We start from the raw sequence: 60948 nt of genomic DNA, 5'->3' as shown, positions 1-60948 counted from the left end.
TCTCACTTGAAACCAGGAGATTTTCAGGCTCCAAGGCACCTGTTCTTCCATCGTTCACTGCTTAATCAGAATCTCCTTCAACTTCTATCACATGACCTAGCCTATGGCTCTTCTATAAAAATCAAACCACATTCTCATCTCAGCTTCATTAACTGTAGCAGTGCTATTCAGACCTAAGTAACTCATAACCACTCTTCCCAAATGATATGAACCAAGGCCCCAATGCTGGCCATTCCTGAGTCACCCTGAGAACTTCTGTCAAAATTAAACTAAAGAATACCTGCAGCTGGCGGTTTCCAACAGGCGATAGGCTCATATGTCAGCATTCAAAGGCATTATGGGAATCGGATCCGTTATGGGATAGCTGGGCGTTTCCAATAGGCAATAGACTCAGTGCAAGTGCTTACTAGAAAACCTATAAGCCTAGTGCTTCAAGAGGAAACACTACTTAAGAGGAGAAAATTGGAGTCAAACAATTATCTCAAGAAATGGAGGTCTTCTTTACTAATTATCGTAGGAGGTCTTGTGGTAGAAAAATAAATTGTGGATCAAGAAAGCCCAAAATGCAAAAAGATCCCTACAGCAACCTCACAATAATGAGCAAGGTGAGTCTTCTATAGGCCCAAATCAAAGAAAGGTTCCTGCTATACTTGTGGGAAAATCAGACATTGTTCCAAGTATTTTGGTATAAATATGGAAAATATGTTTTTAAAGGCAAACAAAAAGGAGGAAAAAGAAGTTATGGGGATAAAATTAAAGAAGCAACTTCTATTAATAACGGGAATGGGAGCAAACACCAATGGTACAACATGTTCAAACCATATGACCCTAAAAAGCAATCTCTTCAGTACCAAAGAACCCTTGTTTAACATGCCCGGAGTCTTGACAGAGCATAATACTACTCAAGAAGTTTCAGGTAAAGAAAATATCACTACAAATTCCCAATGGAAATATTAAACACCTTATCAATGTTCTACAAACTTAAAAAAAATATTATGTCTATGGAACAATCGGTAGATCAAGGCTTTCATGTAATTATTGGCAAAAAAAGACTCTGAAATATGATCAAAATAAATTGGAAGGACTGTCGCTTGTAGAAAGAAAGTTGGTCCTTTATTTGCTATGAGCATGGATTTTCCCTCTATGAAGAGTTCTTCTATTAATATTACAGACTTCTAGCACAACAGTGTGGGGCGTTGCGATCTCCCTAGGTTAAAAGATATGACATGGAAGAAGCTAGTTACTAGGATGCTTATAATAGATTTTGATGGGAATCATATTTGTGAAGTATGTGCATTTGCAAAGGCTACAAGGCATCCATATATCCAATCATCCACCATAACAAGATATCCATTGTGAGATCATCTATAGTGATGTATGAGGCCCAAGTCCAGTTGAATCTCACAAGAGCATGAGTTATTATGTTGCTTTCAATATTCTAATTACACATGGATTTATTTTCTACGAAGTAAATATGAAGTATTTGGATACTTCAAAGAATTTAAAGCGCTTGATGAGAATAAAATCAAATAAAATCAATACAAGAATCAAGAAATTCAGTGACAAGTAATGGTGGAAAATCTGTGTAAGACAGATTTAATGATTTATTGAAAAAGAACGATGTTAAGAGGCAGCCAACATGTGTTGGGACACCTCAACAAAATAGGATTGTTGAAACGATAAATCGCCACATTGTGGAAATTGCTCGTGCAATGATGAATGGAAAGAAGATGTTTTAAGTATATTGGGCGGAAGCAATGCACACTAAAGTATACTTAAATCAAATAATATTTGGTGATGGAATAAAGGTGCCATATCAACTACTTTACAAGAAGAAACCATATATCACACATCTTCATGTTTTTCGATATATAGCCTACGTGAAGCACAATGACGAAGATCATGATAAACTCGATGCAAGGCCATCAATTGTATTTTCATTGGATATTCAATTGAAAGAAAATCATATTGATGCATAGATCCAGTAACCCACCACACCTATGAAAACAGAGACTTGAAGGTCGATGAGCAGGCACTAGGGCATAAAGCTACACCAAAAATTGAAGAAGAAGAGGAATCTTTATCACCCAAAGAAGATCCAAATTCTCCCTTAAAGCCGGCTACTACCTAACCATCAAAAGAGAAGGAAATTACTCCCTCAAGCTTGCAGACTTAAGAACAGGTCAAGCTATATCCAGAAAGGTATATGTATCTAGTTAAAAGGCTCAATGGACATTATGTCTGTATAAATGATACTGATAATAGACGAACATGATAAAAAAGCTTTGAAGAGCCAACATGCAAGCCAAAGTGGTAACAAACTATGGAAGAAGAGATGAATACAATTTTCAATAATCAAGCATATGATCTGGTTTCTCTTTCAGCGGCAAGAAAGTAAATTGTTGCAAGTGGATTTACAACATAAAATGTCAACCCAATAGTGAAATTAAGCATTATAAGGGCGGTTAATGGCTAAAACATTTTCTCAAACTTATAGGGAAGATTATGAAGAGACATTTAGCCCAATTGCAGAGATTACAAATGTTTGTGCAACCATTGCCTTGGCAGCAGCAAAAAGTTCGAAGCTTCATTAGTTGGGCATAAAAAATGCTTACTTAAAAGAAGAAGTTGACAAAGATGTGTATATGCATCAACCTGAAGGATATGAACATCTTATGAAGCCTCATTATATGTGCAAGTTAAAGAAGGCTCTATGTGGCTTAAAACAATCACCTAGAGCAGGGTTTGACAAAGAGAGTTCTTTCACTCACAAGGATTTATCTCTCTACGGTGGATTTCTACATAATCATCCAAATTTATCTTAAACACCTTATACATGTGGTCTAACTTGTTCCAGAATATGGTGATTTTGATTTGGATCCCCGTCTGATTTAAAACTTGCTTTTGCACTTTCGATCGAGAATCGTTGGGACCGGTTTTGTTGTCATTGGGACTTAGATATGACACCATTTTTTATTTTTTATTATTTTTCAATTTTTACTATTTACTTTTATAGGCTTGATTCAATCGACCGAATTGCCAATCTGGCGATCCATACCATTTTTCTGGAAGGGTGACCAAGGTCACGATCCATTTCTTTAATCACTTTAATGAACAAAACACCAATTCAAAGATTAAAAGCAAGCCAAACAATTGACCGATAAAAAAAATATATATATATAAAAATGTCACTAAACCAATTAATCAAGTTCATACTTAGTAACAGATAAACAATAAAAGCGTCACTAAACCAATTAATCAAGTTCATACTTAGTATCAGGTAAACATTAAAAGCGTCACTAAACTAGTTGATCAAGTTGTTCACCATATAAATAAAGATATTAGGATAATAAAATCGAGGCATAAGTTATATGTACTTTATATTGACAAAAATATACGAAAAGCTAAGAAACAAATGAGAGAGAATGCCTCGAGCTTTCTCGAAACAGAGAATCGGGTTTAACAATTAAAAGAAATCGAAAGCAATATGTGAATCAATGTAAAAGCAATGTTTTTAAACTCGGATTGAGTCTCAGACTCCCCCATGGCTTGAGCCCAGTAATTTGGACGAGTTGATGAGTAGTGTATAAGGCCAAAAATCCGTAAAAAATAAAAAAGTTAAATAAATTAATAAAAATTAAAAACTATAAAAGCGAAAAGAGAAAAAACAAAAACAGATGGAAAAAAAATTGATTTACGGTTGGACACAATTTAGAAAAATCCCAAAAAATGAGGAAATATAAAACTAAGACATATGAGAAAAAAAACTTACAAATCATTGTAAAAAACATCCAAATTATATATAAGTATTATATACTGCTTCAATTTTCTTTAATAATTTTCATATTTTATTTATTTATAATTAGCCTAGTTTTAATTGGGAACTACGCTAGGCGGGGCCATGTCGAGTAACTCGGCCAAATCCTTGAACATTGGCATAAATGAAAGAGCTCATGATATGGAGTACCCCTAGATATTACTAAAATGAAACAAAAAGAAGCAAATGTCTCTGAAGAAAGATAAGGAAAAAAAAGAAGCAAAAGATATATTCTATAGCATTATGAGAGCAAATGTTGTATATTTACTCCCTTGAAGAAAAGAGCTTGAAACAATGTTCGTAAAATCAAACCGGAACAGTTAACCGGATATGGGCCCGGAAGCAGTTTAACTGGCAAAACTGGTAAATCGGTCGATTTAACCGTTCTAACTAGACAAGTTTCGAATGATCCAAAAAGTATTGAAAAAATAAAAAAGATACAAAAAAATATACTAAAATATGAAAAACATATAAAGAATGATAAAAACAAAATACATTCAAATGAAATTGAAAATTAATGAAAAAAATAGATTTTAACGAATCAATTTTTGAATTACAGTGAGTATTAATGACAAAAAATAATTTTTAATCTTTATCATAATGTAAATAATATTAAAAAAATGCATTACAAACCAAATTCTTTATTTTTGAGAATTTATATACAATTTTTTGATTTTTTTTTTAAAATACTGATCAATCACCAAAACTGTCCAAAACCGGAACAGGTCATTTAGAACACTCTTTTTTCAAGATTTTTGAAGTGCTCTTTTCTTCTATATAGAGATTGAAACCTTATATTAACTTTATGTTTTTATTTATGCACATTCAAAGTGAGTTTCTATTTTGCCCTCTTTATGAAGTTCAAGAGCTTAAAAATCCTCTTTAGTTCGGTTTTAGGGAGCGAAAAGAGGAAATGCTCCCCCATGAGTACAAAATCTTTGGAAAAAAAAAAATTAAATAAGAAATAAGAGAAACAGTGCCACATTTTTTAGACAATTGATCCTTCTAACTGAGAGAGACCCTATTTAGTGGAAAGAAAAGCAAAGAATCAACCTATATACAGCTGAAACTCGGGGAGGGGTGAGGGAGAGATTATGTGAAAATATCTTATTACTACCCGGGCTTAATTAGTTAGCGCTTGACGATTTGCAACGCTGTGTGTTAGGCTCAATTCGGCCCTCTCCCCATTGACTAAACCAAAAAAACAAATTATTTAGAAAGCGAGAGAGACCCTCTCCCCACTGACTAATCCAAAATAATGAATTATTTAGAAAGCGAGAGAGACCTTCTCCTGACATCTCCTTCAAAACCATTGTATGGGCTGTGATACATTATAACTAAAATATGTAGCTATATTTATTTAATTAAAAAATAACACTATTTGGGTCGGGTCAGGGTTGGGACCACAAGGACCCAGACCCGAATACTGGGATCCGGACCCAAATAGTGGCTTTAACAAGACAATCTGCTGCAATGGTGAAGCCTCTCTTAAACTGAACAAAGGAAATCTCGCGTGACCTCAATGTCTGAATGATAGCATCCATAACTTCACTAAGGTGCCACGGCATAAGGTCTGCTGAATTTACCATTTGATGACATTCGTAGAATCTCCTTCAATAATTACTTTAGAATGATCCTGGGCCAGACGCTCCACTCCCATTTTAAGAGTCCAAAGCTCCATCTCATTAATTGCAATGGTAGGTCCAAATAGTCAATCCCGAACTATCACGAAGAAGGACATTGGGAAAGGAAAGCACTGGGAACATCGCGAAAACCCACATGATAGACGATCGCTCGATGGAATCGATAAAGGAAAGCAAGTTTTTGGAGCGTGCCACAAAAATCCACAAACTCATTTATTTCCAAAGACTCCAAAGAGCAGCAACAACAACCATTCTCCACAAAGCGATATCTAGAGAGGAGAAAGGTGGGGTTCAACTCTGTTGAATTGGGTCGAATATACTTTCTGGCGAGGAATCTACCAGCATGAGATTGTACTAAGCCAATCTCAAAGGCTTTCTGCAAAAGGGCACTGTAAGAAAAGATAATCGATAGATTCTTATGTATTTTTGCAAAATAAACAAATACTTGGCATAACCCAAATCACCTTAACCTATCTCCAGTGAGTAACCGCTTGTAACCAAACAACTACAAGATGTATTTCACCCTGCTTGGTGCTTTACACCTCCAGAATTTCATCATGTGAAGCGATCTCTAAAGAGCACATCGTACATAGACGAGATAGCAAAGGAGCCACCTGATTCTAAAGACCATATAACTCTATCAGGTTTCCTAGGCAAAAAGAGAAAATTGTACAAGGAAGCCAATAAAGAGCTATAGTTTTCCGTCACCCCTTGGTCAATTCTTTGCATATTCAACATGACATTCCATAGAGGATTCTCTCTATCCAAAGAGATAAAATTGGCCACTACCTCCTGTTTCTAAATAGATTTTGAATAAGCATCAGGGTAAAAAAGTTTTAGGGGATAGTCCCCTAGCCATTTGGCCTGCCATAATCTAGTAGGTCTTCTAGAGTAGAGAGTCTCGAGCTGCTTCTAGTAATGAAACCATCAGGATCACAACCATACTTCCCAATGCCCAAAGTAGATCTTGTTGGGTAGCAAGCAGCCATCATTATTTAGTTAACAGAGCTTCATTAACTGTCTTTATTCTACGAATTCCCAAACTGACCTCTTTGTGAGGAAAACAAACCGCCCTCTTTGTGTGGAAGATAAATTGAATTCCATTTGATGAGATGCAACTTCTTTTTTTTTGGCTGAGTGTCGCTCCACAGGAAACTTCGCACCATCTGTTCCTTAGTAAAATGACCAACTAGGAGTTTTTTCAATATGAAAGTTTGGAAACTACCCAATAATCACGAGATGATTATTATCAAGAGAAAAATTGAAAAGAATTTTGAGTCGCCAATAGATCTCACCTGTTAAAAATTAGACGGTCTATATTCAATTTTAAGAAATATATATATATATATATTCAAATGAATAGAGGATGAAATTAGGAAAATGAAATTATTTCTTGAAGCTAATCTATGGATTGAAGAAGTCACATCCCAAAATTTTGAGATCCTAAAATTAGTCCTAGATAAGGATTTACTTGCGGGATTAATTCGACAGTATACTCACTTCGGAGCATAATTAGCGCCTTACCTCTCATTCTGAGGATAACAGCCATGCTTGATTACCGTTTAGATAAGATACAAGTCACCATGAAGCCAAAAATATCTACACAAGATTTACTCCAAAACTGTTTAATAAATAACACGTGGCTTGACACGATGCAAAAATCGGGTTCAGTAAAAACGCGTCAAAACTAATGTTTTGACTTAACAATTAATTTTGATACTTAGACAAGTCAAACAAAGTTAGTTTTATTTTATCATATTATGATTATTATTATTTTATATTTTTAATACCGTTTCATATTCTTACTCTAAATCTTTAGTTTTTTTTTTTTTTTTTAAAATCTAATCAATGTAACTTGATAGGCGGACCAGACCCCTTGCCAACCATTCCTAGTAACAGTGATGGATGGAGTACGTAATATTGTCCATTAACTAATTCTTTCTATAAATACCATGTTTTAAAAAAAAATCTCTTTTAGATAGATAGATAATATAGAGAAGTTTTTTTGTAACTAGTTAATTTTTTTTAGTAATGGAGGATAACATGAGTTGAACCGTGCCAAAAAGGCCTCTCTTCTATTTATGAAATATTCTATAATACATATACTTAATCATGTAAGGCGCACCTCTAATGCTTGTCAAAAGATGTAATTTTGTTATCGAAAATTTAATGATGACATGTCATTTTTGGGACTTTATTATTATTAATTTTTCACATCAGTTCATGGTCAAGATAATCAATTAGAGATTTTAACATCGGAACAACCATTTTGGTGGATTTTTAAGACTCGCATTGTTTTCTATGGTATTTGCTTATCTAAACTTTTCCATCCTAAATATCTATCCTTAGAATAATTATTGTTCCCTTATTTGATTTAAATAACCTTTAACTTTTCTCAAAATAGCCTTTAAGTTTTCTCACGTTCCTCATAAACAAGGATTTATCCCAATACGATAAAGTCCTGAACCATATGATAAACATAATCTCCTGTTTTTTTGGACTTCTAAATATTTTTTATCTTTCATAAGTGATACTTATGACCCGTCATGGGAAAAGTTTATATAGAGCCTAGGTTCTAAACAATCAAATTGGAGCCTACCCCAAAACTTTCACTAGAAGAGGTAGTTTTGATGCTTAAATTATCTCGACATCAAGATGCATTGACATGAGAAAAAAATGGATTTCATGTTTTGGAAATAGTGCATCTTGTAATACATATTTGGACCGTTTGTTCAAGATTTTCAAGTTTTCACTGATCCGCTACATCTACACTATTTTTGAAGCTTTAAATTTTATAAATAAATATGAAAATATAATTTAAGGATATCACAAAACTTTCCAATAGTGAAACCATATTTCTTGACACTATTTGAAGTTGGGCTCTAATTTGATTGTTTAGAGCCTCGGTTCTATACAAACTGCACCCTTACGTCAACGTGTTCTAATTTTAACTAAAAATAAAACAATTTGTTGTCTAATGATACTTTGACGATATCGTCCTACTAATTGGTTTAATTTAATATTGATCCGTTTTTTGGGATTTTGTTTTTGTGATGACTATAACGCTTCTTGATTTTTATTTCTAATAGAAGGATAAACGATATTTACTTAATTTTAAAGATATTCTAAAAACAAATTTTGTATTATTGAAAAAGATATATGAATTTAAAGATTTTAACTTACACATTTATAATTTTTAATAATTAAATATTATTAGTACAATCAATCTTGCCCAACAGATTTTAAATCTTGTGGTTGTGTCATTGATTAAGCTCAAAGTTAAAAAAAAAAATCTCAAACTTTGTGACACGCCCCAAGCCATCTGATTTGATATCTAATAGCTAATATTGATGGTGACCTTCTTGGGACAATGGCACATAGTCTCATAGTATACAAAACTTTTTAAAATAAAAAATGTTTATAGAAGTTGTAATCCTTATACTGTAGAAGTACGGTGCACCTAAAAAATCTATCGAAATAAGTCATTTTGTTATTAGAAAATTATCCAATTAATCATCTTGACCTTGATATATATGGATATGAAAGAAAAAAAGAATTTCAAGCTCTAAAAATAGTGCATATTATAACACATTATCTAGATCATCAATTTTCAAGATTTTTGAATGCTCATAAATCTTCTAGATTTGTACCATTTTTGAAGCTTTTGAATTTCATTATAGGGGTGAAAGACTTTTAGGTCATGATACGAGTTTTGGCACCGATAATACATATTTTAATGAGATTTTTAGGTGCACCTAATTGTTTTAGGTTGACACCTTATACAAGCCTCACCCTTTTATATATATAGGGATTTTCTAGGGTTAACTACCCCCCAAATTACATAGGTTAAGTTAAAGACCCTTGTGAAGTGTATTTTTCCTTTTACTGCCCCTATATACCTTGAAGACCAAATGATACAGAAAGACATTTTGGATTTTTTACTTTCAAACTTGAAAAATTTGAATTTTAAATTCCTATTCTTTCTCTCTCATTAATGTCCCCCATTCCTTCTCTCTTTATCTCTCCTTGTTGTCCTCCATCCTCTCTCTCTCTCCTTGTTGTCCTCCTTTCTATTCTTTTTCTTTCTTTAATGTTCCTCATCTTCTCTCTCTCCTTGCTGTCTTCCTTTCTATTCTTTTTCTTTCTTTATTGTCCCCCATCCTCTCTCTCTCCTTGCCGTCCTCTGTCCTATTATTTCTCTTTCCGTGTTATTATTTCTCTTTCCGTGTTATCCTCCTTCCTATTCTTTCTCTCTCATGGCTGTCCTCTTTTTTATTATTTGTCTCTCCTGGCTTCCCCCTTCCTATTCTTTATCTTTCCTTGTTGTCTCTCTTCCTATTATTTCTCTCATTTTCTCTCTTGATCCCATATGAGAGATTTCTTGCCAAAAGAGAGTTAGGATGGGGAGGGAAATGAGAGAGATAAAGAGAGAGAGAATGGGGGCAACAAGGAGAGAGAACGATTGGAAGGCGTGTGAGTGAGGAGCTTTAAATTTCAAGTAAAAAATCCAAAATGCATTTCTATATCATTTGATCTTCAAGTAATATAGAGATAGTAAAAGTAAAAATACGGTTCAAATATAATTATAAAAATTTAAAAGATGTATACCATTATTGATCGATACGTGTGGGTTTGAGAGATAACTTAGGGAGGGCTCATAGGAGGTTAGGTCAAATATTGATTCCATCGTATCTTTTAAACACAAAATAATCTTTTTCCAAAAAAATAATGTATATTAAACAATTTAAATTAGCCTTTTTCCTTTTTGTTTAATTTCTATTAGAATAGAAATTCAAATTAGTTTGAATTTATCCATAATTTCTATTTAAGTTTGAACTTATTCATACTACAAGAATAGAAATTCAAATTAGCGTTTTTTCCTTATAAGGAAATTAGATTTTCTTTTAATGTTGACTTGGGGTGAATTTATGTTCTTTTATCCAAAAATATCTATTCTCTTATCTTTAAATTATCCTTTTTCCTTATAGACAAATCAGATCCCCTTTTGCTAAAATTTTAAAGTTAGCTTTGGATAATTTATAACTTTTTATCTAAATCTCAATTTTCAATTTTTTATTTTTTATTTTTTATTTTTTATTTTTAACTTCCTCAATGTTCATATATTATTCTATTTCTCTATTTCGTGTCTAATAGTCAAGATTAATTATGACATCCAGCACCTAAGATAAATGTTCGCATTATATACTTTTCCATATTTAAATCTAAACTTGAATTATCCTTTTGAACCTTATAGATACGTTTTTTTATCCATTTATCTAGTCCTTATTTTAGCTATTTCCTTGGGTGTTAATCGTATTGAACACGCTGTAACCTATATCTTTATCTTGTGATTTGAGCACGAAGAGTTTTATTGTGTTGGGAACACGCTGTTACTTGCATCTTTATCTTGTGATTTGAGCACGAAGTTTATCGGGTTGGGAAACATGATAAGTAACTATATAAAGAGGTGTCTTCTTCAAAGAGTAGATCGTACTTTATTTTTGCTGAATGCCGAGAGAAAGATCGAGGAAGAGCTAGAGAGAGAGAAGAGAGTTTCTGGTTAGAGAGAGAGAGAGAGATCGGGATCCCTCTCTTGAGAGAGAAAGAAGAAAGCTTGAGGAAGAGCTAGAGAGAGAGAGAGAGGAAGAAGAGAGCCATGGCTGGAGGTATTGTTGCAAATAATGGGCAGATCAAAAACTATCCGGGGAAAACAACAGCTTTTGTGCTTATGACCTGTATAGTTGCGGCCTCAGGAGGGCTCATATTTGGTTATGATATTGGAATTTCAGGTCAGTTTCTTATTTCTTTGATAGTTTCTCTCTCTACTGTTCTACCTTTCTCTCTCTAAGACTTCCTTTTGTTCTTTCATGGTTTTCTCTCTCTACATATACCTCTTTCTTTGTTTCTCTTCTCTCTCTACATATCCCTCTTTCTACAAGTTTCCTTTTCTTTTCCATCGTTTTATCTCTCTGCCTATTTCTGTTTGTTTGTTTCTCTCTCTATGGATTTATTTTTTTGTTTCATAGTTCTATCTCTGTACGCCTTCATCTTCCTTTGTTTCTCTATATGTGTTTCTCTTTGTTTTTCCTGGTTTTATCTCTCTACCTATTTCTCTTTCTTTGTTTCTCTCTCTAGGGGCTTATTTTTTCTTTGATTTTCTCTCTCTATTTATTCATCTTTCTTCGTTTCGTTATCTTTTCCTTTTTCATGGTTTTATCCTATATCTCTTGGTTTTTTTTTTCTTTCATTGTTCTATCTCTTTGCCTATTTCTCTTCTCTTTTTTGTCTCTCTATACATGAATCCACTATTTAATGCCATGGATTTTGTGAGTTTTGCATTGATCTTAACTTAGAATGTTAATATTCTTGTTTCAAGCGCTAGAGATATTATGCCCAAAAAAAGAGATCCGTTATTCATTCATGAATGAGAATGTGGAGAGAGAGGAGAATACAGTGTACTGAGAGTTATTGTTTTTCTTTTATTGAGTATGTGTGTTGTGGTTTTTGGATTGATCTTAACATTCTTGTGTCAAGCGTTAATATTATGCCCAAAAAAAAGAGATTGAGAATGTGGAGAGAGGAGAGAATACAGTATACTTATGTGTGAGTTATTGTTTTATTGAGAGATACGTGAGAGTTATTGTTTTATTATGTGTGAGAGTTATTGTGTTATTGTTTTATTGAGTATGTGTGATAGTTATTGTTTTATTGAGAGATACATGAGAGTTATTTTTTCTGTTAATAAGGGAAAATTATGGATAACCTCAAAAAAAATAGATCTATGGACATAGAAAAAAATAGATTTCAAGATGTATGGACATAGAAAAAAATAGATTTCAAGATCTGAAAATTTTGTATCTTGTAACGTAATTTTGGACAATCAATTTTAAAGATTTTCAAATTTTCATATATATATATATATATATATATATATATATATAAAATAGAGAGAGAGAAAGATTCATAATCTCAACATTGTTATATTTGTTTCTTCTTAACCGGATTAGACTGACTAAACCACAATTACAATGTTAAACACAACATTTCATTCACACATTAAAAATTCTGTTTCGGACCAAGCTAACTTGGGTAGAATAAAAAAATTATTAAAAATCATAAACTCGTTTTTTTTGCATACGCCTTGTTTATATATTATCCACTTTTTGGATTCTTTTGAATTAATTAATCGAGAAGAAGGTTCTTATAATTCAATAGATCTTTGAACAAGTCTCAATCTTCAAGATTTAATAGACTTGAATAACTCGGATACGACGAGGTGGTAAAAGTTGACAACACCTTAAAAGTGCTACCAAATTCGATAACAAATTATGAACAACAATATACATTAGTTGCACATGTGCTAGTCATAAATCAATTTTTTAATGTCATCTTTGATATATTTTCACTTTTAATGTTGTTTGTAGTTTACTTTTATTTTTATTATTTTTTAGTTTTTAACTATTTGTTTCAATCGAACTCATCTCTTTGTGTTGCCTGTGTTTTGTAGGGGGAGTAACTTCAATGGATACCTTTTTGAAAAAATTCTTCCCCTCAGTTTTGATGAAGATGAAAGAGAATAAAGACAATGGAAACCAGTATTGCACCTTTGATAGCCAACTCCTTGTGACATTCACCTCGTCGCTCTACATCGCTGGTCTTTTGGCCTCTTTTGTCGCCTCTTATCTCACTCGCAAGTTTGGGCGTAAGCCAACTATGGTAGCGGGTGGACTTACATTTCTGCTGGGTGCCATTCTCAATGGTTTTGCCCAAAATGTGGCCATGCTTATAATAGGCAGATTCTTCTTGGTATCGGAGTAGGTTTTGCTAATCAGGTATAATACTTGTACTCATTCCTTCTTCATGAGGTTCATGAGAGAGATTTAATGTTATCAAAGTATTAGTTATGGGATTGCATACAATGAGACCATTTACTTTTGATATAATAAGGTTACAATTACTTACAATCATCCGGTGTGAAATATGATAGCTGGGATTGTATACAATGAGACTATTTACTTTTGATACAATAAGGTCATAATTACTTACAATAATCCGATTTGAAATATGATAGTTTGGTGTGTTACAAAATTCGAAAAAGTTTCTTTTGAAGTTTGAGCTTGGTCAATAGAATAAATACAACCACCTAATTTCACACCCGGATCAAAATTAATTGTAACCACCTTGTACCATGTAATTGTAGACTTTTCCTTAATTCATATGAGAGATTCTTTTAGTCATTCATTAGTTTCATAAACAACATCTGATTTTACTTCTCACTTTGTTGGACTGACTAAGTTATTCTAAAACTCTGCTAAGTAATCCCATTAACATGAGAGACAGAGCGCTCACTCTTCTCTTCCATTGCAGTCGGTCCCACTCTACTTGTCAGAGATGGCGCCGCCCAGGCTTCGTGGCGCCCTGAACATTATGTTCCAGCTCGCTATTACCGTGGGCATCCTCATGGCCAACCTCATAAATTACGGCACAAACAAGATGAAGGGTGACATAGGATGGAGAGTGTCCCTTGGCCTCGCTGCGGTCCCTGCCATCATCATGACCGTCGGATCCATTTTCCTCCCCGACACGCCAAACTCCCTCATCGAGCGTGGGAAAAACGACATAGCCAGGGCCATGTTACAGAAGATCAGAGGTACTACTGATGTGGGGGAAGAGTTTAACGATCTCATCGAGGCCAGCGAAGCTTCACAGAAGGTGAAACATCCCTGGAAGAACATCTTGAAGAGGAGGTACAGGCCGCAGCTGGTCATGGCCATTATGATACCAACCTTTCAACAGTTGACTGGGATCAATGTGATCATGTTCTATGCCCCAGTACTCTTCAGGACCATCGGATTTGGCAGCGATGCTTCGTTGATGTCGTCCGTGATCTCAGGTCTGGTAAACATGGTCGCCACCCTCGTGTCAGTGTGGACTGTCGACAAGGTTGGCCGTCGATTCTTGTTCCTTGAGGGAGGGCTGCAGATGTTCGGTTCGCAGGTGAGAGAAAAATTCAGTGACAGATCTATACTCTCTTTTAATGTTCAGCAATTTTTCAAAAAAATTTTTAAACAAATTCCCCTAGTTCAATTCACGCTTTTTATTTCTTTTATTTTTTTTAATTTTTTTTTTTTTTTTTTCAATAACTCAATAAGAAAGATAGGACCTTACTCATTTTTCAGAGTTAGGTTTTTTTTAAAGGTGTTATATGAGTGGTGCCAGTGGGAAGATCGCTGGGGTTGCCTACCACCACGACCCCAGACCCTTTCCTGATGCTCGTATTCCTGATGCTCCTGTTCATGTTCATGTCATCTTGACCAAACCAAAGATGCCCAAAAATTGGGCAGCCCCCCGGCTCGGCCATTAGACTCGGGCTTGGGCTCGAACCAACTCCCATGATTATACAGTAAAATTTTTAAATATTTTAAAAAATACAATAATATCTCCCTTTCTCTCCATGTAAATATATGTTTTTTTTTTCATTCACTTATATAGAATGCTTAATTCTCTTCTTTCTTCTCTTCTCTATCTATTATTCTTTTTCAAGTCTCTCTTATCTATCTATATCTATTCTCTTTTCTCCTTTTCTTATACTCCTTTCAACGCCCCTGCTCTGTTTCTTTTTTTATTCAACTCCCACTAACTAAACTCTTCTTTGCATTTTCAGATTGTCGTTGCTGCTCTCATTGCCGTGAATTTCGGTCTCACAGGCCAGGGCACCTTCTCTAAAACCTATGCCGATTTGGTGGTCTTCTTCATATGCATCTACGTCTCTGCCTTTGCGTGGTCCTGGGGACCATTGGGCTGGCTGGTCCCCTCTGAAATCTTCCCCCTTGAGATCAGGTCTGCTGGTCAGAGCATCAATGTCTCTGTGAACCTGCTCTTCACCTTCATCATTGCTCAAGTTTTCTTGTCCATGCTCTGTCACATGAAGTTTGGTCTCTTCTTCTTCTTCGCCGCCTTCGTGGGTCTCATGACTGCATTCATTTACTACTTTTTGCCTGAGACCAAGAATATTCCAATTGAGGAGATGGAGGAAGTATGGAAGGATCACAAGTTTTGGGGGAAGGTGATCAGGGATGAAGATGAGAAGGACATTGAGATGAGTTGAGCTGAGGGAGGACATGAACACACACTCTCTCTAGATCCCCCTGTTCTATTTTTCTTTGTTTTCTTCCAGGTTTAGGACTGGTGATTTTTATCTTTATTTTTGTTTTTGAAGTTTGAATTTAGATACCAAAAAGAAAACAACCCTTTTCCTCCATCCCCTAACATTCCAGGAATTGAAATTCATAAGAGAGGAGGGGGGTTTGAGGAAGAACCTGGTCCATCAGGACCAAAGCCAAAGAACATGTCCTCCATCATTATAGCAGCATCCCGTTCTTTATCACTAGAAGATGAACTTGAAGCCGAGTCCACCTCCACCACCGAGTTATCACGAAACACAATCGCAGCCAACGAACGACCTTTGAAGACACCCCTAGCTTGGAGCCTTGCCGAAGAGCGAGAACCCTTCACAGAAGCTTTAATAGTGGCCTTCATCTTCTTAACACTACCGATGGTTTTCACATGAGTCTTGGAAACAGAGGTTGGTTTAAGATTAGAGGGACCATTAACTTTGGTAGTCCCCTCACGGGAGGACTGGATGTTGTTCATATCTTCTAGACATGAGAGGGGATGGTGAGGTGGGGAGTGGGAGAGGGAACATAAAAAAAGAGAAGGGTCTCAAGGAGGAACGTTTCTTGTAGGACACTATTGTCTAGCCTCTGAAGAGTGTCAAGTTTCTCTGAAGAGACTCAATGTCCATTAATCATATGAATATACAGACTTATTATTTATAGACAAATTACAGATGGCAATAATAGAAACTAAATAATAGAAACTAAATCACAGATACCTAAACTATACCCAGACTTACCATAATGTACATATACTCTACTAATCCTTCCCACAATATGTACTTTCCACATTAACGTGATACACATTATATACTTTCCTTTCACACTCCCCCTCAAACTCAAGATGCTATGTTTGAACACTAAGTTGCAGACCATAATGTACATATACTCTACTAATCCTTCCCACAATATGTACTTTCCACATTAACGTGATACACATTATATACTTTCCTTTCACACTCCCCCTCAAACTCAAGATGCTATGTTTGAACACTAAGTTGCGGAAACGTGTAGTGGATCTTCAATAGTACACCGAGCTTTGAGTTGGAGACAAAAGAACATACACTACTTATCTCTTACAAATCAGTCGGACAATCCTGGAGAGATAGTGCACTTGAGAAATTACTAGGAAAAAATCCCAAAAATAAAACAGATCAAAGAGTCGAAAACGACTCGACTCGGCAAAGAGACATAGCAGAGAGTCGAAACATGACTCGACAGAAGTTGCACCGACTGGGTGAGCAACAGACTCATCCTGAAAATTGGCGATAATGCTTCAAGGATGAGGAATTGACACAACTAAGATGAACCTTGCTCGGATACCATGTGAATAGTCTCAGGTATCTCTGAAGAGACTCAATGTCCAATAATTATACGAATAAACAGACTTGCCTTTTATAGATAGATGACAATAATAGAAACTAAATCACTGATACCTAAACTATATCTAGACATATCATAGTGTACATATACTCTACTATTTGCAATATATGCTTTTCATATTAACTTGATACACAAGATATACTTTCCTTTCATACAACTTTCACGGTTCATAGAAGCCCTTTCATTGGGATCAGGGTTTGTAGCCCCTGGATAAAGATTTTGTGGTATGCAAAACCATTAAAATTCAGGGGACAAGAGTAGGGAATGGAGTCAGGGTTAAGTGATTCAACAAGGATTATAAGGCGGCCTAAGGGGTGAGAACTTAAGGATTTCCAGTGAATTGAAATAAAGCCACCACAGGAGTCCCCAATGGCTTTAAAGAGGAAATCAGAACAAAGATGGATTGGAATACCCTAGAAAAGAATTCGTACATTAGTTTTTCATTCGGCGTCAATGGACTCAGTCCATTTTCTGAGAGTCTCTGAAACAAAGACGACTAAGGCGAACGTTGGAAGGGATGAGAGCTCCGTCCGGCAAAGAGATAAAGTTCATTGTGCATTTTCTGAGAGTCTCTGAAAAAAGACAACTAAGGCGAACGTTGGATGGGATGAGAGCTCCGTCCGACAAAGAGATAAGTTTCATTGTGCAAAGGCTTGTGGTCATTTTTTGAAGATAGGCTGGAAGCATTCAGTGATTCCTCTGATATCGTTTATTTGAGCTAAGAAAGAATCTATTAGGGAATTTTTTATGGAAAAAATATGCTACAAAGTCTTGGGGAGCCAAATATGAGGCACCCCATTGGATAAAGAAAATTAGGGTGAAAGGGGAGATGTGGACCTTAATTGAAGGTGCATGGATGTTGGCTGTAAAAGAGGATGCAAGATGGGTGGTGATGCTTGGAGAAGAGGATGAAGATTGGGCAATATTAATTACGACAATATCTATAGAATATTTTTTGGAGTTAGAGACTTCCGAGGCAAGCTTGTTGGAGACAGAGATGGGGAGGGGGCAAACAAGATTAATAAACTGACAGTAGAAGGGGTAGAGGGGTAAGGGGCAAGCTTGGGCCATACATTTGGTTGTCGATTTTGGCTGATATCACGAGCAGTGGCTTGAACTGTGTAACCCCTCAGTAAAAGGACCTTGACGAGCCTTCAGGCAATGAAGCCTAAAGGTCCACTCACGCATACTTCATGTTCATCCTCTCTTTAACTTTCCCTAGCTCTGCAAGAATAGTGAAATAGCCATGTTCTTGTTAAGGAAGATGAAGCAAATGGATCCTCGCTTGAAAAAAATGAGGTATCTTTTACGAGGCTTGCAAATGGATCTGCTTATAAGTCTGTAAGAGAGGATGCAGAGGGTTGAGAGAGAGCGGTGAGGGAGATTTGTGAGAGAGAATTGCATGCTTCAATTACAAAAGATTGTTTTGTTTGCACTTAAATAGGATATTTAAATGGAGTAAAGTTTGTTTAAGTCACACTTATATAGGAATTTATATGGTTTAAAGTATGTTTTCGTTGCACTCGTAGAGGAACTTAAATACGGATTAATGTTCATCCTCAAGTTGTGATTTTTGGGGTTGTATCTCAAATCTCACCGAAAAAAGTTGTTTCGGCATGAAAAAAACCTTAGATAGATTAAAGACATTTATAAATCGACAAAAAATGATTTCAAGTCCTAAAAATAGTGTATCTACTAATGTATTATCTGAACCATTACCATTCATAGATATGTCAAATTTGTACCTTGTTTGGCTTCAATTTTCATAATCATTTTATGGATAGCACCACAACTTTTATATGGATAGTGTAATATATGTAATTCCATGTGGAATAATTCCTCCATAAAATAATATATTACCACCGGGCAATATTTTTTGTTTCTTAACCTCCACTAAGCTGCACCTTATATGATAAATTAATATTTTAATCAATTAAGCATTGTTGCAAACATAATTGGGCAATAAATAAAATTGGCAATTATTTCACTAGGTAATGTGGTTTTAGAAACCCATATGTAAAATTTCCAAGGCACGTGGGTTTAGAATTCCATTTTGTATTGTAACACCGCATATGTATATATGCATGTCCAGCCCAAAGGGCTGAGGTGAGCCAGATTTCGGCTTAAGAGCCACGTCATCTCAGCCCCGAGCTGAGCCTGGGCCTGTACGGAGAACGGTTCGTCTTCACGTGAATCCACGAGTATATTACTAATAACACAATTTATTAAAGGACCCGGTTTCTATGCGGCCAAGCCTGCATATGTAGAAATGCGGACCTATTAATAAATCTATTTTTGAGATGAATTTTTACATTTAATTTTTAAGGATTTGTAATCTCTAACATGGAGACATGAATATGAAAAAATAAGTAAATTTTAAAAGCTAGAAATAATAGTTCTAATAAGAAAACATTTGGACCGTTAGTTTCCATTGTTTTTAGATGGAACAACTACTTGCATCCATCTTAAAAATGGATGCTTTACACTTTTTGAACCGTATATATAATCATGCAGTCCAGTCCGCATGAAACAATTTTCCTTTATTAAAATATAACTAATGACGACAGTTTATCGAAGTAACATTTAACCATTTTATATAATTTTTAATTATAGGCCATCATACATAACACAATATAATTTATAACGTTAATGAATATAAAGAACCAAATTATAGAGTTACCTTACTTGTTTCCGACACCGCCAATGCCATTGCATCATATGACCATCGACTCGTTTCTATCTCCCAAGCATAAATGTCCATTAATTGTGCTTCCAAACACATTGAGTCAAGTTCAGAAACAAAATCTCTCTTCCCTGTTACATCATAAAATTATTCTGGGTTACAGTCAAAATCACTAGATTATTTCAAAAACTACATAGTATTATGTAATATTATTTAATTATTGCTTTTTTAATTTTTTCAGTTATTTTTATTTATTTTTGGATAAAAACATGTGATTTTTAACAAATTATTTTAAATAAAATAAAAACACATTTTTTTTTAAAAAAATTAACTTATACGTAAAACTGCTTATAAATTTACCTCAAATAATTGTCTTACTTGTTCTCACCTGACCCTGACCCTGTAAATAGGGTCCTCCTTTTCTGTATACTTATCTATCATCTCTTTAAAAAAGAATGTAATAAATATATCTAGAAAAACACTTAAACCGTTGCTCCCTCTCTCCCTCTCACATGCGCTCGTGGGACCACGCCGACAAGTCTCTTCTCTATCAAACACATGTTCGTACAAACAGAAACCTTCTCGTTTTTCTTCCTTCCTAAACCAACATCTCTCTCATATGCATTCATGCAAAACACACCTTTAAGGCCTGTTTGACATCGGAAAGCTAGTGATATTTGAAACTCTTTCTCTATGTGAATCTAGATTTTCTGGCTCCTAATATTAGGAACTACCATGTTTGGTAACTTGTATGGAATTTAGAGGGAGCCTAAAAACCTCTCTTCGGTACCACTTGAACGTTATCAAATCGGGAGACCTAGTAACTAACCAATTTAATTCATACATGGAAGTGAATCTCATAATAGATCAAACTAGAAGAATAGTTTTTACATACCTAGTAACCAACCAATTTAATTCATATATAGAAGATAATCCAATAGGTTATCCATAATAGATCAAGCAACAATACTGGTTTAGACACTCCAAAAAGCTCCTTACATATGACATACGTTTATTAGTTGAAGTTGAGGAATAATTGAAGGTTGGGTATGCATGCCTACTCAATTCAGATATCACCTAAGAACCACTTCAAAGATTCAATTCAACAGTCAACTTAACATATAAAAATTATTAGGGGTGAGAGCAGATCGGATCGGGGTTGGATCCGACCATATCCGGATCAGAATCCGAATAGTATGCATCGGATCCATATCTGGATCCCAATAGTATACATCAGATTTGGATCTGGATCCTGATTACATATGCTATTTAAAAAGAATTATATATAAAATAAATATTTACTATTTAAAAAAATTGAGTTGACTTTTTTATCCGGTAAAAAAGTTAGGGCTTGTATACAATGAGATCATTTCTCTTTTGTACAAGGAGGTCACAATTACTTACAACCATTTGATGTGAAATATGATAGCTTGAGTGTGTTACAAAGTTCGAAAAAATTTCTTTTGAACTTTGAGCTTGGTCAATGAAATAAATGCAGATTTCACATCCAATGGTCAAGATTAATTGTGACTACCTTGTACCAAAGGTAAATAGTATCTTCATTTACTTTCCCAAAAAGTTATGGATCATTTTGTAGACATCCAAAATAAAATATTAGTAAGGATCATGGATGAACCAATAGACAATGTGCAGTAAAAGTAAATGGCTGATACATGCCCATTTTTTGCTGAACATCTATCTAAATTTAGCATGGGTTTCACTTTGTTTAAACACCAACAGCTTTATGTGCATGTTTCAATCAACTAAAGGCCATTTTTTTTAATATAAAAGATCGGAATTCGGCAATTAGACCAAGGTTTTCGAGGTCACAAAATTTATCGTTCTATCACCATTGTGCTCAGCAGAATTTGTAACATGAATCAATTTAAAGAATATCAGAAAATTCAATTTTAAAAACTATAAAAAAGGAATAAAATTTGCTAGATAAAATTAAGCACAACGGTCATATATATCCAGTATAGATAATAATAAAGAGACACGAAATTTGTATGCGAAGTTGGTAAAAAACAAAGATCACTAACAATCAAAGAGAAATCATTAAGCTGAGCTTACAAAAACCCAACACATCATTAAAGGGGCCTACAGTTTGCTGGTTTATGCAATTTTTAATGGATTTTTCTTTTAAATAATTAAAATTGCATATTTTTTACCCCAACTTTATGTACTTTACATGTAATAAACACAACAAAATGGTAGTGAGATGTTTCATGAGATACTCACATAAGGATATAAGCAAGTAAATCAGAAGAATAGAGTCAATATTCATAATAAAAAGCAACAATAAACAGACTGAGATTGTAATATGTAACTTCCTCCATAAAAAAAAGAAAAAGAAAAAAAGAGGTGATTTTGCTATTAACCTAGATTTGGATATAAAATTGGTGAATAGACGAAAACACTTGGCACGATGTGACTAATACCTCTACAAAATCATAGAATCCAAAACATGAGAAACTTAATTGCATATCGCAAATAGGAATAAAAATAGACCTCAAAGAAGTTAAAAAACAATTGATATATGAACCAATCATGGAATTCAGGTCCATAGACTTCAATCAAGAGAGAGAGACCTAAATTTTGTAGAGAGAAAAGAGGTAACCTAAGCAAAAGAGCAAGAAAAGGACAAGAAATATTGGCAAAATTATAAAAATATATCATCGAGCTTAATATTCACACCTAATGTGTAGGTTGTTTGGAGTCCCACTGCGATTAACTAAACATCACGGTGGACATGAACTCCTTTTTTAATAGGACTAAAACAAGGGATCTGGAAGAACGAGATGCTTTCGCTTTCTTCGAAGTTTTAAACGCCTCACCTCGATAATGTTTCGAGGAGAAAAACTCCTTTTTTAATAGGACTAAAACAAGGGATTTGGAAGAACGAGATGCTCTCGCTTTCTTCGAAGTTTTAAATGCCTCACCTCGATAATGTTTCGAGGAGAAAACGGCCACCTGAGAAGTGCACTCCAAGGTTATAGTCAGATTGAAATACAAGTTTGAGTCCCTAAGTTGCACGATACAAATATGTCCTTCCAATCGGTATGATATTTACAATTGGTTATAAATCTATCTCATTACAAAATTTATTATTCAATGGGTATATTATAATAAAACATCGATTAAAAACATCTTCTTTCACTAAAAATTAGTCTTCCAATCAGTAACATAACGACAATTTAACATTGATAGAAAAATAAAAGCACATATATATCTTACATATTAAAATAACAAAAGATAGATTTATGTAACAGTAATTATCACCTGAGAAATCAGGTGAGAACATACCTTCAAAACATTTTCTTTCTGTCTCCAAGCCTCTGTCATTAAATTTAATAAGAAGCATGCAACAAATTTTTTTACAAAAGAGAGAGAGTAGAGAGTAGAGACCTCACTGGTTTATTTCTTTACTTGAGAGAGGGAGAGAGGGTACATGTTAGTAGGAGGAGAGAGAGAGCGCTCTTGTTTTTAACGAGAGAGAGGCAAAACACAACAGCTCATAGGAAGGTGATACAAGGGGATTGAAAAGTTGCCACGAAGGTGGTAAGGAAAGAAGCACCTCATGTCAAAATGCAAAGTAAAAGATGGTGATAAAAATAGACCACCAAATTTATAAGAAATAGCACTTTTCAATAAAAAGCTGACGTGTTCCAAAAATCTCAAATCACTGCGAGATCAAATGCGATGAAAAGGGGAAGAGAGGCAGACGGGAAGCAAAATAAATAGAGAGAAGAGAATAGAGATTAGAGATTAGAGAATGAAGAAAGAGCAATGGAGAGAGAACAGGAAATGAGAGAGTTATATAGGCAGCCAACATGTGGAGAGAGAGAGAGAGACGGCAACAAAAATGTAGAGAGGGAGTGGTAATGAATGGAGAGAGAGACTTACATGGAAATAGAGAGACAACCAACTGACATGTAAAGAGAGAGACAGGGGGAGAAGCAATGACACTCTTCCTGATTCGTCTCCACGCGAGGAATGAATTCGGCCAAGTTATGCACACCTTTTTTTTACCATAAATTTTTTTTTTAACAAATTAGGAAAAATGTTTAGTGTTAATAGAAACCATTAAAAGGTTTAAAAAGATTAAAAAATATATAATATGGACTATTAAAATTTTTATTTATATATTGAATGTTTTTTAAAAGTATGAAGAAATATATGAAAGATTCCATATCATCCTAAAAACTATCAAAATCATCTAAATCTAAGCAATAAATTCGTCATTATTTCTATTTTAATTTTCAGGGGCATTTTTTAGGGGACGATTTGGGCACCCACTCGCCCAAAACTCGGGCCGAGTCACAATCAAAATCACAAGAAAACTACTCCCTACCTCTTCAATGGAATATATAAAACTTAGGATATCATCATAGGAGCTGCACTTGAATTCAATCAAACACATACTATTAGGGCATGTTTGGATCGACGATAGTTAATCTTATCATGGACATATATTATCTAAATTAATATACTATACCTAATATTATATGGGTTTAGTTTGCATAAGGTTGCAACCTAAAACAATCAAATTAAGGCTCACCTCAACTAAAAATTTTATCTAAAGATGTATGTTTGGTGTCCAAAATTCCTAGAATAGCTTTAAAATGTATTTTTATCTTTAATTACAAAATTTAAAATTCTAAAAATAATTAAGATAGAGTAGATCTATAAATAGGTAAAAATCTTGAAAAAGAGCAATCTACATAATTCATTATAAGATGTACTATTTTTTAGGCTTGAAGTATGTTTCTTTTTCCATATCCATAAATCTAGAGTTTGAGATGATCAATCAGAAGGCTTTCCATCGTCAAAAAAGACTTTTCCAATGAATTTATGGGGTGCATCTTACTAATTTTAGTTATTTTTAGGTATTTATAGCTAAAAAATACAATTTTTAGCAAATTACTTCGAATACAATATAAACATTTCTTCAAAAACTAGATTTATATATAAAATTGCATATGAAGATTATCTAAAATAACTATATTTATGTTGCCAAACAACCAAGTAATTCATTACTGCGGCTAGTTTTATTAAGTAATAAAGTATCAATGATAGCCATTACACTCAAACAAGGTTTTAATTTGTATAAGGCTGAGGCCCTAAACAATCAAAATGAAGTGCACCTTCAAATAGTGTCAAAAGATATTGTTTTAATACTACAAATCTATGTGATAGTCTCAAAATTTATTTCTATATCTAGTTATAGAATTTAAAGGTTAAAAAATAATATACATTTATGAGCACTTGAAACTCTCGAAAATGGACAGTCTAGATAATACATTGCAACATGTACTATTTCCAAGACTTGAAATCGATTTTTTCTCACATCCGTACATCGGTCAAGATGAGCAATTGGAAGATTTTTTAGCATTAAAACAACTTCTTCCAGCAGATTTTAATTTTTTCTCACATCCATACATCGGTCGAGATGAGCAATTGGAAGATTTTTTAGTATTAAAACAACTCCTTCCAGCATATTTTAATAGGTATCTTAATTTGATTGTTTAGGACCTCACCCTCATATACACTTCTTCACCCAAGATAAACTCGTAAGCGCCGTTCCCCCCTGGTTTACAAGGATGCATTCGTGGGAACGCAGGCCTTTAACGCCCTCCTAAACAACCAAAACTCTCCCTTTCTCTCTCTAGCATATTTCATCTAAAGAGAACCCTTTTCTTTGTTTCCCCTCCATAACCAACAGCTCTCTCTCTCTAACATGAATTCATGCAGATAAACACTTTTTATCTGTTTTTCAAAAATTAAATATAAAGCCTCTTGCCCGTCCTAAGCCAATAACTCTCTCTTTCTCTCTCTAACATGAATTCGTGCAAATATGCATCCTTATTTATTTTTCTGAAAAACAAGGTTAACGGTAACCCCCCTACAATTTCCTTCTCACTTCACACATTCATGTAAATACGCACATTTAAGCCCTCCTCTCTCCCACCACCACTACCAAAATATGCATTTACGCGCATATTTAAGCCCACCTACCCCACTAACTATACATTCATGCACACATTTAAGCCCCACCAACCCCTACAACTCTCTCTCTCTCTTTTGGGAGTGGTTTGTACAAGGCTTAGGCTTCAAACAAATCAAAGTAAGGCACACCTTCAAACAGTGTTGAAAGATGTTGTTTCGACACTAAAAATCTTTGTGACGACTTGAAAATTATAAAATCTGAGGCTTATACATGTGTAGATCGAGCAGATCTATAAACATTTGAAAATTAACGATCCAAAAAATATTGGTATTTTGGTATTAAAAATATGTGTGTACATCTCAAAACAACATTATGATTTTCTTAAGCTGTTTTTTGTAGAGAAAAAACTGCTCCCACATTGAAGAAGAGAGAGTTAGTTGAACAATATTTAAGGATAAGCATTTTCATGCTTTATACTCTTAGCAAAGGTGAGAGAGATGGTGCATGTGCGGAGGCGTGGGTGCAAGGGCACATTCTCGCATCGGCGCATGACACGCCCAAGCATGTGTGCGGGTCAAGCTCGTAGCTTGATATCTTTTTGTAAGCCCGGCATCGAGGATTCCAACAATTAGCAAAAGCCATCAAGTGCAGTAACTTGTAGCTATTTGGTGGTGCCACTACACTAAATGAGCAAGTGCATGTAACTTGTAATTATTGATGGTGAATGTAACTACTACTACACTAAATGGGCAATCTCTTAGTGCTCTATAGTAAGGGCCATCCTACCCATACTAGTTGCATATTACAATAGTAAGGGCCATCCTACCCAAACAATTGACCGATAAAAAATATATATATATATAAAAATATCACTAAACCAATTAGTCAAGTTCATACTTAGTAACAGATAAACAATAAAAGCGTCACTAAACCAATTAATCAAGTTCATACTTAGTATCAGGTAAACATTAAAAGCGTCACTAAACTAGTTGATCAAGTTGTTCACCATATAAATAAAGATATTAGGATAATAAAATCGAGGCATAAGTTATATGTACTTTATATTGACAAAAATATACAAAAAGCTAATAAACAAATGAGAGAGAATGCCTCAAGCTTTCTCGAAACAGAGAATCGGGTTTAACAATTAAAAGAAATCGAAAGCAATATGTGAATCAATGTAAAAGCAATGTTTATAAACTCGGATCGGGTCACAGACTCCCCCATGGCTTGAGCCCAGTAATTTGGACGACTTGAAGAGTAGGGTATAAGGCCAAAAATCCCTAAAAAATAAAAAAGTTAAATAAATTATTAAAAATTAAAAACTATAAAAGCGAAAAGAGAAAAAACAAAAACAGATGGCAAAAAAATTGATTTATGGTTGGAGACAATTTAGAAAAATCCCAAAAAATGTGGAAATATAAAACTAAGACATATGAGAAAAAAAACTTACAAATCATTGTAAAAAACATCCAAATTATATATAAGTATTATATGCTGCTTCAATTTTCTTGAATAATTTTCATATTTTATTATTTTTAATTAGCCTAGTTTTAACTGGGAACTACGCTAGGCGGGGCCATGTCGAGTAACTTGGCCAAATCCTTGAACATTGGCATAAATGAAAGAGCTCATGATATGGAGTACCCCTAGATATTTACTAAAATGAAACAAAAAGAAGCAAATGTCTCTGAAGAAAGATAAGGAAAAAAAAGAAGCAAAAGATATATTCTATAGCATTATGAGAAGAAATGTTGTACATTTACTCCCTTGAGGAAAAGAGCTGGAAACAATGTTCGTAAAATCAAACCGGAACAATTAACCGGATATGGGCCCGGAAGCAGTTTAACTGGCAAAACTTGTAAATCGGTCGATTCAACCGTTCTAACTGGACAAGATTCGAGCGATTAAAAAAGTATTGAAAAAATAAAAAAGATAAAAAAATATATACTAAAATATGAAAAACATATAAAGAATGTTTAAAACAAAATACATTCAAATGAAATTGAAAATTAATGAAAAAAAATAGATTTTAACGAATCAATTTTTGAATTGCAGTGAGTATTAATGACAAAAAATAATTTTTAATCTTTATCATAATGTAAATAATATTAAAAAAATACATTACAAACCAAATTCTTTATTTTTGAGAATTTATATACAATTTTTTGATTTTTTTTTAAAACTACCGGTCGATCACCAAAACTGCCCAAAACCGGAACCGGTCATTTAGAACACTCTTTTTTCAAGATTTTTGAAGTGCTCTTTTCTTCTATAGAGATTGAAACCTTATATTAACTTTATGATTTTATTTATGCACATTCAAAGTGAGTTTCTATTTTGCCCTCTTTATGAAGTTAAGGACCTTGAAAATCCTCTTTAGTTCGGTTTTAGGGAGCGAAAAGAGGAAATGCTCCCCCATGAGTACAAAATCTTCGGAAAAAAAAAAATTAAATAAGAAATAAGAGAAATAGTGCCACATTTTTTAGAGAATTGATCCTTCTAATTGAGAGAGACCCTATTTAATGGAAGGAAAAGCAAAGAATCAACCTATATACAGCTGAAACTCGGGGAGGGGTGAGGGAAAGATTAGGTGAAAATATCTTATTACTACCTGGGCTTAATTAGTTAGCGCTTGACGATTTGCAACGCTGTGTGTTTGGCTCAATTGCTACCAAAGGTAGGGCCCTCTCCCCATTGACTAAACAAAAAAAACGAATTATTTAGAAAGCGAGAGAGGCCCTCTTCCCACTGACTAATCCAAAAAAATGAATTATTTAGAAAGCGCGAGAGACCTTCTCCTGACATCTCCTTCAAAACCATTGTATGGGCTGTGATACATTATAACTAAAATATGTAGCTATATTTATTTAATTAAAAAATAACACTATTTGGGTCGGGTCAGGGTTGGGACCACAAGGACCCAGACCCGAATACTGGGATCCGGACCCAAATAGTGGCTTTAACAAGACAATATGCTACAATGTTGAAGCCCAAAAAAAGAGATCCGTTATTCATTCATGAATGAGAGTGTGGAGAGAGAGGAGAATACAGTGTACTGATAGTTATTGTTTTTGTTTTATTGAGTATGTGTTGTGGTTTTTGGATTGATCTTAACATTCTTGTTTCAAGCGTTAATATTATGCCCAAAAAAAGAGATTGAGAATGTGGAGAGAGTTACTGTTTTATTGAGAGATACGTGAGAGTTATTGTTTTATTATGTGTGAGAGTTATTGTGTTATTGTTTTATTGAGTCTGTATGAGAGTTATTTTTTTTTTGAGAGATACGTGAGAGTTATTTTTTCTTTTAATAAGGGAAAATTATGGATAACCTCAAAAAAAATAGATTTATGGACGTAGAAAAAAATAGATTTCAAGATCTATGGACATAGAAAAAAATAGATTTCAAGTTCTGAAAATTATGTATCTTGTAACGTAATTTTGGACAATCAATTTTAAAGATTTTCAAATTTTCATATATATATATATATATATATATATATATATATATATATATATATATATATATATATATATATATATATATATAAAATAGAGAGAGAGAGAGTTTCACAATCATAATCTCAACATTGTTATATTTGTTTCTTCTTAACCGGATTAGACATACTAAACCACAATCACAATGTTAAACACAACATTTCAATCGCACATTAAAAATTCTGTTTCGGACCAAGCTAACTTGGGTAGAATAAAAAAATTATTAAAAATCATAAACTCGTTTTTTTTTGCATACGCCTTGTTTATATATTATCCACTTTTTGGATTCTTTTGAATTAATTAATCGAGAAGAAGGTGCTTATAATTCAATAGATCTTTGAACAAGTCTCAATCTTTAAGATTTAATAGACTTGAATATCTCGGATACCATGAGGTGGTAAAAGTTGACAACACCTCAAAAGTGCTACCAAATTCGATAACGAATTATGAACAACAATATACATTAGTTGCACATGTGCTAGCCATAGATCAATTTTTTCAATGTCATCTCTGATATATTTTCACTTTTAATGTTGTTTGTAGTTTACTTTTATTTTTATTATTTTTTAGTTTTTAACTATTTGCTTCAATAAAACTCATCTCTTTGTGTTGCCTGTGTGTTGTAGGGGGAGTCACTTCAATGGATACCTTTCTGAAAAAATTCTTCCCCTCAGTTTTGACGAAGATGAAAGAGAATGAGGACAATGGAAACCAGTATTGCACCTTTGATAGCCAGCTCCTTGTGACATTCACCTCGTCGCTCTACATCGCTGGTCTTTTGGCCTCTTTTGTCGCCTCTTATCTCACTCGCAAATTTGGGCGTAAGTCAACTATGGTAGCGGGTGGACTTACATTTCTGCTGGGTGCCATTCTCAATGGTTTTGCCCAAAATGTGGCCATGCTTATAATAGGCAGGATACTTCTTGGTATCGGAGTAGGTTTTGCTAATCAGGTATAATACTTATACTCATTCCTTCTTCATGAGATTCATGAGAGTGAGATTTAATGTTATCAAAGTATTAGTTATGGGATTGCATACAATGAGACCATTTACTTCTGATATAATAAGGTTACAATTACTTACCATCATCCAATGTGAAATATGATAGCTGGGATTGTATACAATGAGACTATTTACTTTTGATACAATAAGGTCATAATTACTTACAATAATCCGATTTGAAATATGATAGTTTGGTGTGTTACAAAATTCGAAAAAATTTCTGTTGAAGTTTGAGCTTGGTCAATGGAATATATACAACCACCTAATTTCACACCCGGATCAAAATTAATTGTAACCACCTTGTACCATATAATTGTAGACTTTTCCTTAATTCATATGAGAGATTCTTTTAGTCATTCATTAGTTTCGTAAACAACATCTGATTTTACATCTCACTTTGTTGGACTGACTAAGTTATTCTTGAAACTCTGCTAAGTAATCCCATTAACATGAGAGACAAAGCGCTCACTCTTCTCTTCTCTTCCATTGCAGTCGGTCCCTCTCTACTTGTCAGAGATGGCGCCGCCCAAGCTATGTGGTACCCTGAACATTATGTTCCAGCTCGCTATTACCGTGGGCATCCTCATGGCCAACCTCATAAATTACGGCACAAACAATATGAAGGGCGACATAGGATGGAGAGTGTCCCTTGGCCTCGCTGCGGTCCCTGCCATCATCATGATCGTCGGATCCATTTTCCTCCTCGATACGCCAAACTCCCTCATCGAGCGTGGGAAAAACGACATAGCCAGAGCCATGTTACAGAAGATCAGAGGTACTACTGATGTGGGGGAAGAGTTTAACGATCTCATCGAGGCCAGCGAAGCTTCACAGAAGGTGAAACATCCCTAGAAGAACAGCTTGAAGAGGAGGTACAGGCCGCAGCTGGTCATGGCCATTATGATACCAACCTTTAACAGTTGACTGGGATCAATGTGATCATGTTCTATGCCCCAGTACTCTTCAGGACCATCGGATTTGGCAGCGATGCTTCGTTGATGTCGTCCGTGATCTCAGGTCTGGTAAACATGGTCGCCACCCTCGTGTCAGTGTGGACTGTCGACAAGGTTGGCCGTCGATTCTTGTTCCTTGAGGGAGGGCTGCAGATGTTCGGTTCGCAGGTGAGAGAAAAATTCAGTGACAGATCTATACTCTCTTTTAATGTTGAGCAATTTTTCAAAAAAAATTTTAAACAAATTCCTCTGGTTCAATTCACGCTTTTTTTTTCTTTTCTTTTTTAAAATTTTTTTTTTTTTTTCAGTAATTCAATAGGAAAGACGGTACCGTAGTTTTTTTAAAGATGTTATATGAGTGGTGCCAGTGGGAAGATCGCTGGGGTTGCCTACCACCACGACCCCAGACCCTTTCCTGATGCTCGTATTCCTGATGCTCGTATTCCTGATGCTCTTGTTCATGTTCATGTCATCTTGACTAAACCAAAGATGCCCAAAAATTGGGCAGCCCCCCGGCTCGGCCAATAGACTCGGGCTTGGGCCCGAACCAACTCCCATGATTATACAGTAAAATTTTTAAATATTTTAGAAAATACAATAATATCTCCCTTTCTCTCCATGTAAATATATGTTTTTTTTTTTTATTCACTTATATAGAATGCTTAATTCTCTTCTTTCTTCTCTTCTGTATCTATTATTCTTTTTCAAGTCTCTCTTATCTATCTATATCTATTCTCTTTTCTCCTTTTCTTCTACTCTTTTCAACGCCCCTGCTCTGTTTCTTTTTTCATTCAACTCCCACTAACTAAACTCTTCTTTGCATTTTCAGATTGTCGTTGCTGCTCTCATTGCCGTGAATTTCGGGCTCACAGGCCAGGGCACCTTCTCTAAAACCTATGCGGATTTGGTGGTCTTCTTCATATGCATCTACGTCTCCGCCTTTGCGTGGTCCTGGGGACCATTGTGCTGGCTGGTCCCATCTGAAATCTTCCCCCTTGAGATCAGGTCTGCTGGTCAGAGCATCAATGTCTCTGTGAACCTGCTTTTCACCTTCATCATTGCTCAAGTTTTCTTGTCCATGCTCTGGCACATGAAGTTTGGTCTCTTCTTTTTCTTCGCCGCCTTCGTGGGTCTCATGACTGCATTCATTTACTACTTTTTGCTGGAGACCAAGAATATTCCAATTGAGGAGATGGAGGAAGTATGGAAGGATCACAAGTTTTGGGGGAAGGTGATCAGGGATGAGGATGAGAAGGACATTGAGATGAGTTGAGCTGAGAGAGGACATGAACACACTCTCTCTCTAGATCCCCCTGTTCTATTTTTCTTTGTTTTCTTCCAGGTTTAGGACTGGTGATTTTTATCTTTATTTTTGTTTTTGAGGTTTGAATTTAGACACCAAAAAGAAAACAACCCTTTTCATATAGGGGTTACACATCCCCTAACATTTCAGGAAAATGAAATTCTTAAGAGAGGAGGGGAGTTTGAGGAAGAACCTGGTCCATCAGAACCAAAGCCAAAGAACATGTCCTCCATCATCATAGCAGCATCCTGTTCTTCATCACTAGAAGATGAACTTGAAGTCGAGTCCACCTCCACCACCGAGTTATCACGAAACACAATCGCAGCCAACGAACCACCTTTGAAGACACCCCTAGCTTGGAGCCTTGCCGAAGAGCGAGAACCCTTCATAGAAGCTTTAATAGTAGCCTTCATCTTCTTAACACTACCGATGGCTTTCACATGAGTCTTGGAAACAGAGGTTGGTTTAAGATTAGAGGGACCATTAACTTTGGCAGTCCCCTCATGATTGGACTGGATGTTGTTTATATCTTCTAGACATGAGAGGGGATGGTGAGGTGGGGAGTGGGAGAGGGAACATAAAAAAAGAGAAGGGTCTCAAGGAGGGACCACACACCGTCTGTTGGGGCTGAGGTTGCTCTGGATTATGATGATCTCGAGGAGGGATATACTTGGTTGGGAACTTTTCTTGTAGGACGCTATTGTCCAGCCTTTGAAGACTGTCAAGTTTCTCTGAAGAGACTCAATGTCCATTAATCATATGAATATACAGACTTATTATTAATAGACAAATTACAGATGACAACAATAGAAACTAAATAATAGAAACTAATCACAGATATCTAAACTATACCCAGACTTACCATAATGTACATATACTCTACTAATCCCTCCCACAATATATACTTTCCACATTAACGTGATACACATTATATACTTTCCTTTCACACTCCCTCTCAAACTCAAGATGCTATGTTTGAACACTAAGTTGCGGAAACGTATAGTGGATCTTCAATAGTACGCCGAGCTTTGAGTTGGAGACAAAAGAACATACACCACTTATCTCTTACAAATAAGTAGGACAATCCTGGAGAGATAGTGCATTTGAGAAATTACTAAGAAAAAATCCCAAAAATAAAAAAGATTAAAGAGTCGAAAACGACTCCACTCGGCAAAGAGACATAACAGAGAGTCGAAAGATGACTCGACAGAAGTTGCACCGACTGGGTGAGCAACAAACTCATCCTGAAAATTGGCGATAATGCTTCAAGGATGAGGAATTGACACAACGAAGATGAACCTTGCTCGGATACCAAGTGAATAGTCTCAAGAATCTCTAAAGAGACTCAATGTCCATTAATCATATGAATATACAGACTTGCCTTTTATAGACAGATGACAATAATAGAAACTAAATCACAGATACCTAAACTATACCTAGACTTATCATAATGTACATATACTCTACTATTTGCAATATATGCTTTTCATATTAACTTGATACGCAAGATATACTTTCCTTTCATACAACTTTCACGGTTTATAGAGGCCCTTTCATTGAGATCAGGGTTTGTAGCCCCTGGATAAAGATTTTGTGGTATGCAAAACCATTAAAACTCAGGGGACAAGAGTAGGGAATGGAGTCAGGGTTAAGGGATTCAACAAGGATTATAAGGCGGCCTAATAAGGGGTGAGAACTTAAGGATTTCCAGTGAATTGAAATAAAGCCACCACAGGAGTCCCCAATGGCTTTAAAGACGAAATCAGAACAAAGATGGATTGGAATACCCTAGAAAAGAAGTCATACATTAGTTTTTCATTCGGCGTCAATGGACTCATTCCATTTTCTGAGAGTCTCTGAAAAAAAGACGACTAAGGCGAACGTTGGAAGGGATGAGAGCTCCGTCCTGCAAAGAGATAAGGTTCATTGTGCATTTTCTGAGAGTCTCTGAAAAAAGACAACTAAGGCGAACGTTGGATGGGATGAGTGCTCCGTCCGGCAAAGAGATAAGTTTCATTGTGCAAAGGCCTGTGGTCGTTTTTTGAAGATAGGCTGGAAGCATTCAGTTTTTCCTCTGATATCGTTTATTTGAGCTAAGAAAGAATCTATTAGGGAATTTTTTATGGAAAAAATATGCTACAAAGTCTTGGGGAGCCAAATATGAGGCACCCCATTGGATAAAGGAAATTAGGGTGAAGGGGGAGATGTGGACCTTAATTGATGGTGCAGGGATGTTGGCTGTAGAAGAGGATGCAAGATGGGTGGTGATACTTGGAGAAGAGGATGAAGATTGGGCAATATTAATTACCACAACATCAATAGAATATTTTTTGGAGTTAGGGACTTCCGAGGCAAGCTTGTTGGAGCCAGAGATATGGACGGGGCCAACAAGATTAATAAACTGACAGTAGAAGGGGTAGAGGGGTAAGGGGCAAGCTTGGGCCATACATTTGGTTGTCGATTTTGGCTGATATCACGAGCAGTGGCTTGAACTGTGTAACCCCTCAGTAAAAGAACCTTGACGAGCCATCAGGCAATGAAGCCTAAAGGTCCACTCAAGCATACTTCATGTTCATCCTCTCTCTAACTTTCTCTAGCTCTGCAAGAATAGTGAAATAGCCATGTTCTTGTAAAGGAAGATGAAGCAAATGGATCCTCGCTTGAAAAAAATGAGGTATCTTTTACGAGGCTTGCAAATGGATCTGCTTATAAGTCTGTAAGAGAGGATGCAGAGGGTTGAGAGAGAGCGGTGAGGGAGATTTGTGAGAGAGAATTGCATGCTTCAATTACAAAAGTTTGTTTTGTTTGCACTTAAATAGGATATTTAAATGGAGTAAAGTTTGTTTAGGTCACACTTATATAGGAATTTATATGGTTTAAAGTTTGTTTTCGTTGCACTCGTAGAGGAACTTAAATACGGATTAATGTGTGGTATTTGGGGTTGTATCTCAAATATCACTGGAAAAAGTTGTTTCGGCATGAAGAAAACCTTAGATAGATTAAAGACAATTATAAATCTACAAAAAATGATTTCAAGTCCTAAAAATAGTGTATCTAGTAATGTATTATCTGAACCATTACCATTCATAGATATGTCAAATTTGTACCTTTTTTGGCTTCAATTTTTATAATCATTTTATGGATAGCACCACAACTTTTATATGGATAGTGTAATATATTTAATTCCATGTGGAATAATTCCTCCATAAAATAATATATTACCACCGGGAAATATTTTTTGTTTCTTAACCTCCACTCCACTAAGCTCCACCTTATATGATAAATTAATATTTTAATCAATTAAGCATTGTTGCAAACATAATTGGGCAATAAATAAAATTGGCAATTATTTCACTAGGTAATGTGGTTTTAGAAACCCATATGTAAAATTTCCAAGGCACGTGGGTTTAGAATTCCATTTTGTATTGTAACACCGCATATGTATATATGCATGTCCAGCCCAAAGGGCTGAGGTGAGCCAGATTTCGGCTTAAGGGCCACGTCATCTCAGCCCCGAGCTGAGCCTGGGCCTGTACGGAGAACGGTTCGTCTTCACGTGAATCCACGAGTATATTACTAATAACATAATTTATTAAAGGACCCGGTTTCTATGCGGCCAAGCCCGCATATGTAGAAATGCGGACCTATTAATAAATTTATTTTTGAGATGAATTTTTACATTTAATTTTTAAGGATTTGTAATCTCTAACATGGAGACATGAATATAAAAAAAAAAAAAGTAAATTTTAAACGCTAGAAATAATAGTTCTCATAAGAAAACATTTGGACCATTAGTTTTCATTGTTTTTAGATGGAACAACTACTTGCATCCATCTTAAAAATGGATGCTTTAGACTTTTTTGACCGTATATATAGTCATGCAGTCCAGTCCGCATGAAACAATTTTCCTTTATTAAAATATAACTAATGACTACAGTTTATCGAAGTAACATTTAACCATTTTATATAATTTTTAATTATAGGCCATCATACATAACACAATATAATTTATAACGTTAATGAATATAAAGAACCAAATTATAGAGTTACCTTACTTGTTTCCGACACCGCCAATGCCATTGCATCATATGACCATCTACTCGTTTCTATCTCACAAGCATAAATGTCCATTACTTGTGATTTCAAACACATTGAGTCAAGTTCAGAAACAAAATCTCTCTTCCCTGTTACATCATAAAATTACTCTGAGTTACAGTCAAAATCACTAGATTATTTCAAAAACTACATAGTATTATGTAAATTATTTAATTATTGATTTTTTAATTTTTTCAGTTATTTTTATTTATTTTTGGATAAAAACATGTGATTTTTAGCAAATTATTTTAAATAAAATAAAAACACACTTTTTTAAAAAAAAATTAACTTATACATAAAACTGCTTATAAATTTACCTCAAATAATTATCTTACTTGTTCTCACCTGACCCTGTAAATAGGGTCCTCCTTTTCTGTATACTTATTTATCATCTCTTTAAAAAAGAATGTAATAAATATATCTAGAAAAACACTTAAACCGTTGCTCCCTCTCTCCCTCTCACATGCGCTCGTGGGACCACGCCGACAAGTCTCTTCTCTATCAAACACATGTTCGTACAAACAGAAACCTTCTCGTTTTTCTTCCTTCCTAAACCAACATCTCTCTCATATGCATTCATGCAAAACACACCTTTAAGGCCTGTTTGACATCGGAAAGCTAGTGATATTTGAAACTCTTTCTCTATGTGAATCTAGATTTTCTGGCTCCTAATATTAGGAACTACCATGTTTGGTAACTTGTATGGAATTTAGAGGGAGCCTAAAAACCTCTCTTCGGTACCACTTGAACGTTATCAAATCGGGAGACCTAGTAACTAACCAATTTAATTCATACATGGAAGTGAATCTCATAATAGATCAAACTTGAAGAATAGTTTTTACATACCTAGTAACCAACCAATTTAATTCATATATAGAAGATAATCTAATAGGTTATCCATAATAGATCAAGCAACAATACTGGTTTAGACACTCCAAAAAGCTCTTTACATATGACATACGTTTATTAGTTGAAGTTGAGGAATAATTGAAGGTTGGATATGCATGCCTACTCAATTCAGATATCACCTAAGAACCATTTCAAAGATTCAATTCAACAGTCAACATAACATATAAAAATTAGTCTTCCAATCAGTAACATAACGACAATTTAACATTGATAGAAAAATACAAGCACATATATATCTTACATATTAAAATAACAAAAGATTTATATAACAGTAATTATCACCTGAGAAATCAGGTGAGAACATAGCTTCAAAACATTTTCTTTCTGTCTCCAAGTTTCTGTTATTAAATTTAATAAGAAGCATGCAACAATTTTTTTCACAAAAGAGAGAGAGTAGAGACCTCACTGGTTTATTTCTTTACTTGAGAGAGGAAGAGAGTACATGTTAGTAGGAGGAGAGGGAGAGCGCTCTTGTTTTTAACGAGAGAGAGGCAAAACACAACAGCTCATACGAAGGTGATACAAGGGGATTGAAAAGTTGCAAGCAAGAAGCAATCTAAAGTAGCATTGTTATCCATAAAAGAGGAATATAGAGTAGCCATGATGGCCCGCCATGATGGCCATCTGTGAAAGTATATGGTTGAAAAACTACATAAGGCGTTTGGAGAAGCCATGGACCCCAACGTTCCAATTCACATTGACAACATCAGTTCAGTCATGCTAGCATCTAATCCAGTCTTTCATGGATGCGTGTAGTACATCGAGGTACAATATCAATATGTACGTGAGGAGGTTTTAAGCAAGGATATTGACTCGATAATCACTCCAATCAATGAACAAGTGGTTGTTATTCTCACTAAAGCATTAAATCAAAGGAAGACATTGAAATTCAAGCAAACTTTAGACATGAAAGATGTTGGAACAACATAGAAATGAAGGAGGCTGTTAATGAGAGGCATTGATAAAATTGAGTCTTAATTAGTATGGATAAGGATTAGCATAAACATAGGGGTCTACCTAGTCATACTAGTATTTTGAGTAGTGTAAAGTCTACATCAAGGAGTAGTCTGACGTGAGGTTGATATGATGGGAAACATGGATCCCTGGGCTAGAGAGAGAGTTTTTAAGGTAGAAAAAGAGGAAAAGGGTCGTGTAGAGAGAAGTAGAGAGCGAAAGTAAGAGAGGGGCCATTAAGCCTACAAATAAATTGTGAGAAAAAATTGTAGAAAGAGAAAGTGTGTGTAAACAGCCCACCGAGCCCATTAAGTTTTCTTTAAGTAAGCATTCTCTTTCCGCCCCAATTTTTTTTGTGTGTACATCACATCGTGTCTATCAATACCTTAAGTTCACGAGTACTTTCAACGTCTGGTTCCTCAATAGCAGTCTTTTTTGGTGATCGATCATGTTGCTCCCCTATGCTATGTGTGACGACCTATCGATTCATATTTATATATAATAATATCAATAAAGCTTTAAAAAAAGCTACTAACTATCCTTATAAAGGATGTTGTCCATAAATATTGAGACCAAACTAGATTGATTGAATGATTAACTGGTACTTTTGCTAATTTAGTCCAAAGCAAAAATCAAGTATAGTTGATAACTGGTTAAAGTTAATATTTGAGCTGTCAGACCAGTTGGTTTTGACCATTAGACTATCTTAAACAAAGTTGGACAAACATTGATATATATATATATATATATATATATATATATATATATATTTCATGTTTTTTCAACTTTTCAAAATTTTGTCTAACCCATTTGACGGATAGTGGGATTGAATTTAACTTGATCGGATCCCTCACCGATTTAGTCGCAGATGCAATTCTGATAACAATAATGCTACAATTTGTAGACTGGGACTTGTTTTACTAAATATAATAATGAAAACGCTTATATAAGATTGCAACTTTATACTAAAGAAGCAAGGTACACCTCAAAAATCCAATAGAAAAGAGTGTTCTTAACTTGAAAGACCTTTCAATTGATCATCTCAATTCAAAATGTATGTATATAAAGAAAACAAGAATTGCAAGATCTAAAAGTATTTTATCTTGTATCAAGTTATCTAGACTATTTATTTTCAAGATTTTCAAATGTTTATAGATTTGCACCATTTTTTAAATTTTAAATTTCATAATTAGGTTTGAACATGAATTTTCAAGCGATCGTAAAGTTTCCGACTCTATAACTATATCTTCCAGCAAAATTTAGAGATACGCCATGCATGTATAGTATAAAGTGAACCTTATAGAAACCTCACCTTCTACTTAGTAGTAAGCTCGTTTTGTGCCTACTTGGTTGTACCCAATCAAACTAAGTCCTAGGCCCGAGGGTAGGGCCTGGGCCAAGGCCAAGGCCAAGAAGACTAGCTTTCTTTATTTTTTGCTCTTTTTTTATTGGATCTATAAAGCCAACTCTGCCAGGTTTGAATAGGGCCAAGCCCTTTTCAACGGGTTGGGCCCAGGCCAACCCTAAAGGGACCAAGGCAAGGCTAGAGCTGGCCGGTTCCATTGCAAGCCCTACTAAGTAGACATTTTCCTTTCTAAACAATGTTTCTACCATTATAAGAAAAAAAAGCTAGGCCCTTGATTCAGGGAATCCAAGTATATCATGATTTCGTCCACATTTGCATATGCAATATTTTTTGAAGGACTTATTCTTTATTTCGTAGGAGAAATAAGAGACGTCCTTTCTTTAATGTAGATTGAATCCTTTAATGTAGATTGAATCCTTAGATATTTGCTAAACTTAATCCTCAATTTACGTATAAAATTGGCACCCAAGGCCCAATATTTGACAGATCAAAGAAAGGTGAGCTTTAATTTCGAGTAGAAGACATGGCAAGACTTTCTACCTTGGTTCCCCTTGTTCTCTGCTCCTCTGCAAGTGAGAGAGTTTCCTCTTTTTTCTAGTTACCTTGTATAACGTGCTCCCGTGGGAGCATACTGTATAAGAACTCTCTTAGTGTAAATACCTACATGGGGGTATTATTATTTTGATCGAAAGTTTTAAGATCATCCAGATGTTATGTATTCTGAAACCAAAATATTGTAATGTTAGCTTATTAAATCTTCGGATGCCATTCTTTTTATAAAATGCAAATGATTCTTTTAATTTCGTTTGGGGTTGATCACTTAAGAAGTTGAGGTGGTTATATTCTAAAATTTGGGATTTCAAGAGTGCTTAGAAAGATTAGGTAAAGGAAAATGATATTTTTTATTTTAAAAATGTTGTCAGGGCAAGTTGTAATAAAACTCTAGACATTGTGACCCCCGCCACTTGACCACCTCTTCACAAAGCCCTTTATTGCTGAGTCGAAGACCTCTTTTACCACTCTTTTTCGTATGTGTTGATGAAGGAGAAAATGTTACTTTCATTAGTATTACTGTTTCTTTTTTTATATACATACATTTCGAGCTTGATCAGTTGTAGGAGTTTTTAAAGTCGAATAATCTATTCTGAGTAGATTTTTGAGGTGCACTTCTACCATATCAAATTGAGTAAATTTTTTCTTTATATAAGCAAGGTACAGAAACGTTAAATGAGTGGTTTGCAAACTTTTGAATCCCAACCTTCATTGTTATATTTCTCCTTCATTGTTATATTTCTCCTGCACATATAGGTAAAGAGAGAGAGAGAGAGAGAGAGACAAAGCCTCATAATATTCAACTTTGTTGTTGTTGTTATAGGTGTGATGGTGATCACAACGGAGGGTTGTTGTGGGCCCAGCAAAACATACATAGGATATTGCAATCCAAATAACCCAGAGAACGTTGACAGGTGTGCCTCCTGCTGTAACAATGAGATATGTGATGGAGGAATTTGTCAAAACCAGAATGGCAAGAACCATTGTCATTGCCATTGCTGATCTACTCTCACTCTCATAAGAATAAGTATTAGCTTCCTTCTCGACTAGATTTCATGAAGTGCAGTTTGAAGTGTGAGAACTATGATATAAAATTTCAATAGAATAATGTAATTTATTATCTCTCCCTCTCTGGAATGTTGACTTTGGTTCAGTTTGGTCTAACCATAAGTTTTACTATGCAATGGTTGCAAAATCCCATTGCAATCTCTCACATTGCATTACTTTTTTTTTTTTTTTGTAACAGTGAGAATGGAGGGTGGCTTAAACGTACCTTAATATTAGCTAGAAGCTCCCACATGAGCGTTTTGTCGTAGGTTCACTTTTTTTTTTTTTTGATAATGTTCAGAAGCTTTTATTAATAAATTGCTGCAAGAGAATAAAATTACAATGCAGGAATTAAGAGAACATAAATAGAAAGGGTAGAAAGAAAAAACGCTGAGTTTAGCTAAGCGGTGAGCAATATCATTTGCCTCTCGTTAAACATGAAAAAAGGAAATCCTATATCCATGTGAAACACAAATATCAAGGATCTTTAGCCAGAAGACACGAGGGACCAAGGGATTCTTTGCTCTTGATTACACCACTTGATAACATTTAGATAGTCTCATTCGATCAAAATAATGCCCTGGATATCTCTGCTAACAATGAATTGCTGGCCATGAAGAAGAGAAATCATCTAAGCCTGGTCAACCATAGTAGAACTACATGGCTTAAGAGAAGATAGTGATACCCTCATGATCTCTAAATAGACTACCTACTTCAATTTGCCCAGGATTTCTCAAAGAACTTCCATCAAAATTTAATTTATAAGCACCTTCAAGAGGAGGGGTCCAAGCAAAAGACGGACGGTATTTTGGAACATAAGAGAAGGCTAAGGGCTTTAAATTAATTAAGATAACTGCCTTTGAAATTTCTCTTTCGTCAACACTAATAGAGAATCAGTCCCATAAGGTCTACAAAATTTTATCTTTAATGCTTGCAAGATCCAAGGACCTCCCTTCAAAATTTTATCTTTAATGCTTGCAAGATCCAAAGACCTCCCTTCAAAAGTATGTTTGTTCCGCTCTAGGAAGATCTGCCATAAAATAGCACTTCTGAAGATAGTCTAAATAATAGTTCTTGCTTTGGGTAAAATTGGGAAATAACTGAAAAAACGATCTGCTGGCATGATATGAGTGACATCAAAAGACTAAAAGCCCACTTTCAAATATCATCTGCAACAGAACAATGCAAGAAAAGGTGGTGACAATTTTTTTAATCATTCTTGCACATGAGAGACACACTATGAATGATTTTCCCCCTCTTTCGAAGATTGTCTATAGTAAGAAATTTAATGCAAAGGAAAGCCTTAATCTTCATAGGGATATGCCATTTCTAGATTGCAAAAAGATAGTCCTAGGACCACCTTAAATGATCATAGAAAAGTAGCCAATGGGCAGATTTAATAGAAAAGACCCTGTCACTTTCACTTTCCCATATAACCTTATCTTCACCTACAGGTGAGATATAAGCATCCTGAAAGATAGGTAATAAATTTTGAAAATGTGAAATGACATGATCCGGAATTATGTTATAGCTACATTCAACATTCCATACGGATGCACCCTAAAGTAAGCGAGAGAAATAAGTTTGAAATTTTTGCCATTGGAGAGCTTACTCTTGCAAAGAGATCTGGAAAGAAGGTATAGGGGCTGATCCCCATGCCGCTTAGTAAACCAGAAGAAAATCTCATTACCATTACCAATATGCCAGTGAGAATTATCAAGCACCACATTTTTGTAACTATAACTTCTTTCCAGATTTGTGAAGAAAATTTACCTCCTTTTCTTTTTTTAATCAAATGAGTGAAATGTTCAAAACCTTTGCCGCTAAGACATCTTCCCACAGCAGACTGGGGTCTTTGATTCTCCACCACCACTTCGAGAGAAGAGCCCAATTCATATATTTAAGCGCTCGAATTCCCTGGCCTCCTATTTTCATTGGAGTGCAAATTTTATCCCATGATACCAAATGGAATTTTTTATGGTCATCATCGAAAGTATATGAAGTTACGCATAAACCTTTCAATGATTTTAATAATATCGCTCAGCATTTGTAGAATAGACATGAGATAAATGTGTAGATTTTCATAGGTGAATTTGGATAGGGTAATACGACCTCCCAAGGAAAGAGTCTTAGACTTCCAGAGATCCAACTTAACTTGGTACCACTGGATTAGAGGGTCCCACATAGACTTAGGAAGCCTCGAATCTGATATATAAACCCCCAAATATTTGAGAGGGAAAGAGTCAATTCTGCAACCAAGAATAAGAGCCAAAGCATGAAGCAAATCATTGGCACACGAAACTCCAACCATAGAGGTTTTATGGAAATTCACTTTGAGGCTCAGGGCTAGTTGGCAGCATTGTGATTCTTAATCATGATTGTATCTGCATCACAAAAGATCGAAGTATCATCAGCATATTGTAAATGTGAAATAAAATGCCCATTAATCCCAGCTTGGAACCCCTCTAGTCTTTATTTCCTCACTATATATTTAAACATCATGTTGAACCCTTCTGCCATCAAGGAAAAAGGTAAGAAGAAAGAGGGTCACCCTGTCTAAGACCCCTAGAAGCTTTGAAAAAACCTCTGGGACAACTATTAATTAGGATTGAGAAGTGAGTCGAAGAAAAACAACCCATAATCCAAGAAATCCAATTGGTGCCAAAACCCATACACCTCCTGATTTCTTGAAGGACCTGCCATTCAACCCTGTCAAAGACTTTATCCGTATCAAACTTGATAACAACCCCAGCTTTCCCTTCAAGAGATCTAGAGTGAAGGCATTCTTGTGCAATCAAAATACTATATGAGATCATTCTGTCACGAATAAAGGCAAACTGTTCACCCGAAGCCAGAGAAGGGACAACCACTTTGAGTCTTTTGGCCAAGACTTTTGCAACAATTTTGGATAGGCTCGACATAAGGCTAATGGGCCTAATATCTCCTATGTCAACAATGATATCATTTTTGGGAATAAGAGAAATACATATGGAATTAATACTTTTGATATTCTTACCACTGCACATAAATTCCTTTACCATAGACAAGAGATTTGATTTAAGTAATTCCAAAAAATTTGAAAGAAAACCATCTGGTCCGGGTGCCATATCACTTACTAGCCCAAAAACAGTTTTTCTCACATCTTCTTCAAAAACCTCCCTCTTTAGGTCCTCTGCCAAATTAGTGGATAACATATTGAAGGGAACTTTGTCCACGATAACCTCAAGATTATGCTCACAAGAGAAAGCCTTAAGAAAATGATCGATGATAGCATTTTCTTTAACCAAATAATCACCCTCAATAATTCTACAGAGAACTGTTGTTGCTATTGAATATGGTTTCAATAATTCTACAGAGAACTGTTGTTGCTCGTGAATATGGTTTGCCAACATCTCAAGATCCATAACAGCTGTATCAATTCTGTACTTAATCTGGTATCTGGTAGATTTCTTCCAAGCACTGAGTTTATGTTTGTTCAAATTAAGTTTCCTATGTAGCTGATACCCAGCACTTCCCAAAATAATATAGGTACCCCAGGTTTGTTTGATGATATCATCTACATTAGGCTCTTCAAGTCTACCAATAAACTCGTAGGTTCACTTCCTCGAATGAAACCTAAGAGTATCTATTGGGGATGTAAGCTCCTCACTAAGCGATTAAAACATATTTTTATATACACTCTGTGAGTGCATGAATAAAGAAGTCATCATAATAAACATATACTGTCCACTTTTTGGAAGGTCATATCTTTTAAAGTCTTAAAATCAATATTTTTTTTGTTTGTTTAGGAATATTGATTTGATGATTTTAATTTGGATATGAAAATTTTATATCAAAAGATAACCTTGATTAGGTCTTTTACCCGAAAGAGTAAATGTACTATATACTCCCTTAGGAGCATGGTATACTAGAAGTAAAAGGACCACCATATCATAGTTGTGAAACCAGACCGGACTGCCCGGTTTGACCAATCGATGGTTGAAGTTATTATTTGGCAAGTTAACTTTGTCCCTATCAGATATTTACTTTTGGAAAATTTCATCTAACTAGTTTAATAAAAAGTTGAACTGGTTAAAGCGTATGTGACATTTGCTCTTAGCCATTCAATTTGAGTAGAGTCCACTCGTGAGCATCAAATCTTGATTTGAGAGCTCAAATAATTTTTTTATTTTAATTTTACACTATAAATTATTTTGTAGCAAAATTTTAGTCATGCATTCATCCAATGGGGGAGCACATAGTAAAAAAATGGAAATAAAATTACCATATTACTATGAGACTTGCAAGGGATTTTTGGCCATTTATGTGCATCATAAATATTTTTTCTTTTATTTTTTAAGTGTGCATGATAAGAAGAGGGGTTTCCCCAAATTTCACTTAAAAATGTTTACAATAATATTAAAAATAAAAAAAGTGTTTTGGTCTGACATCATGATATGATCAATACCAACTGTCTATTTAGATTGAACAGCTGGGGAGTAGGGCTTCGTATATTTGTATGTAGGTGAGGTCAAATACGCAACTTCCTCCATGTATAGAGAGAGAAAACACACAGAGGGATGGAGACGACATACAAGACATTTGCACACTCACATACAAAGAGAAAAAGAGAGATGAAGATAGAGAGAAACATGGGGGCGAGAGAGACCATTTACCTCTAGCATAAGGTGGTCACAAATAATCTTGACCATTGGACATGAAATTGGATGGTTTCATTTATTCTATTGAGATTGTTTGCAGTGAGATCATTTAACTTTGATATTAGGAGGTTATAAATACTTATAACCATAAAATGTAAAATCTAGAGCTTGTATGTGTCATAAAGTTCTAGAAAATTTCTTTTGAATTCACTTAAAAATGTTTACCAAAAATATTAAAAATAAAAAAGTGTTTTTGTTAGACATCGTGATATGATCGATACCGACTGTCTATTCAGATCAAATGACTAAGGAGTAGAGTTTTGTATATTTGTATGTAGGTGACGTCACATACACAACTTCCTCCATGTATAGATAGAGGACACGGAGGGATGGAGAGGACATAAGGGACATTTCGGGAGAGATAGAGAGAAGACAAACGCTTTTCATCTTACTACGAATTTTATGGAGACTCAACAAATGGAAATAATGAAGTTGAGCTAACATTCCACTTCGTCATCCACTCTAATAATAAAATATAACATGGGATTATATACAATGAGACCATTTGTCTTTAATATAATGAGGTCACAATTATTTATAACCATCCAATATAAAATTTGATAGCTTGTGTGTGTCACAAAGTTCGAAAGAATTTCTTTTGAAATTGAAGTTTAATTAATAGCACAAGGTGGTCACAATTAGTCTTGACCATTGGAAGTAAAATTGGATGGCTTCATTTATTCTATTGGGATTATATACAATAAGATCATTTAACTTTGATATAAAGAGGTCATAATTATTTATAACCATTAGATGTAAAATCTGATAGCTTGTGTGTATCACAAAGTTCGAGAATTTTGTTTTTGAAGTTTTTTTTCTCACTGTATACTTTTCCATATAATATTTATCTAGTCAATGTAAAATGATCTTACAATGGGAGAGAGAGATAAAAAGTTAGAGAGAGAGTTTTATTTCTAAAGTAAGTAGTCGAACTAAAATATTAGATTCTTTTTAAGTAGGGAAAATTACAAAAAAGCCCCCAAGACTACACTTTCTATGCAACTTACCCAACCTAACTTTCCCAAAAATATAATTTCTATGCAAATACCCCTCCCCCCATAAAAAAAATGCGTAAACTACCCTCCTTTACTTTTATCTTACACGCCTCCCTCTCCTCTATCCCACAAAAATAGGGGCTCCGACACAGTGTAAGTACGGTCCGGTAGTATGGCTACTTTTATCTTACATGCCTCTCTCTCCTCTATCCCACAAAAATAGCGGCTCCGACACTGTGTAAGTACGGTCTGGTAGTAGGGCTCCAGCATTGTGTAAAATGCGGTTCGGCAGTAGAGCTCCGACACTGTGTAAAGTGCGGTCTGGCAGTAGGGATTCGGTACTGTGTAAAGTGCGGTTCGGCATTTGCAAAGGGCCGTCCGGCAGTAAATGTTACTGGATTCCAAGGCTCCAACACCATGTAAAGGGCGGTCCATCAGTAATCAGTTTCGGTTCGATAGTTGTCTTAAGGCAGTCCGGTACTTGTGCGCTCCCGCAATGTGCTACTGTAGTCCAAAAGGCAACGTCAAATCTGACCAAAATGATTTTTGTATACAAGAAGGGTTTTTCGTCTAAAAAAGAACTTTTTGCCTTAGAGGTATTTGAATGGAAAGTTTGTTTTGAAGAAGAAAGTGAGAGAAAAAATTAAGTTGGGTAAGGTCTTGAGTTTTTTTTGTAATTTCTCTTTAATGTATCAATTAAATTATGACTACAGTCAATGCAAAGTGATCTTTCCAAATAGAGAGAGAGTATTATATTTGTATGAATATATTGCTTAAAAATATTCTTAGTGATCTTTCCAAATAGAGAGAGAGTATTTTATTTGTATGAAAATATTGTTTAACAGTATTCTTACTAAAATATTGGTTATTTTTGTGTACCTTAACGTGCCACGTTTCAAACAAATACAAATAAGCGCGTAACAAGGGACTAAAAGAAGGAAGAAGCATCAACCCATGATCTTATATGCCGCCCAGACTCAATTACTCCTAAATGTTAAATTCAATTATTTATGCACCATTGCTTTAGTATGATTTCTTAAAATCTATATATAAGGAGCCTTGGCACTACGGTAGACCACATCAATTGTGAAGTGCTTTAAAGCAGTCCAAAGCTTTAGATACTCTGAACCATCTCAATTGTAAGGAGCACCAAATCAACTGAGAATTTTAAAGAAGTTCGAATCGGACTCGAGGTTAAGCGTTAGCTGTTGACATTAGCATCCATATATCTCAAATTCCATTCCGCTTGAAATGCCACATAATAAAGGACCCTAGAATCTAGTTCCCATGGCTCATAAGCTTGCCTTGCTTTTTGCCATTGTTGTTTTACCAGCTATTGTCTTGGCTAAGGACCATGTAGTTGGAGATGAGAAGGGGTGGACCATCAACTTCGATTACAATTCATGGGCTGAGGGCAAAGAATTCATTGTTGGAGACACACTAAGTAAATTTTCAAACTTTTTTACTACATTATTTCATTATTATTTTGGTGTTTGTAGTGATGTAGTCAGCAACATTTGGTGCTTGGGGCCATATGTTGGGTTTCCAATAGTTTGCTACCTTCTCGCGACTGTTTAATGACCAGCCGATGTTAACAAAGGATGGTTGGGGTATGTTGTTCCTTCTTCTATGAGAGCACGATCCTCCTGTCAAAGCCCATTAACCGACTTTGGGTGGAGGAACAATAAACCCCGGCCATCGTTTCTTGACATCTGATGGTTAGGAACTTGCAAATGAATTATGGGAAACTCATGTGCTTACAATCAATTTGCCATGCATGTTTATGAAATTACATGTTTGGTACGTGTGAAAATATTTTGATGAACATATTTTAACGTAAAAGAATTAGCCCATGTGATTAGTTGTGGAGGTTGTCTTCATATGAATTTGTTCCACTGCATTTTTCAATTGGTGTGAAAAACTCTGATACCTAATAACATGAGGGAGTTTGTCCATATGAAATTATTTTCACAAAAATATTTATACGAAAATATTTTCACAAAAATATTTATACACATACCAAACGTACCCATATGTGGTATTTTTTTGAAGGGTTTCATTCACTCACTTCCTTAATAATCCACCGGAAAATGTGTGTTTAAAACAAGCAAATACTAAAATATTAACAGTAACTATTAAAAAGCAACAAATAATTATTAAAAATAGTGAAAAAAAGTGAAGAGTAAAAACATCAAGTGCTAGCACTAAATACCAGTGTCTTGGTTCTGTGATAGTATGGTCCCAGCCAGTTCTCCCCAAAAATCCCAATTATATATATATATATATATATATATATATATATATATATATATATATATATATATATATATATATATATATATATATATATATATATATATATATATATATATATATTTCCCTTTCTCTAAGCATATCTAAATTTTTTTTAGATCCCTTCTAAATCTCCACCTCATATCTTATTTTAAATTTTATTTTATATCATTTATTTTTTAATTTTCTGGATCTGCGATGCATACCGATCCAAACCCAATTTGGATGGTTTATCTAGCGATTCGACATAGATATGTGGGTGAACAATCCACCCCAGTAATCTATGTTTACTGTTAAATACTAATTGCTTGGATGATAATAGTGAACTATTGGAAACTCTAGTGCTAGCATTAAGCCTGATACGAAGACCGATCAAAACTGTGATACTTTCTTGAATGGCCCCCTAATCTCTCGACATGTTTGGCACTTGTAGCATTCAACTATCCTCAAGGAGTTCACAACGTCGTGAAAGTGAATGCCTCCGGCTTCGAAAACTGCATCAAGGAGCCAAACAACGGCATAATGGATTCCGGGTCCGACGAAATTACCCTAGCTAGCCCTGGGAACAAGTGGTACATTTGCGCCTTTGGGCAGCATTGTGGCGTTGGTGGCCAAAAGCTGAAGATCACAGTGTCTGAGAGGGCCTTGGCTCCAGGTGCCGAAGCTCAGCAAAACCGAACACTGTTAATGGACTCACAGTTCTTTTCGGGGCCATATTCTTTGTAGTGCTTATCGTGATTAATTAATTCTTAATACTGGTTCCAACTCAGCCCCGTTGGGTCCAGTTTGAGTAGTGATTGAAATTATTAGTGGTACATACATTGTTTATTTCTTTGATCATTTGTTTTGGTGGTCCAATATTAGGTGGGGGTTTTGATGATAGAATATCGTTCTTCTAAATAGTAAATATGTTACAATTCTTTCAGACCATTAATGCAATTGTTTTTTGCATATTTTGTTTGAGATATGGGAAAATGCCGACATCCATATTGGCCAAATTCTGTGGTATTGAGTTCTTTTTAAACAAGGAATCGTATATTATGACACCATTTACCATTGTTACAAGGAGGTCAAGATCACTCCTAACTATTATATGTCGAATTGGATGCTTTGAATAAGTCATAAAGTTCGAGAATTTTCTTTTTGAACTTTGGGTCTAGTTAATAACACGTAATTATCCAATTTGAACTTTGAAAGACAATAATGATTAGGAAAGCTTACAATTACATGTGAGTAATTTTCTACAATACTTTACTCATTGCTCATTAACATCCAAAATCCATCAAGCAACCATGATTATTTACCACTACTTAAATTTTAATATTTTTCTACAAATCTAATTTGCCCACCTAATTAACTTCTCAAAAAAAAAAATTTAAAATATTTGTTGAAAATAAAATAACAAAAATACCCCCAAAATATTCATAGGGATAATTTGGTTATTTTTATGGTCTGCCATTCAATATCTTATTAAAGTGGGCTTTACTGAGACCCACATACCCACAAAATTTGATGTTAATTTGATTTATAAAAATTATTAAAATTTAAATATTATGAGATAATTATGATTGTCTGATGAACTTCAGATGGTGATCATCCATGAGTGAAATATTGATGAACTTCACTCATAAGTATATATCATGATTCAGCCGAGTTATACGGACTCGGGCCCTTGCCTAGCCCGAGTTATCTCGAGTAGGAGTTCCAACTAGGGGATCTTAAAAACAATTTTAAATAAATTATAACAAATCCAAAAACATAAAAAAAATATTTGTAACCAATTTATTTATGTTCTCTATCATTTTGGCAAAGATTTGAAAGTATTTTAGCCATGGATACTTATTTTTACATTTTTTCCATATTTTTTGGAAATTTCATAAATACCCCCAGTCACTAACTCATCTTTAAAATTTTACTGTTTTGCTGTTTTTTAACCACAATTTGTTGTGTTTTGTTAGATTTTACTTGTGAATATATAATTTTCAATATTTGGGAGTGTCGTTTGTATTTTTTTGTTTTTTTAATAGTTCAAACCTACTACATTACTTGGCCCTACTTGAGCCGAGTTACCCAAACTCGGCGAGTGCTCAGCTGGGGCTTGGACCGAGTTAGTCGGCCCGAGTCAACTTTTCAAACATGAACATGAACAAGGCCTCTTCAACCCGCTGGGCTCAGGGCAACCCTAAAGTGACCAAGGCCAGGCTAGAGCTGGCCCGTCCCCTTGTTAGCACTACTAAGTACGCTCTTTCCTTAAAACAAATGTATGCTTCTAAACTACCATTATGGGAAAAAAAAACCTAGACCCTTGATTCAGGGAATCTAAGTATATCAAGATTTTCCATATTTCCTTATGCAATATTTTTTGAAAGACGCATTCATTATTTCGTAGGAGAAATAAGATACGTCCTTTCTTTAATGTAGATTGAGTCCTTAGATATTTACTAAACTTAATCATCAATTTACGTATAAAATTGGCACCCAAGGCCCGATATTTGACAGATCAAAGAAAGGTGCGCGTGAATAGAGAGAAGAAATGGCAAGACTTGCTTCCTTGCTTCCCCTTCTTCTCTCCCTGCTCCTCTGTGCAAGTGAGATACTTTACTCTTTTTTCTGGTTACCTTGTATAGCGTGCTCCCGTGGGAGCATATTGTACAAGAACTCTATTAGTTTAGGGGGTATTAATTTGATCGAAACTTTTAAGGTATTTTGAAACCAAAATATTGTAGTTAGCTTCTAAACACTTGACTTATGAAAGGTAGCCTATTAAATCTTAGGATGCTATTCTTTTTATAAAATGCAAATGATTCTTTGAGTTTCTTTTGGAGTTGATCACTGAAGAAGTTGAGATGGTTATATCCTAAAATTTGGGATTTCAAGAGTACCTAGAAAGATTAGGTAAAGGAAAATAATATTTTTATTTTAAAAATTTTGTCAGGGCAAGGCTTAATAAAACTCTAGACATCATGTTGTGACCCCCGCCACTTGACCACCTCTTCACAAAGCCCTTTATTGCTCAGTTGAAGACCTCTTCTACCACTCTTTTTTGTATGTGTTGATGAAGGAGAAAATGTTACTTTCATTAGTATTACTTTTTCTTTTTTTTATATACATACATCTCGAGCTTGAGATGATCTGTTGTAGGAGTTTTCTAAGTCGAATAATCTATTATGAGTAGACTTTTGAGCTGCACTTCTACCGTATCAAATTGAGTGAACTTTTTCCTTATATAAGCAAGGTAAAAAAACGTTAAATGAGTGGTTTGCAAACTTTTGAATCCCAACCTTCATTGTTATAGTTCTCCTACACATATAGGTAAACAGAGAGAGCGAATCAAAGCCTCCTAATATACAAATTTGTTGTTGTTGTTATAGGTGTGATGGTGATCACAACGGAGGGCTGTTGTGGGCCCAGCAAAACATACAAAGGATATTGCAATCCAAATAACTCAGAGAACGTTGACAGGTGTGCCTCCAACTGTAACAATGAGATTTGTGATGGAGGAATTTGCCAAAACCAAAATGGCAAGAACCATTGCCATTGCCATTGCTGATCTACTCTCACTCTCATAAGAATAAGTATTAGCTTCCTTCTCGACTAGATTTCATGAAGTGCAGTTTGAAGTGTTAGAACTATGATATAAAATTTCAATAGAATAATATAATTTATTATCTCTCCCTCTCTGGAATGTTGACTTTGGTTTAGTTTAGCCTAACCATAAGTTTTACTATGCAATGGTTGAAAATTCCCATTAATCTCTTACTTTCTTTCTTCTTTCTTTCTTTTCTTCTTCTTCTTCATTTTTTTTTTTTTTAATAGTGAGAATGGAGGGTGGGTAAAACGTATCTTAATATTAGCTAGAAGCTCCCACATGAGCGACGTAGGTTCACTTCCTTTTCTTCTTTTTGACAATGTTCAGAAGTTTTTATTGATAAATTGCTGGAAGAGCATGAAATTGTTGGAATTAGGGGAACATAAATAGAAAGGGTACAAAGAGAAACACCAAGTTTAGTTAAGCGGTGAGCAACATCATTTGCCTCTCGATAAACATGAAAAAAGGAAACTCTATATCCAAGTGAAGCACAAATATCAAGGATCTTGATAAACATGAAAAGAGGAAACCCTATGTCCAAATGAAGCACAAATATCAAGGAACTTCAGCCAGACATGAAGGGACCAAGGGATTCTTTACTCTAGATTACACCATTTGATAACATTTAGAGCGTATCATTCGATCAGAATAATGCCTTGAATATCTGCTAACAATGATTTGCATGCCCTGACGAAGAGAAACTATCTCAGGCTAGTTAGTCGTGGTAGAACCACATGGCTCAGCATAAGAGAAGATAGTGGTACCCTCATGAACTCTAAAAAGATCACCTACTCCAACTTGCCCAGTATTTTGCAAATAACTTCCATCAAAATTTAATTTATAAGCACCTCCAAGAGGAGGGGTCAAAGTGAAAGACGGGCGATATTTTGGAACATAAGAGATGGTAAGAGCTTTAAATTAATAAAGATATATGTCCTTGAAATTCCTCTTTCATCAACAATAATAGACAACATGTCCCATAAGGTCTACAAAATTTTCGCTTGCACAATCCAAAGACCTCCCTTTAAAAGTGTGTATGTTCCGCTCTATCCACATCTCCCATAAAATAGCACTTCTGAAGATATTCCAAATAATAGTTTCTGTTTTGGGCAAAATTCTTGTGAAGATATCCCAAATAATAGTTCCTGTTTTAGGCAAAATTGGGAAGCTGAGATGATAAATAACTGAAATAAGATCTACTGGAATGATAAGAGTGATACCCAAAAGGCTGAAAGCCCACTTCCAAATATCATCCTCAAATGAGCAATACAATAAAAAGTGGCAACAATTTTTTTCATTGCTCTTGCACATGAGACACATATTAGGAATGATTTTCCCCCTTTTTGAAGATTGTCTATAGTAGGACATTTATCTTGTAAGTCAATCCAAAGGAAAGCCATTAATCTTCATAGGGATATGTCATTTCCATATTGCAAAAAGATAGTCATTGGACCACCTTAGACGATCATAGAAAAGTACTCGATTGACAGATTTAACAGAAAAGACCCTGTAACTTTCACTTTCCCATATAACATTGTCTTTACCTATAGGCGAGATATAAACATCCTGAAGGATAGAAACTAAATTTTGAAATTGTGAAATGACTTGGTCCGGAATTTAGTTATAGCTACATTCAACATTCCATATGGAGGCACCCGAAAGTGAGCGAGAGAATAAGTCTGAAATTTTTGCCGTCAGAGAGCTTTCTCTTGCAAAGAGATCTAGAAAGAGAACGTATAGAGGCTGATCCCCGTGCCACTTAGTAAACAAGAAAAAAATCTCATTACCATTAACAATAAGCCAACAAGAATTATTGAGCACTACATTTTTGCAACTATAACTTCCCTTTCAGATTTGTGAAGAAAATTTACCTCCTCTCTCTTTTTAAATCAAATGAGTAAAAGGTTCAAAACCATACTTTGCTACTAAGACATCTTTCCATAGTTGACGGGAGCTCTGAATGATTCTCCACCGAGAGAAAAGCTCAATTCATTTATTTAAGCATTCCCAAGCCACCCATTTTCATTGGAGTGCAAATTTTATCCCATACTATCAAATACAATTTTCTATGGTCATCGTCGAAAGAAACCTATACGAAGTTGAGCGTAAGCCTTTCAATGATTTTAATAATAGCGCTCGGCATTTGTATATGGACATGAGATAAATGGGTAGATTTGCATAGGTGGATTTGACAAGGGTAATACGACCTCCCAAAAAAAGAGTCTTAGACTTCCAAAGATCCAGCAGAACTTGGATCCGTTGGATTAGAGGGTCCCACATAGACCTAAGAAGCCTCGAATCTGATATATAAACCCCCAAATATTTGAGAGGGAATGAGTCAATTCTGCAACTGAAAATAAGGGCCAAAGAATGAAGCAAATCACTGGCACACGAAACTCCAACCATAGAGGTTTTACATAAATTCACTTTGAGGCTCAGGGCTAGTTGGCAGCACAAGAGTAAAACACTGAAATTTTTAATCATGACTGGATCTGCATCACAAAAGATCAAAGTATCATCAACGTATTGTAAATGTGAAATAAAAAGCCCATTAGTCCCAGCTTGAAACCCCTCTAGTCTTTTTTTCCTCACTATATATTTAAACATCATGTTGAACCCTTCTACCATCATGCAAAAAAGGAAAGGAGAAAGAGGGTCACCTTGTCTAAGATCCCTAAAAGCTGTGAAAAAACCTCGGAGATAACCATTAATTAGGATTGAGAAGTGAACCAAAGAAAGATAACCCAAAATCCAAGAAATCCACTTGGTGCCAAAACCCATACACCTTCTGATTTCTTGAAGAACCAGTCATTCAACCCTGTCAAAGGCTTTTTCGATATCCAACTTGATAACAACCCCAACAATCCCTTCAAGAGATATAGAGTGAAGGCATTCTTGCAAAATCAAAATACTATTTGAAATCATTCTATCATAAATAAAGGCCGACTACTCACCCGAAACCAGAGAAGAGAGGACCACTTTAAGTCTTTCGGCTAGGACTTTTGCAACAATTTTATATAGGCTCGACAGAAGGCTAATGGTCCTATTATCTCTTATGTCAGCAATGATATCCTTTTTGGGAATAAGAAAAATATATATGGAATTAATGCTTTTGATAATCTTACCACTGTACATAAATTCCTTTATCAAAGACAAGAGATCTGACTAAGCAATCCCCAAAAACGTTGAATGAAAACCAAAAGGAAACCACCTGGTCCGAGTGCCTTATCACCCGCTAGCCCAAAAACAAATTTTCTCACATGTTCTTCAAAAACCTCCCTCTCTAGGTCCTCTGCTAAATCAAGGGATAACATTTTGAATGGAACCCCGTCCAAGATAACATTTTGCCTCCTACGAGAATTAGCTATGGCATGACAGAATTTTGTGTTATAGACACCATCTTTGAGCCATTTAACTTTAGACCTTTGCCTCCAATAGATTTTCTCTAGTCGCAAATAATCAAACAATGGATTTAACAAAAAAATTTATTAGCCAATAATTCTGCAGAGAACTTTTGTTGCTCTTGAATATGGTTTTAGAACATCTCAATGTCCATAACAGCAGTTTCAATTATATACTTAATCCAATATTTGGTAGATTTCTTCCAGACAATGAGTTTATGCTTGAGTAAATTAAGTTACCTATGTAGCTGATACCCCGCACGATCCAAAATAACACAGTTACCTCAGGTTTGTTTGATGATATCAACTACATCAGGCTCTTCAAGCCAACCAATAAACTCGTACGTCTTCCTCGGATGAAACCCTAGAGTATTCATTGGAGGATGTAAGCGTTAGTGGTATAAGACCAATGAGTTAGATATGCAATCTTTTAAAAAAATTCCATTGTATAAAAACTCAAGGGTTTAAATACATTAATATCTCGATACAAAAGCATAATATATATATTCCAACCTACAAACATGGTTTATACATATTTGAATAATAAAATTCAACCCTAATAAGTCCCTTACAAATCCCCTACTCAAAAATACAATTAAACTAAATATAATATATAAATATTTACATTGTACATCTCTACAATGGCAAGACTTGCTTCTTTGCTTCCCCTTCATCTCTGCCTGCTCCTCTGTGCAAGTGAGATAGTTTACTCTTTTTTCTAGTTTCAAAGATAGCGTGCTATCATGGGAGCATACTGTAAAAGGACTCTCTTAGTTTAAATACCTACATGTTCATCGAAAGTCTTAAGATGTTATGTGTTTTGAAACCAAAATATTGTAATGTTAGCCTCCAAACACTTGACTGAAAGTTAGCTAATTATTTTTTTTATAAAATGCAAATGATTCTTTGAGTTTCTTTTGGGGTTGGTCACTGAAGAAGTTGAGGTGGTTATATCCTAAAATTTGTGATTTCAAGAGTACTTAGAAAGATTGGGTAAAGGAAAATGATATTTTCTATTTTAAAAATGTTGTTAGGACAGGTTTGACTAAAACTCTAAACATCATGTTGTGACGCCCGCCACTTGACCGCCTCTTCACAAAGCCTTTATTGCTCAGTCCAATACCTCTTTTACCACTCTATGTTGCTTTCATTAGCATATATATATATATATATATATATATATATATATATATATATATATATATATATATATATATATATATATATATATATATATATATATATATATATATATATATATATATATATATATATATATATATATATATATATATATATATATATATATATATATATATATATATATATATATATATATATATATATATATATATATATATATATATATATATATATATATATATATATATACGTCTCGAGCTTGAGATGATCTGTACGAGTTTTCAAAGTCGAATAATCTATTCTAAGTAGATTTTTGAGGTGCACTTCTACCATATAAAATTGAGTAAATTTTTTCCTTATATAGGCAAGGTACAAAAACGTTAAATGAGTGGTTTGCAAACTTTTGAATCCCAACCTTCATTGTTATATTTCTCCTGCGCATATAGGTAAACAGAGAAAGAGAATCAATGCTTCATAATATTCAAATTTGTTGTTGTTGTGGGCCCTGCAAAACATACAAAGGATATTGCAATCCAAATAACCCTGAGAACGTTGACAGGTGTGCCTCCAGCTGTAACAATGAGATCTGTGATGGTGGAATTTGCCAAAACCAGAATGGCAAGAATCATTGCCATTGCCATTGCAGATCTACTCTCTCTCTCTCTCCCTCTCTCTCGCTCTCTCTCTCTCTCTCTCACTCTCATCAGAATAAGTATTTGCTTCCTTCTCGACTGGATTTCATGAAGTGCAGTTCGAAGTGTGAGAACTATGATATAAAATTTTGATAGAATAATGTAATTTATTTTTTCTCTCTGGAATGTTGACTTTGGTTTAGTTTGGTTTAACCATAAATTTTACTATGTAATGGTTGCAAAATCTTATAGTAATCTCTCACATTGCATTATATTTCTTTCTTTATTTTTATTTTTATTTTTATTTTTATTTTTATTTTTATTTTTATTTTTTTTTTATTTTATTTTTTTTTTATTTTTTATTGTATTTTATTTTATTTTTTAACAGTGAGAATGGAGGGTGGGTAAAACGTACCTTAATATTAGCTAGAAGCTTCCACATGAGCGTTTTCTGATAGGTTCACTTTTTCTTTTTGCTTTTCTACAATGTTCAGAAGCTTTTATTGATAAAATGCTGTAAGAGCATGAAATTACAATGCTGGAATTAAGGGAAAGAAAATATAAAGGGTAGAAAGAAAAAATGCCAAGCGAATAGCAATATCATTTGCCTCTCGATAAACATGAAAAGAAGAAATCTTATGTCCATGTGAAACACAAATATCGAGGATCTTCAACTAGAAGACACGAAGGGACTAAGGGATTCTTTGCTTTTTCATTACACCATTTGATAACATTTAGAGAGTCTCCTTCGATCAGAATAATGCCGTGGATATATCTGCTAACAATGATTTGCAGGCCATGAAAAATAAAAATCATCTCAACTTGGTTAACCATGGTAGAACCACACGGCTTAGCATAAGAGAAGATAGTGATACCCTCATGATCACTAAAAAGACCACTTACTCCAACTTGCCCAGGATTTCCCAAAGAACTTCTATCAAAATTTAATTTAGAAGAACCTTCAGGAGGAGATGGTCGGTATTTTATAACATAAGAGAAGGCTAAGAGTTTTAAATTAATAACGGTAACTGCTCTTGAAATTCCTCTCTCATTAACACTAATAGAGAACCAGTTCCATAAGGTCTGAAATTTTTTATCTTTAATGCTTGCAAGATCCAAAGACCTCCCTTCAAAATTTTATCTTTAATGCTTGCAAGATCCAAAGACCTCCCTTCAAAATTTTATCTTTAATGCTTGCAAGATCCAAAGTCCTCCCTTCAAAATTTTATCTTTAATGCTTGCAAGATCCAAAGACCTCCTTTCAAAAGTATGCTTGTTTCGCTCTAGCCAAATCTGTCATAAAATAAAATAGCACACTTCTGAAGATATCCCAAATAGTAGTTCCTGTTTTGGGCAAAGATGGGAAGCTCAGATGATTAATAACTGAAAAACGAATTGATAAGAGTGACATCCAAAAGACTGAAAGCCGACTTCTAAATATCATATGTAACGGAACAATCAATACAAGAAAAGATGGCAACAATTTTCTTCATCATTCTTGCACATGAGACACACATTATGAATCATTTTCCCCCTCTTTCGAAGATTATCTATAGTAAGATTTATCTTGTAAGGCAATCCAAAGGAAAGTCTTAACCTTCATAGGGATATGTCATTTCCAGATTGCAAAAAGATAGTCCTTGGACCACCTTAGCCGATCATAGAAAAGTAGTCGATAGGCAGATTTAAGAGAAAAGACCCCGTCACTGTCACTTTCCCACATAACCTTGTCTTCACCTATATGCGAGATATAAATATCCTGAAAGATAAATAATAAATTTTGAAATTATGAAATGACTTGGTCCGGAATTCTATTATAGCTACATTTAATATTCCATACGGAGGTACCCTAAAGTGAGCGAGAGAATAAGTCTGAAATATTTGCCTTCGAAGAGCTTACTCTCGCAAGGAGATCTGAAAAGAGAAAGTATAGCAGCTGATCCCCATGCCACTTAGTAAACCAGTAGAAAATCTCATTACCATTACCAATAAGCCAACGAGAATTACCGAGCACCACATTTTTTAACTATAACTTTGCTTCCAAGTTTGTGAAGAAAATTTACCTCCTCTCCTTTTTTTAATCAAATAAGTGAAAGGTTCAAAACCATACTTTGCTACTAAGACATCTTCCCATAGCTGACTCGGACCTGGAATGATTCTCTACCACCACTTAGAGAGAAGAACCCAATTCGTATATTTAAGCGTTCGAATTCCCAGGCCACCTATTTTCATTGAAGTGCAAATTTTATCTCATGCTACCAAATGGAATTTTTTATGGTCATTATCGAAAGAACCCTATATGAGGTTACGCATAAAACTTTCAAGGATTTTAATAACAGCGCTCGGCATTTGTATAATGTACTTGAGATAAATATGTAGATTTGCATAGGTAAATTTGACAAGGGTAATACGACCTCCCAAGGAAAAAGTTTTAGACTTCCAGATATCCAAATTAACTTGGTACCACTGGATTAGAGGGTCCCACACAAACCTAGGAAGCCTCGAATTTGATATATAAACCCTCAAATATTTGAGAGGGATAGAGTCAATTCTGCAACCGAGAGTAAGAGCCAAAGAATGAAGCAAATCACTGCCACGCGAAACTCTAACCATAGAGGTTTTATAGAAAGTCACTTTGAGGCTTAGGGTGAGTTGGCAGCAAAACACTAAAACACCGATATTTTTAATCATGATTGGATCTGTATCATAAAAGATCAAACTATCATCAACGTATTGTAAATGTGAAATAAAAGGCCCATTGGTCCCAACTTGGAACCCCTCTAGTCTTTCTTTCATCACTATATATTTAAACTTCATGCTAAACCATTCTGCCATCAGGGACCCTAGAAGCTTTGAAAAAACCTC

General features: G+C 34.8%; 1 protein-coding gene, 1 long non-coding RNA gene and 2 pseudogenes across 4 annotated transcripts; 3 read left to right on the top strand and 1 right to left on the bottom strand.

The window, feature by feature from the left end:
• Nucleotides 1–11011: 11011 nt before the first annotated feature.
• LOC105421644 (sugar transport protein MST3) lies at nt 11012–16303 on the top strand. The gene is given in 5 exon segments (XM_020675256.2): nt 11012–11249; nt 12968–13255; nt 13258–13292; nt 13828–14457; nt 15125–16303. Coding segments are annotated over 5 exon segments (1605 nt in total). The 5' UTR covers nt 11012–11116; the 3' UTR covers nt 15644–16303.
• LOC110008368 (uncharacterized) lies at nt 13490–23566 on the bottom strand. 2 transcript variants are annotated; one of them, XR_002283207.2, is made up of 4 exons: nt 23008–23493; nt 19699–19832; nt 18092–18242; nt 13655–14436 (listed from the first exon to the last, which is right to left on the bottom strand). It is a non-coding gene; the product is annotated as an uncharacterized LOC110008368 (long non-coding RNA). The 2 variants fall into 2 exon arrangements; XR_002283208.2 differs by lacking the exon at nt 18092–18242 and having other exon boundaries at nt 13490–14436; nt 23008–23566.
• A 6214-nt stretch (nt 23567–29780) lies between these two features.
• Nucleotides 29781–32453, top strand: LOC18446865 (sugar transport protein MST6 pseudogene; annotated as a pseudogene). Its single transcript, XR_016045151.1, has 3 exons — nt 29781–30101; nt 30645–31273; nt 31935–32453. The product of XR_016045151.1 is annotated as a sugar transport protein MST6 pseudogene (transcript).
• A 15860-nt stretch (nt 32454–48313) lies between these two features.
• Nucleotides 48314–50044, top strand: LOC105421643 (blue copper protein 1a pseudogene; annotated as a pseudogene).
• Nucleotides 50045–60948: the final 10904 nt, after the last annotated feature.

The sequence above is a fragment of the Amborella trichopoda genome, chromosome 12 (assembly GCF_054954075.1).
Source record: "Amborella trichopoda isolate Santa Cruz 75 chromosome 12, AtrichopodaSantaCruz75HAP2 v2.0, whole genome shotgun sequence".
NCBI lineage: Eukaryota > Viridiplantae > Streptophyta > Magnoliopsida > Amborellales > Amborellaceae > Amborella > Amborella trichopoda.
This window is presented reverse-complemented; position numbering and strand designations above follow the sequence as displayed.